The sequence below is a fragment of the Oncorhynchus tshawytscha genome, linkage group LG25 (assembly GCF_018296145.1).
Source record: "Oncorhynchus tshawytscha isolate Ot180627B linkage group LG25, Otsh_v2.0, whole genome shotgun sequence".
NCBI classification, from domain to species: domain Eukaryota; kingdom Metazoa; phylum Chordata; class Actinopteri; order Salmoniformes; family Salmonidae; genus Oncorhynchus; species Oncorhynchus tshawytscha.
Window position 1 is genome coordinate 13,501,910 of NC_056453.1, and position 69,000 is coordinate 13,570,909.

The window sequence follows — 69,000 nt, forward strand, 5'->3', positions numbered from 1 at the left end:
TCTCAGAATGACCTTTAAGAAATGCCATTGGTTGGTGGATATAAAGTCTAAGGTCTTTGATGCGGAATTTGCTACAGGAAATAATCACTGTCAGCTGGTGATGTTACCATAGGGCTAACGTGTGCCAGGCTAGCTGATGGGACCAGCTACAATGTAGCATTATATCACGTGCAACTACGTCAATGATGGTAATTGGCTGATGCGTATTTTGAGGTCCAGGTTAAAATTAAACTTTTTATAATGTTTGCAAGTATGGCCAAAATATTTTTTACGTTGTACTTTGTCTGTTTAATAAATGTTTGTGTCCCTAAGTTGTATTCCATCAAAGTGTTAAAGGCCCAGGGAAGTCAAAATTCACTTTTTCTGGTTGACAGCTGATGAAACTAACACTGTAAAAGTATTAAATAAATCTGACCGCTGGATTGATACCCACACCACAATCCTAATGTGCCCTCCACTCAGACCACTCTCAGTTAGTCCTAGCAATTTTTTTGCTTGAGAATATTGTTTTTACAAAAATACATTTTTCTGTCTTTGACCATTTTTATGGAAAACTAGCACAGTAAGTTACTAGATTGTTACCCAGAAATGATTTGATATTGAGATCGAAACAGCCGCACTGGGTAATGGTAAATAGTCAATGGTACAGTGCCTTCAGAAAGTATTCATACCCCTTGACTTATTCAACATGTTCTCACCCATCTATACACAATCCCCATAATGACAAAGTGAAAACATGTTTTTAGACTTTTTTGCCAATTTAGTGAAAATGAAATACAGAAATATTTCATTTACATAAGTATTCACACCCCTGAGTCAATACATGTTAGTTACATCTATGAGTCTGTCTGGGTAAGTCTCTAAGAGCTTTGCACACCTAAATTGTACAATATTTGCACATGATTTTTTTTGTTAATTATTCAAGCTCTGTCAAGTTGGTTGTTGATCATTGCTAGACAGCCATTTACAAGTCTTGCCATAGATTCGCAAGTCTATTTTAAGCAAAACATGTATATTTGGCCAAGTGTTTTCAATTATTGTCCTGCTGAAAGGTGAATTTGTCTCCCAGTTTCAGACTGAACAAGGGTTTCCTCTAGGATTTTGCCTGTGCTTAGCTCTATTTCTTTTCTTTTTATTTTTTTTAAACTCCATAGTTCTTGCCGTTAACAAGCATTCCCATAACATGATGCAGCCACCACAATGCTTGAAAATATAAAGAGTGGTACTCAGTGATGTGTTGTTAGATTTTCCCCAAACATAAGACTTTGTATTAAGGACATAAAGGTAATGTATTTGCCACATTGCAAACATGCATGTTTTGGAATATTTTCATTCTGTACAGGCTTCCTTCTTTTCACTCTGTCATTTAGGTTAGTTTTGTGGAGATACATCCTCTGTTTTCTCCTATCACAGCCATTAAACTCTGTAACTGTTTTAAAGTCACCATTGGCCTCTTGGTTTCCTTCCTCTTCGGCAACTGAGTTAGGAAGGAAGCCTGTATCTTTGTAGTGACTGGGTGTATTGATACACCATCCAAAGTGTAGTTCATAATTTCACCATGCTCAAAGGGATTTATTTTTTTCTGCTTTTTTTCCCCCTTTACCAATAGGTGCCCTTCTTTGCGAGACATTGGAAAACCTTCCTGTTCTATGTGGTTGAATCTGTGTTTGAAATTCACTGGTCAACTGAGGGACTTTACAGATAATTGTGTGTGGGGTACAGAGATGAGGTAGTCAATCAAAAATCATGCTGAACGCTATTATTGCATAGAGAGTCCGTGCAACTCATTACGTGACTTGTTAAGCACATTTTTACTCCTGAACTTATTTAGGCTTGCCATAACAACAGGGTTGAAAGCTTATTGACTCAAGACATTTCAGCCTTACATTTTTTATCAATTTGTAACAATGTCGAAAACATAATTCCACTTTCACATTATGGGGTATTGTGTGTAGGCCAGTGACACAAAATAATTTAAAATTCAGGCTGTAACAAAACTACATTTGGAAAAAGTCAAGGGGTGTGCTTACTTTCTGAAGGTACTGTAAATGTGTCAACAAGGCCCACTTCCGCCTCAGTTCTTACTTTGCAAACCAGCAAAACTAAAGCTTGAATGAGATTTCATGACCAAATCCTATAACCCAGACTGAAACGATTTAAGGCCAAGGATTAGCGAGGCTTCTCTGGGTTGTGGAAAAGAGGTTGAGGTGTCTCTATTCAAGGAATGTGACAACATGGTCTTAGCTGTAAGGTTACTGCTGCAGAATATCCATATGGTTGGTTCCAAGCACTGTGTTATGAATAATTCTGTGTTTGATGCCAATTTGTGACAATTTGCAACAGAGAAACATATATCATTTACTTTTTGTTCAGACAATTGGGTAGCTTTGATTCTATTTTTTGTTTTGGCCTGTATACAAAAGATGTCTTTGCTCTTTATTTGTTATGCACTGTACAAACATTTGCAATAAAGATTATAGCCATTGTCCTGTATCAACACAATCTTTGAGTATTCGTTGTCTGTTTGTCACAGTCGAATGGAAACCATGTGGGACAATGCAGTTGTATGGATAGCAAGCAAACCTGATGACATCAGAGCACAAAATATGACTGAAACCATTGATACTAATAATACAAAATAAACACTGAACTAGTACATATGTGGGGGGTTTTATTTCAAAAAGAGGTTCAAGACTACATCATACAATGACAATCAGTAAAGAATCCCATTCCCTTGTACATTCAGATACACATAATTTGCTTTGGTTGATTGGTGTCATCTTTGGTAATGGCAAAGTTCCGCAACTGCTAGAAGGGGCTGGTTCGTGACGGATGGTTTGTTTTTGTTGCTGTTTGTGGAACATGGTTTATATTTACAGTCTTGTGGAATTCTACTCCCACGTTATCCCTCTGAGTAGTTAAAGATCAACTGCTTTCACAGAAACCTGCAACGGAGGAATAAAACATATATACACATACTGCATATAATGAACTTAGAACTGATATTTGGATTCAAGAGTTCATCATACATACTAGCTAACAAAAGTTAGACCCAAAGTTGCACAAATGCTTGCTACACAATCGTTTGTTTGGAAAGTATTACTTTTCATTTTTAAATGTAGTTATTACAACTCTTACCAGTGTGTCCAACGCGTCTGTATTTGCCGAGGAAGCAGATCTCCTTTTTCTTGTTTGTGACAATCTTCTGGTCCTCGGGCCTCAGGCCAGTGGGGTGACGGGAGAAGATGAAGGAGTATCCGTCCAGGCAGGTGCCGTCCAGGTCAACCTCTCTGCAGGAGTAGTGGATGGCGTAGTTGTCGTAGTCGGTGTCAATGACCCAGTGGTCATCGTCTATGTGGAGGAGAGAGGAGACAGAATCATAGCAATGTTTGGTTTAACAGCAGGCTTCATCAATGGCATGCTATTATATACTAATAAGGAAGAGTTAAGTTATCATCAACGTGGGATGGAGTAACTCAATGGAATATTCTGCACAACAATAGGAGACGTTAGTCTTGAGTTTGAGCCTGTAGTCTTTCTTACTTCCAGACTGGAGGTATGAAGCAGCGCCCCAATATCTCATCTTGAACTTGGCAGGGTCTGGAGTGTCCTCGAAGGTGCCGAACATGTTGGCACACATTTCCCAGTTGCTAAAGGGAGGAAAAGGGGAGGATAAATGGGGAAGTTCAGTGGAAGTGAAAGCATAATGATGTTCAGGAACAATTTTTATCATTTGTAAGTGAACAGAACTCACTTCAGGATGATAACTCTGCCGTGGGCAGTTGCAGTCATTTTGCCACTTTCATCTACTGAGAACTGAGCGACGACATTGTCCAAGAGAAACAGACCAACAGGATCTTTCTTGGCCACAGCATACCACCTACCAGTATACTGTAAGATGAAATGAGAGCTCTATCAATCCCTGCATACCATACAATGACATTCCAGTTCCGTTCTTCAACATTTAACATTCCAAAGCTGATAGATCAAATTGGACAAGAGCAGAGATACTTTATGAGAAGTTACATTTCCGAAATTAGAATTGTGTTCTTACCCTGCTCCTATCGAAGTTCTGCATGACCTGAATGTTTGAAACTTGACAGTCCTGTGCCCAGCATGTTGCCAGGGCACAGAGGGCCACACAGATCCTCAGCATGTTGCCTTGTTGATGGATCTGTGGAAGACAGTGCCCAGAGTCATGAAAAAATATCACAACATTACCACCAGTACATCCCATCAGGTCAATAGAAGAGCCATATCCCACTCCATTACAGCTTCACTCTAAAAAGCGTGTAAACTAATCGAAAATGTTAAAAGTTATTTTTTAAAGTTCTTTTTTTGAAAGAAAAAAAAAACCCACAAGCGGAATAGATGTAAAAACCTACTATCCATGTAGTACATACCTTGTCCAAAAAAAGGGCTGAGGTACTTTTCCTCTCCAGACAGGGTTTTTTATAGTGTAGGGTCCCGCCACAACCAGGGTTGTGTAAGAGCAACTGCAGATGTGAGACAGCCCCCAAGCAGGAGCCTCCCCTCAAATTGGGCAAACATTACATAACTCCAAACAAGACTCCCATTTGACCCTTGTCCCAAACATGTGTTTTTGCTGCCTAATGAAAGAGCTGTTGTGGGTAAAGCCAAGAGAACATCTGGAATGCTATACATACTCACTATCAATCACTAACCGTGAAATGTTATGCTTCAGCAGTACGAGGCCCACGTTAATGTCCAGATCCAGACTTTTAAAAGGCATGTTTCAGCATGTTTTTTCCCCCTGGAACAGCTACACAATGTTCTTTCTTGTCAGTCATGTCATTTCTCCACTTTTCTTGAAATGTTTCACTTTTCACTGGAAAACCATGTTAGGCAATCATGTACAGAACATTGTTTATTGCTGTATGTCCAAGACATCTCTAATGGTTGCTATCCTATAGGATAGCCTGTGGAGAAAAAAAACCCCATTGACTTCTGGTTTGCTATGCAACCAATATCAAAGAGAAATACCTTGTAGTTCATAACCAAAGTCCAGATCCTCTTGGATTCACGCCACTCAATCAATGCTGATCTGATTACGGTGAAGGGCCTGACTGTTTGTGTTGTGTGCTTTCACCTGAAATCTCAACTAATCATTTGGAACTTGGAAAAGAGAATGCAGTGAGTGATCAAACAGAATTAATAAATTGTTGAATTCCATTGATCATAACACGCCAGCAAATCCCATAAGATATTATAAAGGCATATACAGTATGAAATGGGCATATACAGTAAATGGGGGTGTGTGTACTTACTTTTTTGGCCGACAAAACCTTGATTGTGCTTTCCAAGTAAACTTTTTTTTTTCTAGGATCGTACAAACACAACTCAGGGGCCCCGTTATGTAACTTGGCACGGCTAACCGCAAAAAGCATAATTTGTTGCTCCAAATAATGTCTGAACCAGTGCCAGAGTCATGAAAAAGTCCTACTTTTTACCTGCTGAGTATGTAATATAGTATTCCAAACTAGATATATACAGTATGTGTAGGGGCAAGACAAAGCATATTAGGAATTTTTTGTAACGTTATGAGGTGTTTTGTAACTTTATGAAGTACAACCCCAACTGTACAATTCATCAGGTTGGTTACAGTCACCTGTGAAGCTTTTTAACAACCAACAAAAACGATCACTGCCAAGCAGCATCAGATCAGATATCTACAGTGTGGGAATGTGATGATAGGAGAGGGTGGATTAATCTGACATAACTCCACCCCTTCAATGCAGGTTTTCAGGTCTGTCACATATAGATGTAGGATCTTAATTTGAGCAGGTTTGCAGGACAATAGTTCTGCAGCAACAGGAAATGTGAATTATTATATAGATATTCATTTATTTATTTTTAATTCACCTTTATTTAACCAGGTAGGCTAGTTGAGAACAAGTTCTCATTTAGAACTGTGACCTGGCCAAGATAAAGCAAAGCAGTACGACACAAACAACAACACAGAGTTACACATGGAATAAACAAACATACAGTCAATAACACAATAAAAAAAGTCTGTATACAGTGTGTGCAAATGAGGTAAGATAAGGGAGGTATGGCAATAAATAGGCCATGGTGGCGAAACAATTACAATTTAGCAATTAAACACTGGAGTGATAGATGTGCAGAAGATGAATGTGCAAGTAGAGATACTGGGGTGCAAAGGAGAAGAAAAAAAATATCAGTATGGGGATGAGGTAGTTGGATGGGCTATTTACAGCTGGACTATGTACAGGTGCAGCGATTTGTGAGCTGCTCTGACAGCTGGTGCTTAAAGTTAGTGAGGGAGATATGAGTCTCCAGCTTCAGTGATTTTTGCAATTCGTTCCAGTCATTGGCAGCAGAGAACTGGAAGGAAAGGTGGCCAAAGGAGGAATTGGCTTTGGGGGTGACCAGTGAAATATACCTGCTGGAGCGCGTGCTACGGGTGGGTGCCGCTATGGTGACCAGTGAGCTGAGATAAGGTGGGGCTTTACCGAGCTAAGACTTATAGATAACCTGGAGCCAGTGGGTTTGGCAACAAATATGAAGCTGTGGGTAGTATATGGGGCTTTGGTGACAGAACAGATGGCACTGTGATAGACTGCATCCAATTTGCTGAGTAGAGTGTTGGAGGCTATGTTCTATAAGACATCGCCAAAGTCAAGGATCGGAAGGATAGTCAGTTTTATGAGGGTATGTTTGGCAGCATGAGTGAAGGATGCTTTGTTGCGAAATAGGAAGTTGATTCTAGATTTAATTTTGGATTGGAGATGCTTAATGTGAGTCTGGAAGGAGAGATTACAGTCTAACCAGACACCTAGGTATTTGTAATTGTCCACATATGGTCCACTAAGTCAGAACCGTCCAGAGTAGTGATGCTGGATGGGTGGGCAGGTGTAGGCAGTGATCAGTTGAAGACCATGCATTTAGTTTTACTTGCATTTAAGAGCAGTTGGAGGCCACGGAAGGAGAGTTGTATGGCATTGAAGCTCGCCTGGAGGTTAGTTAACACAGTGTCCAAAGAAGGGCCTGAAGTATACAGAATGGTGTCATCTGCGTAGAAGTGGATCAGAGAATCACCAGCAGAAAGAGGAACATCATTGATGTATACAGAGAAAAGAGTCGGCCTGAGAATTGAACCCTGTGTCACCCTCATAGGGACTGCCAGAGGTCCGGACAACAGGCCCTTCGATTTGACACACTGAACTCTCTCTGAGAATTAGTTGGTAAACCAGGCGAGGCAGACATTTGAGAAACCAAGGCTGTTGAGTCTGCCGATTAAAAATGTGATGATTGAAAGAGTCGAAAGCCTTGGCCAGGTCAATGAATACAGCTGCACAGTATTGTCTCTTATCGATGGCAGTTATGATATTGTTTAGGACCTTGAGCGTGGCTGAGGTGTACCCATGACCAGCTCGGAAACCAGATTGCATAGCGGAAAAGGTACGGTAGGATTCGAAATGGTCGGTCATCTGTTTGTTAACTTGGCTTTCGAAGACCTTAGAAAGGCAGGGTAGGATAGATATAGGTCTGTAGCAGTTTGGGTCTAGAGTGTCTCCCCCTTTGTAGAGGGGGATGACCGTGGCAGCTTTCCAATCTTTGGGGATCTCAGACGATACGAAAGCGAGGTTGAACAGGCTAGTAATAGGTTGCAACAGTTTCGGCAGATCATTTTTGAGAGGGTCCAGATTGTCTAGCCCGGCTGATTTGTAGGGGTCCAGATTTTGCAGCTCTTTCAGAACATCAGCTATCTGGATTTGGGTGAAGGAGAAATAGAGGAGGCTTGGGCAAGTTGCTGTGGGGGGTACAGGGCTGTTGATCGGGGTAGGGGTAGCCAGGTGGAAAGCATGGCCAGCTGTAGAAAAATACTTATTGAAATTCTCAATTATCGTGGATTTTTCAGTGGTGACAGTGTTTCTTAGCCTCAGTGCAGTGGGCATCTGGGAGGAGGTATTCTCCATGGACTTTACAGTGTCCCAGAACATTTTTGAGTTTGTGCTACAGGATGCAAATTTCTGTTTGAAAAAGCTAGCCTTTGCTTTCCTAATTGCCTGTGTTGGGGACTATTGGGGACTATTCGATGCTAATGCAGTACGCCACAGGATGTTTTTGTGCTGGTCAAGGGCAGTCAGGTCTGGGGTGAACCAAGGGCTATATCTGTTCCTGGTTCCATTTTTTTTGAATGGGGCATGCTTATTTAAGATGGTGAGGAAGGCACTTTTTAAAGAATAACCAGGTATCCTCTACTGACGGAATGAATCAATTCACATATGGTGTCCAGGGCACAGCTGGGGGCAGAAGGTGGTCTATAGCAAGCGGCAACAGTGAGAGACTTGTTTCTAGATAGGTAGATTTTTAAAAGTAGAAGCTCAAATAGTTTGGGCAACAGACCTGGATAGTAAGACAGAATTATGCAGGCTATCTCTGCAGTTGATTGCAATTCCGCCCCCTTTGGCAATTCTATCTTGTCGGGAAAATGTTATAGTTAGGGATGGAAATTTCAGGGTTTTTGGTGGCCTTCCTAAGCCACGATTTAGACACGGCTAGGACATTCGTGTTGGCAGAGTGTGCTAATGCAGGGAATAAAACACACATAGGGAGGAGGCTTCTAATGTTAACATGTATGAAACCAAGGCTTTTACTGTTACAGAAGTCAACAAATGAGAGCACCTGGGGAATGGGAGTGGAGCTAGCGACTGCAGGGCCTGGATTAACTTCTCCATCACCAGAAGAACAGAAGAGGAGTAGGATAAGGGTACGGCGAAAGGCTATAAGAACTGGTCGTCTAGTACGTTTGGAGCAGAGAGTAAAAGGAGCAGGTTTCTGGGCGCGGTAGAATATATTAAAGCATTATGTACAGACAAAGGTATGGTAGGATGTGAATACAGTGGAGGTAAACCTAAGCATTGAGTGACGATGAGAGAGGTATTGTCTCTGGAGCCACCATTTAAACCAGGTGAGGTCACCGCATGTGTGGGAGGTGGAACAAAAGGGTTAGCTAAGGCATATTGATTAGGACTCTGCAGTGAAATAAGACAATAAACACTAACCAAATCAGCAATGGACAAGGCATACTAACATTAGGGAGAGGCATGGGTAGCCGAGTGATCATAGGGGTCCAGTGAGTAGCTAGGCGAGTTGGAGGCACGGCGATTCAGACAGATAGCGGGCTGGGGCTAGCAGGCTAGCAGAAGGGCATTAGAGGGACGTCGCGACGGAAGATGTCTGTTGTAGCCCCCCTGTGCGTTTACGTTGGCAGACCAGTCGTGATGGATCAGCAGGGCTCTGTGTAGTAAAAGGGTGCAGGCCAATTGGCAAAATTGGTATAGTAGCCCAAGAAATTGGCTGATGGACCTCTTCAGCTAACAGTCCGATATGCTCTAGACAGCTAGCGGGCCGCTGCTAGCAGGCTAGCAGCTGGGCATTCAGGGTACGTCGCGAAGGAGGAGCCTGTTGAAAAAAAACCTCGGGCGGCTAGCTTCTGTTGGGGGTTCCGGTTCTAAAGTAAAGAAAATAGCAGATCCATACCACATTGGGTGAGGCGGGTTGTAGGAGAGTATGTTGAAGTTAAAAATATTTGTAAAATATATGTGAAGAAAAAATATATAAAATAGATTTTTCTACGGTACACAATAAGACTAAGACAAAGACGCCTGACTGCTACGCCATCTTGGATTATATTTCATGGCCTTTTTTGTAGGGGTTGATGCATTTTTCATGAGGGCAATCAAGTCTGAAATGTCAAAATAGAAATAACAAACTTTAGAAGCCTTTCTAAAACTCAAATGCACTACAAGTTTGCAGTTCCTGCTGTGCAAGAAAATTATCAGCAACAAAAGAGTGATTAAATTAAGTTCCTACATGTCTACTATACTGCAGGTAGCAGATGGTGGTTTTTATTCAACACAAGTCACCTGGCTGGTGTGGTGGGGCATCCCAGTGTGACAGCACAGTGCATGCAGCGTGGCCTTTCTGAACACAGTGCCACATGTTTTCCACGTGGAGGCTGGTGACAATAAAATAACTGATAAGCAGCAGCTGGTTCACACACTACTGAAGTGAGAGGTTTTGAAGGAATGGGAGAGTTTCTTGAACGCATCCAATCCAAATCGATTGCAGACTTTAGTTATCAAGTTTATGAGTGTCTAATGTTGTCTAACGCTTTGACAGTGTCTCTTTTTTTTTCTTCCTCTTATGTATATTTAACTAGGCAAGTCAGTTAAGAACAAATTGTTATTTACAATGACGGCCTGCCAAAAGACAAAAGGCCTCCTGCGGAGACGGGTTTGCAATAAAAAATAAATAAAAGTAGGACAAAACATACCGACAAGAGAGACACCACAACACTACATAAAGAGAAACCTAAGACACATAAAGAGAAACCTGTCTTAATCCCACATGTGAAATTAGACGGGAACTTTGTCCGTCCTGTCTTGCCAGACAATCTAATAAAAGCACACCTTTGTTTGGACCATCTTTATCAGATCTCTAATTTTCCTCACTTGGCAACACATGACAACACAGCATGGTAACAACACAACATGACAACAACACAGTATCAACACAACATGGCAGCAGCATGACATGGTAACAGCACAAAACATAGGACAAACATTATTGGGCACAGACAACCGCACTAAGGGCAAGAAGGTAGAGATAAGGACAGTGTACCGTCTAGCCATACAATCAAGTACTTGTATGAGGTGACTACCTCAAACTCTAAACCCTCAATCACACCGGTGGAGAGAGGGGCATTCTTTTTACCGAACCACATGACCATTGTTTTGAAGGTGTTCAGAACAAGGTGAAGGGCAGAGAAAGCTTGTTGGACACGAAGAAAGCTTCCTCAGCATGATAACATTGAATGTTTGTTTATTTGTCTCATTGCAGCCAGCGAGACTATTACCATATGGCTTTCTCAATGAGATTAACTCCTAGGTAGGGTGTCCATGTAACTAATCCATTCCATTGTGTCAGACTATCCCCGTCTCTCGCTCGCTCTCTCTCTCTTGCTCTCTCGCTCTCTTTCAGGGAGGACATCCCACAAATCACTTTTACTTAATCTGGGATTAAGTGATACAGCTATTTCTTTGGCCTGTTGTCTGACTTTGATTCAGTGCCATGCTGTGTTGGCTGGGAGAGAGAAAGACCTTTTGTACACTGTACCAGGGGTAGGCAACTAGATTCAGCCGTGGGATGATTTTTGTCCAAGGGGATTGTCGGGGGGGCCAGAACATAATTATAATAATTTGTACACTGCAAATTGACCACAAGTAAACACAAAAATATATTGTATAAGCGGTATAACAATCATTTCATACCTTGATTACATTGAGACACGATCACATATTGTGTTTGTATTTATTAAGGATCCCCATTAGTTGCTGCCATGGCAGCAGCTACTCTTCCTGGGGTCTAGCAACATTAAGACAGTTATATACAGTTTAAAATATGACATGATATCACATTTCATAACACTTTCCCCAAAACATTTAGCGTGTTCCCTCAGGCCACAATTCCACTATCATATTTACAACACAACATCCATGTGTGCGCGTGTGTAGAGTGTGTGTCTTATCATGTGTATGTATGTCAGTGCCTGTGTCTGTCTCTTCACGGTCCCTGCTGATCTGTGTATTTTTTATCTGTTTTTTTTATTCTACTGATTGCATCACTTACCTGATGTGGAATGGAGTTTCATGTAGCCATGGCTCTATGTAGTTCATCTCGCCAATGAAAAAATCATTGAAGTAATTGGTTATATTAGTGGGTTTTGTGATGAGTGAGCCATCTGATTCAATGAATGATGGAGCTGAGTTTGCCTTTTTGCCCAAAATGTAATTTAAGGTGCTCCAAAGCTTTGTACTATCAATCTTTATGTCATGTAACTTTTATTTCATAGTGTAGTTTCTTCTTTTTATTCAGTTTAGTCACATGATATCTCAATTTGCAGTACATTAGCAAATCGGTTGAGCAGCCAGACTTATTTGCCATTTCTTTTGCCTCATCCGTTTCAACTAAACTATTTTTGTTAATGGATGCATGCAAATTAGTAACTGGAATAAGCAATTTCGTAAATGAGTCAAGAGCAGCATTTGGTTTCTCCTCATTACACACCACAGACAAACAAATGTGATTTACATCAACAACATAGGAATCGCTACAAAACTTATTGTATGACCTCTTATACACTATATTAGGCCCAGCCTTTGGAACATTGGTTTTCCTAGATATGGCTACTATATTGTGATCACTACATCCGATGGATTTGGATACTGCTTTAAAGTACATTTCTGCAGCATTAGTAAATATGTGATCAATACATGCTGATTGTAACTACCCTGGCAGGTTGACTGATAACCTGAACCAGGTTGCAGGCACTAGTTACAGTTTGGTTTGAAGATTTCTCTTGAGTGACAGCCTGATGAAAGCCAGTCAATATTTAAATCACCCAGAAAATATATCTCTCTGTTGATATCACATACATTATCAAGCATTTCACACATGTTACCCAGATACTGACTGTTAGCACTTGGTGGTCTATAGCAGATTCTGACCAGAATGGGCTTTAGGTGAGGCAGATGAACCTGTAGCCATATTACAGATCCTCTCTAAGTTTAACAGGAATGTGGTTCTGAATATAAACAGCCACACCTCCTCCTTTGGCATTTCTGTATTTTCTGTAGATGTTATAATCATCTATTGCTACCACGCTTTCATCAAAGGTATTATCTAAATGAGTTTCAGAGATTGTCATATGAATATCATCTGTTTATTGATTATTGATTTCATGAACCTTGCATCTTAAGATACATCTGTTAACTTAGACTTTGGTACTTTTCTGGGATACTTGATTGTTTTCATTGCTTTACTGGGAAGCTTAGCAGAAGTAGACATGCTCATGTTATTTATGTTAGTGCAGGGTATGCTGCACACAGTGGACTTCCTACTACAGTGCCTTGTGAAAGTATTCACCCCCTTCGCATTTTTCCTATTTTGTTGCCTTATAACCTGGAATTAAAATAGATTTTTGGGGGGTGGGTTCCTGGGTTCCTGCTGGTGTACAGAAATCTTTAAGTCACAGATTCTCAATTGGATTGAGGTCTGGGCTTTGACTAGGCCATTCCAAGACGTTTAAATATTTCCCCTTAAACCACTCGAGTGATGCTTTAGCAGTATGCTTAGGGTCTGTCACATCTGCTCCTGCCACGCCCTCTCGTGTTCATCCAGTGTCTCCTTGACCTGCAGCCACTCACCCCGTACTCTCACCCTCTCTCTTTGTGTGTGTGATTGTGTGGGTGGAGACAGGTGTGCTGGAGTCAGAGCAGATCCCCACCAGCTGTAACCCGTTCCAAAATCAAGACATCTACAAATACTCAGTCCTGCCACTTCCACTCTGCCAGATCGTAATCTCTGCTCAGTCAGTTTATGCTTCTAGCTATTTGTTTTTATTCAAGATCCTGTTACCCTGCTGTGCCTTTTTCCCTGTCTGATGCTGTTTATCCTCTCCACTGCAGTTTTGCCACTCTGAATCTGGTCCCTGTCTCCTGTTTCACGTCTCACCACCCTGCTACACTGTTCTGGATTCGGCACACTACTACTCCCTTGGATTCAACTCCGAACCTGCTTACCCTGTCCCAATTCCGTTCACTCCAACCTCAGCCTCCACATCTGGTTTCCTACATCCCACCTGAGCTTCCCCTGCCTGCACTCCATCTCTCCCTGTTTTGCAATAAATACCTTGGTTAATTCATCCCAGTTTCCTCGTCTGAGTCTGCTCTTGGGTTCCCTGTGCCGCTCCACCTAACAGGGTCATTGTCCTGCTGGAAGGTGAACATCTGTGCCAGTCTCAAATCTCTGGAAGACTGAAACAGGTTTCCCTCAAGAATTCCCCTGTATTTAGCGCCATCCATCGTTCCTTCAATTCTGATCAGTTTCCCAGTCCCTGCTGATGGAAAAACATCCCCACAGCATGATGCTGCCACCCCCATGCTTCACCGTGGGGATAGTGTTCTCGGGGTGATGAGAGGTGTTGGGTTTGCGCCAGACATAGCATTTTCCTTGATGGCCAAAATTCTCAATTTGTCTCAACTGACCAGAGTATCTTCTTTCGTATGTTTGGGGAGTCTCCCACGTGCCTTTTGGCGAACACCAAATGTGTTTGCAAATTTTTTTCTTTAAGCAATTAGCTTTTTCTGGCCACTTCTGTAAAGCCCAGCTCTGTGGAGTGTACAGCTTAAAGTGGTCCTATGGACAGATACTCCAATCTCCACTGTGGAGCTTTGCAGCTCCTTCAGGGTTATTTTTGTCTCTTTGTTGCCTTTCTGATTAATGCCCTCCTTGCCTGGTCCGTGAGATTTGGTGGGCGGCCCTCTCTTGGCAGATATTTAAGATATTTTTTTATAACCCAACCCTGATCTGTACTTCTCCACAACTTTGTCCCTGACCTGTTTGGAGAGCTCCTTGGTCTTCATGGTGCCGCTTGCTTGGTGGAGCCCCTTGCTTAGTGGTGTTGCAGACTCTGGGGCCTTTCAGAACAGGTGTATATATACTGAGATCATGTGACAGATCATGTGACACTTAGATTGCACACAGGTGGACTTTATTTAATTATGTGACTTCTGAAGGGAATTGGTTGCACCAGATCTTATTTAGGGGCTTCATAGCAAAGGGGGTGAAAAAAAACACACTCACAGGCCGGATTTGACGGCCGCCTGTTGCCACCCCTGCCGTAAACCCATCATGAGCCTGTCTTAATCCCACATGTGAAATTAGACACGGGAACTTTGTCCGTCCTGTCTTGCCAGACAATCTAATAAAAGCACACCTTTGTTTGGACCATCTTTATCAGATCTGTAACGGTTTTCTTGACTTAAATGAGAGGCGGACCAAAATGCAGCGTGGTTTCTATTCATGGTTCTTTAATAAAGACTCTACACATGAACAAACTAACAAAACATGAAACGTGAAAACCGAAACAGCCCTATCTGGTGCAAACACAGAGACAGGAACAATCACCCACAAAACCCCACATAAAACAGGCTACCTAAATATGGTTCCCAATCAGAGACAATGACTAACACCTGCCTCTGATTGAGAACCATATCAGGCCAAACATAGAAATAGACAAACCAGACACACAACATAGAATGCCCACCCAGCTCACGTCCTGACCAACACTAAAACAAGGAAAGCACACACGAACTATGGTTAGAACGTGACAAGATCTCTAATTTTCCTCACTTAGCAAGGCTTCCAGATTGCCCTATGAGGACAGTGAGATTAAGATAATTAAGATAAAATACTTCTACCAACATTGTTGTCACGACTTCTGCCGAAGTTGGTCCCTCTCTCTCCTTGTTCGGGCGACGTTCGGCGATCGACGTCACCAGCCTTCTAGCCATCGCCGATCCACTTTTCATTTTCCATTGATTTTGTCTTGTCTTCCATCACACCTGGTTCCAATTCCATCTATTACATGTTGTGTATTTAACCCTCTGCCCCCCTCCCATGTCCTTGTCCAGAATTGTTTCTTGTCGTGCTTGTGCACGGTATGCTGGTGATTACTGGGTTTTGTTTGACCCATTTCATGTATTGTTCTGTTGACGGTGGTTTTATGTTGATTAAACAACACCGTTGTAAATCAGTTTTTGCATTCCTGCGCCTGACTTCTCTGCCGCCAGTACGCACCCCATTACAATTGTGGACATAATGTTTAGGTGTTTTTTGTTCTGCAGTATGTTTATCACACTTGAACCATACCAAGACTAAAATGAGCTGGGTTCATTGTCGGGTTCACCTAGTGGTCATGATATGGGCTGTACCAAATGTTTGATGTACTATAATAATTGATTATGCTTATGTTGTATTAAAAGAAGGGGAGGGGTTATAAGACCCTGCCCTCCTTACATTTATAGGGTCCTAGACTACAGATTAACAATATATATTCATTATAGAGGTTTGGTATTGTTCCACAGTTGTTTTCATGTCTCTCTGCCTCTTATAAAGAGACACCTCTGAGAAATGTGTGACTGAGACAGAACTCTGCAGGGGAGTGTAGGAGATAAGAGACTAGTCAGACATTCCACAATATATCAACTTTGGGGAGTGGACATTTATTGCCTAGGCCTTAGAAAACACTGGAACTATTGTAATTCTCTTGCAAGTTTATATAGCTGTGTATGCATGGGCTTGGTCTGATGAGTAGAAGATAATGGCGTATGCAGTGACATCACAAGGGCTGGACTTCAGGTTTAATAAAATAACTTGGGACCTTTTTATATTTTTCAGAACTTACTCGGAAACATGTGCATGTTCCTGCTGTCAACTTCTGTCTGCAATTGCATTAATAAAGGTTTTTTAATTAATTAATTAAAGATATTGTCAGAATGCTAGTTTCACCAATGAGCCAATGATTGACAAGGAACAAGGAACGAACCCCAACAACATTATAGAGGGAACTGATTTAATTGAGCTCTTTTTTGAATTGCTTCACTGATGCTATTACTCAATTGGCTTCACTTTGACTGGAAATATAGCGTAGGGTATTCTTATAAACATACATCACTGTGAGAGAGTTCTGCGGCTGGAATATTTGCTTGGAACTATAGTGGGGAACTGAAGCATTGTTCTTCAAGGTCAACTGTCCAAATATTTCCTGCTCAGTGGGCCAATTGGGTAAATAGTCTATTGATGAGTCAACCATTTTTTCCCAAAATGAACTTTCTATACCACAGCTGCAGTAAGAGATAGAGCTCCAACAACCTGCCTCCCTTGCCTCAGATTGGATTGTCCAATATAAAATGATCTGTGTTGGGATTTGCAGGTTAAGAAAGCTTAAGGGCTTTAATTTCATGACGTCACATTAATTAGCGGACACTTTGATCCTTTCAGCCTGTAAGCCACCACATTCAGTCAGCTTGTAGCGTAGTACAGGACGTTTTGGTGATTTGTCTGGGACCACAGCAGAGGATGCACGTCGGCGCAAACGGAGGCCACTAACTAAGCACCTTTTACACTTCCCTTTCGACTTTCCCGTGTGATGCGTCTGTAAGAGAAGGGAGGGAAAAGCAAACAATTCAAAATGGGAGACAAGGATAGTGTGGAAAAGTACCTGGAGAACAATCCCCAGTTCGCTAAAGAGTACTTTGATAAAAAGTTGCGCCCCGAATTCATCTCGACAGCATTCACAGAAAATCTTGAGATCAAAGATCTGACTTCGTTCAAAGATGTCTCCCAAATTCAGGAGGCCAACCTCATCTTTGACCTTGTCAAAGAAATGCAATCAGAAATCGTTATGGAAAAAGCTTTGCACAAGGTCCTGCAGAGAGTTTGCATGATTTTGAACGCCGACCGGTGCAGTTACTTTGATCTTCGATCTAGAAACGGAATACCGGAGCTTACAACGATGCTCTTCAATGTCACCCCTGGCACCAAATTTGAGGAGAACCTCGTCAACCCCACTGGTGAGATTGTGTTTCCAATCGATATGGGTGTAGTTGGATACACAGCGCACTCCAAAAAGATGCAAAACATTCCGGATGTTACCAAGGTGAGTGCCATTGTCAGCAGGTGCCCACCCGCCAAAGTGTGTGTAAAGATTGTACATGCGCCACCAAAGCACCCATAAAATGTCCAAAAGCAGTCGCAGTTTACACACAATTGTTTGTGTCAGATCTAAATTCTTAAAAATGTATTTTGTTTCTCACATAGGTTAGACATTTTAATTGATGCAGATTTGAGAAGATAGTTAAAGAAATATAAAGTGTTCATGCATGTCTCTGAAGGCGTAAGCCCATGAAGTTTAATGATTATCTGTGTGCTATTTTTGTTAAATTCACTTGATGGATTTCTTGATGGTGTTGCCTAATAGTTTTGATTACCCAGAAGTCTGACCAAGGCAAACTTCCTAGTCTGATTAGGTGTACAGTAAAGTCAGCTTCAACAAGTATACGTGAAATTACAAGTATGATGGAATGAGGGATTCATTCTAAATGTTAATGTTGACCACTGAGTTTCTACAATAAAATTGTGATTTTAATGGCTGTTATTCCCCTGTGTAGTGCAGAAAATTGCTTTTACCTCCAGAAGCCCTACAAGTGTCATTATCTGGTTGATTTGCTAATTGAATACATTAATGTATAATATATATGTGTATAATTTAATTCAAGTCATCATGATAATATATTGTATCATATTCAAAACAAAAATGTCCAGTTGTATGACTGCAAAGATGTTGATGTTACAGTATGGACGACTGAAGAGAAAGCAGGTTGACATTTATTGTCATGAATTTTGCCCTGGAGGCAAACTGAGCGAGTTCTGCTAGATGGGCCAGTTGCAAAGTCAAAATTGTCTATATCGTACAAATTCATTAAACTAAAATTTGCTTTTTGGACATAATTTACAGTAAGTTTAGGGTTAGGCATTAGTGTAAGCAGTGTGGTTAAGGTTGGGGTGAGGTTTACATTTGTGGCTGTGCCAGCTAGTGACCATTCTGCAGAGCTGCCTCCAGGACAAGATTCACGACAATAAATGCCAACCAGCTAAAACAAATCTGTATTTGCAATTGGTCAACATACTGTAGATTACTGGATGAACACCCTTATTACATGTATAAGTTAACTACAGAATTCAAGTAGGGGTTCAATCTATGCTTTTTTTAGCCAGTGTATGTCCATAATGTTTCTCGTTTGATTAGCCCATGATATTTTCATTGATTGAAAATCATCTTTATTACTTTTAAGACAATGGTTATAGAATTGGGCCATTTACATGACATGCATTATGTGCAGGCTGCAAAAACCATAGCTAGCAGGGGTCGTTTTTTTTTATCTAGCGACTGTTAATTCTACTTAATAGGCCTTTCCACGTGGCATTATCTTTGCCCAGGGCTAAGGAGACTGTTAGACCTGGGCTTTATTGCAGTGTGAACGCAGCTAATGTCTTGATCCAATATACTGTTTTCTTTTTCACTTCCAGAATAACCGCTTCAGTGACTTTGTGGACAAGCAGACAGGATACAAAACCAAAAACATGCTCACATACCCCATCATGGCTGATAAAGAATGCCTTGGTGTTGTAATGGCACTAAACAAAATTGGGGCCGAAGAATTCTCAAAAGCCGACGAGGAAGTAAGTCCTGAGCTCTCAAAAGAAAAATACCAGTCTTAGAAAGGTTTCTCAGTGTTAGTAATTATGGGAATAACTTTTTTTTAATATGTACAATTAATACATAATAGCACAATTCACACAGCACATGACATATACAGATACTGTATAGCCTATATTACCCCAGTAATCAATATTCATGATGTTAAGTCCCCTATTTGGGTGGTCCTGGACCGGTTCCGACGGACATTATGGTGGACAAATCGCTCTGTGAACGTCGTAGGGTCCCGTATCTTATAGTGTCAGAAAGCTCCATATCTCCATAGTCACAAAAAAAAACACTAACACTAAAAATGTTTAATTAAAAATCGAAATAAAATCCTACAGGATTTAATCCAATAGGACTAGCTCCAAAATCAGATAGGATTTTTCTATTTACATTTTAGTCATTTAGCAGATAATCTTACCCAGGGAGACTTACAGTAGTAAGTGCATACATTTTCATACTGGTCCCCCGTGGAATCGAACCCAAAACCCTGGCATTGGAAGTGCTATGCTCTATCAAGTGAGCCACCCAGAATCCTGTAGAATTTCAATGTTTTTTTTCTCCTATACGATTTGTATTGATTTTGTTGATGGGCATTACATTACATTCTTTAAAAAAAATGTTTTACCCCCTTTTCTCCCCAATTTCGTGGTATCCAATTGTTAGTAGTTACTATCTTGTCTCATCACTACAACTCCCGTACGGGCTCGGGAGAGACGGTCAAAAGCCATGCTTCCTCCGAAACACAACCCAACCAAGCCGCACTGCTTCTTAAACCTCTAGTGACTCTCCATCCCGCATGAGGGAGCGTAATCACCAACTGACACTAATTAGCATAACACAACGGACATAAATTTTCCTAGAAAATATTCCTATTCATGAAAATCACAAGTGAAATATATTGAGACACAGCTTAGCCTTTTGTTAATCACCCTGTCATCTCAGATTTTCAAAATATGCTTTACAGCCAAAGCTAGACAAGCATTTGTGTAAGTTTATTTACCTTTGATGAGCTTTGGATGTTTTCACTCACGAGACTCCCAGTTAGATAGGCAATGTTCCTTTTTTCCAAAAATATTATTTTTGTAGGCGAAATAGCTTTTGTTCTTCACGTTTGGCTGAGAAATCGCCCGGAAATTGCAGTTAAGAAAACACCAAAAAATATTCCATATTAGCTCCATAATATCGACAGAAACATGGCAAACGTTGTTTAAAATCAATCCTCAAGGTGTTTTTCAAATATATATTCGATAATATATCCACCGGGACAATTGGTTTTTCAGTAGGACCGATTGGAATAATGGCTACCTCCTGTATTTTACTCGAGAATCACTCAAAGAGCATCAGGTGACCAGTTGCGCAATGTAGCCGCTTACGGGTATTCTTCAACATAAATGCGTAACACTACGTCACAATGCTGTAGACACCTTGGGGAATACAGAGAAAGAGTAATCTGGTTAATAGCCCATTCACTGCTCAATAGGGATGCATTGGAACGCAACGCTTTCAAAACATGAGGCACTTTCGGATTGGATTTTTCTCAGGCTTTCGCCTGCAATATCAGTTCTGTTATACTCACAGACAATATTTTTACAGTTTTGGAAACTTTAGAGTGTTTTCTATCCTAGGCTGTCAATTATATGCATATTCTAGCATCTTATCCTGACAAAATATCCCATTTACTACGGGAATGTTATTTTTCATAAAATGAAAATACTGCCCCCTAGTCACAAAAGGTGACTAGGTGACACAGCGTGCATCCAATCCGGAAGCCAGCCGCACCAATGTGTCGGAGGAAACACCGTGCACCTGGCGACCTGGTTAGCGTGCACTGCACCCGGCCCGCCACAGGAGTCGCTAGTGCGCGATGAGACAAGGATATCCCTACCGGTATAAACACCATGGGACCACGCAGCCATCATTCCGCTCAGGAAGGAGACGTGTTCTGTCTCCTAGAGATGAACATACTTTGGTGCGAAAAGTGCAAATAAATCCCAGAACAACAGCAAAGGACATTGTGAAGATGCTAGAGGAAACAGGTACAAAAGTATCTATATTCACAGTAAAACAAGTCCTATATCGACATAAACTGAAAGACCGCTCAGCAAGGAAGAAGCCACTGCTCCAAAACCGGCATAAAAAAGCCAGACTACGGATAGCAACTGCACATGGGGACACAGATCGTACTTTTTGGAGAAATGTCCTCTGTTCTAATGAAGCAAAAATATAACTCTTCGGCAATAATGACCATCGTTATTTTGGAGGAAAAAGGGGGAGTCTTGCAAGCCGAAGAACACCATCCCAACCGTGAAGCACGGGGGTGGCAGCATCATATTGTGGGGGTGCTTTGCTGCAGGAGGGACTGTTGCATTTCACAAAATAGATGGCATCATGAATCAAAAATCAAATCAAATGTATTTGTCACACACACATGGTTAGCAGATGTTAATGCGAGTGTAGCGAAATGCTTGTGCTTCTAGTTCCGACAATGCAGTAATAACCAATGAGTAATCTAACCTAACAATTCCAAAACTACTACAATATACACACAAGTGTAAAGGGATAAAGAATATGTACATAAAGATATATGAATGAGTGATGGTACAGAACAGCATAGGCAAGATGGAGTAGATGGTATAGAGTACAGTATATACAGTGCCTTGCGAAAGTATTCGGCCCCCTTGAACTTTGCGACCTTTTGCCACATTTCAGGCTTCAAACATAAAGATATAAAACTGTATTTTTTTGTGAAGAATCAACAACAAGTGGGACACAATCATGAAGTGGAACGACATTTATTGGATATTTCAAACTTTTTTAACAAATCAAAAACTGAAAAATTGGGCGTGCAAAATTATTCAGCCCCCTTAAGTTAATACTTTGTAGCTAAACCTTTTGCTGCGATTACAGCTGTAAGTCGCTTGGGGTATGTCTCTATCAGTTTTGCACATCGAGAGACTGAAATTTCTTCCCATTCCTCCTTGCAAAACAGCTCGAGCTCAGTGAGGTTGGATGGAGAGCATTTGTGAACAGCAGTTTTCAGTTCTTTCCACAGATTCTCGATTGGATTCAGGTCTGGACTTTGACTTGGCCATTCTAACACCTGGATATGTTTATTTTTGAACCATTCCATTGTAGATTTTGCTTTATGTTTTGGATCATTGTCTTGTTGGAAGACAAATCTCCGTCCCAGTCTCAGGTCTTTTGCAGACTCCATCAGGTTTTCTTCCAGAATGGTCCTGTATTTGGCTCCATCCATCTTTCCATCAATTTTAACCATCTTCCCTGTCCCTGCTGAAGAAAAGCAGGCCCAAACCATGATGCTGCCACCACCATGTTTGACAGTGGGGATGGTGTGTTCAGGGTGATGCGCTGTGTTGCTTTTACGCCAAACATAACGTTTTGCATTGTTGCCAAAAAGTTCAATTTTGGTTTCATCTGACCAGAGCACCTTCTTCCACATGTTTGGTGTGTCTCCCAGGTGGCTTGTGGCAAACTTTAAACAACACTTTTTATGGATATCTTTAAGAAATGGCTTTCTTCTTGCCACTCTTCCATAAAGGCCAGATTTGTGCAATATACGACTGATTGTTGTCCTATGGACAGAGTCTCCCACCTCAGCTGTAGATCTCTGCAGTTCATCCAGAGTGATCATGGGCCTCTTGGCTGCATCTCTGATCAGTCTTCTCCTTGTATGAGCTGAAAGTTTAGAGGGACGGCCAGGTCTTGGTAGATTTGCAGTGGTCTGATACTCCTTCCATTTCAATATTATCGCTTGCACAGTGCTCCTTGGGATGTTTAAAGCTTGGGAAATCTTTTTGTATCCAAATCCGGCTTTAAACTTCTTCGCAACAGTATCTCGGACCTGCCTGTTGTGTTCCTTGTTCTTCATGATGCTCTCTGCGCTTTTAACGGACCTCTGAGACTATCACAGTGCAGGTGCATTTATACGGAGACTTGATTACACACAGGTGGATTGTATTTATCATCATTAGTCATTTAGGTCAACATTGGATCATTCAGAGATCCTCACTGAACTTCTGGAGAGAGTTTGCTGCACTGAAAGTAAAGGGGCTGAATAATTTTGCATGCCCAATTTTTCAGTTTTTGATTTGTTAAAAAAGTTTGAAATATCCAATAAATGTCGTTCCACTTCATGATTGTGTCCCACTTGTTGATTCTTCACAAAAAATACAGTTTTATATCTTTATGTTTGAAGCCTGAAATGTGGCAAAAGGTCGCAAAGTTCAAGGGGGCCGAATACTTTCGCAAGGCACTGTACATATGAGATGAATAATGTAGGGTATGTAAACAAAGTGGCATAGTTTAAAGTGGCTAGTGATACATGTATTACATAAAGATGCAGTAGATGATATAGAGTACAGTATATACATGTACATATGAGATGAATAATGTAGGTTATGTAAACATTATATTAAGTAGCATTGTTTAAAGTGGCTAGTGATATATTTTACATCAATTTCCATCAATTCCCATTATTAAAGTGGCTGGAGTTGAGTCAGTGTGTTGGCAGCAGCCACTCAAGGTTAGTGGTGGCTGTTTAACAGTCTGATGGCCTTGAGAAAGAAGCTGTTTTTCAGTCTCTCGGTCCCTGCTTTGATGCACCTGTACTGACCTCGCCTTCTGGATGACAGCGGGGTGAACAGGCAGTGGCTCGGGTGGTTGTTGTCCTTGATGATCTTTATGGCCTTCCTGTGACATCGGGTGGTGTAGGTGTCCTGGAGGGCAGGTCGTTTGCCCCCGGTGATGCGTTGTGCAGACCTCACTACTCTCTGGAGAGCCTTACGGTTGTGGGCGGAGCAGTTGCCGTACCAGGCGGTGATACAGCCCGACAGGATGCTCTCGATTGTGCATCTGTAGAAGTTTGTGAGTGTTTTTGGTGACAAGCCGAATTTTTTCAGCCTCCTGAGGTTGAAGAGGGGCTGCTGCGCCTTCTTCACGATGCAGTCTGTGTGGGTGGACCAATTCAGTTGGTCTGTGATGTGTATGCCGAGGAACTTAAAACTTACTACCCTCTCCAGAGGGTGCTCCCTCTGCTGTTTCCTGAAGTCCACAATCATCTCCTTAGTTTTGTTGACGTTGAGTGTGAGGTTATTTTCCTGACACCACACTCCGAGGGCCCTCACCTCCTCCCTGTAGGCAGTCTCGTCATTGTTGGTAATCAAGCCTACCACTGTAGTGTCGTCCGCAAACTTGATGATTGAGTTGGAGGCGTGCATGGCCACGCAGTCATGGGTGAACAGGGAGTACAGGAGAGGGCTCAGAACGCACCCTTGTGGGGCCCCAGTGTTGAGGATCAGCGGGGTGGAGATGTTGTTACCTACCCTCACCACCTGGGGGCGGCCCGTCAGGAAGTCCAGTACCCAGTTGCACAGGGCGGGGTCGAGACCCAGGGTCTCGAGCTTGATGACGAGTTTGGAGAGTACTATGGTGTTAAATGCCGAGCTGTAGTCGATGAACAGCTTTCTCACATAGGTATTCCTCTTGTCCAGATGGGTTAGGGCAGTGTGCAGTGTGGTTGCGATTGCGTCGTCTGTGGACCTATTTGGGCGGTAAGCAAATTGGAGTGGGTCTAGGGTGTCAGGTAGGGTGGAGGTGATATGGTCCTTGACTAGTCTCTCAAAGCACTTCATGATGACGGAAGTGAGTGCTACGGGGCGGTAGTCGTTTAGCTCAGTTACCTTAGCTTTCTTGGGAACAGGGACAATGGTGGCCCTCTTGAAGCATGTGGGAACAGCAGACTGGGATAAGGATTGATTGAATATGTCCGTAAACACACCAGTCAGCTGGTCTGCGCATGCTCTGAGGACGCGGCTGGGGATGCCGTCTGGGCCTGCAGCCTTGCGAGGGTTAACATGTTTAAATGTTTTACTCACGTCAGCTGCAGTGAAGGAGAGTCCGCAGGTTTTGGTAGCGGGCCGTGTCAGTGGCACTGTATTGTCCTCAAAGCGAGCAAAAAAGTTATTTAGTCTGTCTGGGAGCAAGACATCCTGGTCCGCGACGGGGCTGGTTTTCCTTTTGTAATCCGTGATTGACTGTAGACCCTGCCACATACCTCTTGTGTCTGAGCCGTTGAATTGCGATTCTACTTTGTCTCTATACTGACGGCTTAGCTTGTTTGATTGCCTGACGGAGGGAATAGCTACACTGTTTGTATTCGTTCATGTTTCCGGTCACCTTGCCCTGGTTAAAAGCATTGGATACCACGAATTTGGGGGAAAAACGGGGTAAAATAAAAAATAAAAAAACATTGACGAATACGCTGATTCGGTGAGCGAGTTCATTAGAAAGTGCATCGACTATGTCGTACCCATAGCAACGATTAAAACATTCCCAAACCAGAAACCGATATCCTTGGTTGAAAGTCATGCGTCCTCCGATACACAACCCAGCCAAGCCACACTGCTTCTTAACACAGCGCGCATCCAACCCGGAAGCCAACCGCACCAATGTGTCGGAGGAAACACTGCACCTGGCAACCTTGGTTAGCGCGCACTGCGACCGGCCCATCACAGGAGTCACTGGTGCGCGATGAGACATATCCCTACCGGCCAACCCCTCCCTAACCCGGATGACGCTAGGCCAATTGTGCGTCGCCCCACGGACCTCCCAGTCGCGGCCGGTTACGACAGAGCCTGGGCGCAAACCCAGAGTCTCTGGTGGCACAGCTGGTGCTGCAGTACAGAGCCCTTAACCACTGCGCCACCCGGGAGGCCCTGTCAATGTTGTTGTTGGACGCAATGCGGAACATATGCCAATCCACGTGATCGAAGCAGTCTTGAAGCGTGGAATCAGATTGGTCGGACCAGCGTTGAACAGACCTGAGCGCGGGAGCTTCTTGTTTTAGTTTCGTGGAGTCGTGGTCAGCTTTTCCAAAAAGAGGGTCAGGGGAGGGCCTTATATGCGTCGCGGAAGTTAGAATAATAATAATAATAGATAATAATAGAATAATAATTATTATTATAATAATAATAATGATCTAGGGTTTTACCAGCCCTGGTTGCGCAATCGACATGCTGATACAATTTAGGGAGTCTTGTTTTCAGATTAGCCTTGTTAAAATCCCCAGCTACAATGAATGCAGCCTCGGGATATGTGTTTTCTAGTTTGCATAGAGTCAAATAAAGTTTGTTCAAAGCCATCGATGTGTCTGCTTGGGGGGGAATATATACGGCTGTGATTATAATCGAAGAGAATTCCCTTGGTAGATAATACGGTCGACATTTGATTGTGAGGAATTCTAAGTCAGGTGAACAGAAGGACTTGAGTTCCTGTATGTTTTTATGATCACACCAGGCTGAGGCTGGAAAATTATGTGGATATATTGAAGCAACATCTCAAGACATCAGTAAGGAAGTTAAAGCTTGGTCGCAAATGGGTCTTCCAAATGGACAATGACCCCAAGCATACTTCCAAAGTTGCGGCAAAATGGCTTAAGGACAACAAAGTCAAAGTATTGGAGTGGCCATCACAAAGCCCTGACCTCAATCATATAGAAAATTTGTGGGCAGAACTGAAAAAGCGTGTGCAGCAAGGAGGCCTACAAACCTGACTCAGTTACACCAGCTTTGTCAGGAGGAATGGGCCAGAATTCACCCAACTTATTGTGAGAAGCTTGTGGAAGGCTACCCGAAACATTTGACCCAAGTTCAACAATTTAAAGGCAATGCTACCAAATACTAATTGAGTGCATGTAAACTTCTGACACACTGGGAATGTGATGAAAGAAATAAAAGCTGAAATAAATAATTCTCTCTACTATTATTCTGACATTTCACATTCTTAAAATAAAGTGATCCTAACTGACCTAAGACAGGGAATTTTTACGAGAATTAAATGTCAGTAATTGTGAAAAACTTGGTTTAAATGTATTTGGATAAGGTGTATGTAAACGTCCAACTTCAACTGTATATAAAATGAAATAAATTCTTATCTTTGTGCTACTGTACCTAAACATGTATTTTCCTTCTACTTTTTATTTGCATATAAGGAATGTACAGATTCTGTACATTCTAAGGGGGAAACCCCCCCAAACATCTCGTGTTATTGTAACATTGTCTGTAGTATTGTATGTCATATTGTAATGTCTAATTCAAAAACAAGAAGTTGCATGAATAAGCATCATATCAAATAACTCAAGTGAGTGTTGGCGAGTTTGTTGAAAAAGGTGTACTGTATTGGTGGTCAGACTGTAAATGAACTTACAGCCTTGAATATCTCTCATATTGTGGTGGTGAATAAAACTGAAATTAATATACAACAGTTGCTCTTTGTACTGGAACAAATGACAACAAACTATCATTTAATGGGTTCAATTAAGAAAATATGTTCTAGTAGGATTCTGATTGGGGTGACAAGATCCTACAATCCTATAGGAATGTTTGGTATCGATAATTCCCCATGGGATTCAATGGAGAAACACGTTTTTGATATCAATAATTCCATTGTTTATATAAATAAGTCAGGTTGCCCTCGATGGTGCAGCTGTTGAACCTTTTGAGGATCTGAGGACCCATGCCAAATCTTTTCAGTCACCTGAGGGGGAATAGGTTTTTTTGTGCCCTCTTCACGACTGTCTTGGTGTGCTTGTTAGTTTGTTGTTAGTTTGTTGTTAGTTTGTTGGTGATGTGGACGCCAAGGAACTTGAAGCTCTCAACCTGCTCCATTGCAGCCCTGTCGATGAGAATGGGGGTGTGCTCGGTCCTCCTTTTTCTTTGTCTTGATCACGTTGAGGGAGAGGATGTTGTCCAGGCACCACATGGCCAGGTCTCTGACCTCCTCCCTATAGACTGTCTCATCGTTGTCGGTTGCAAGGCCTAACACTGCTGTGTCATCGGCAAACTTGATGATGGTGATGGAGTCGTGCCTGGCCAAGAAGTCATGAGTGAACAGGGAGTACAGGAGGGGACTGAGCATGCACCCCTGAGGGGCCCCCATGTTGAGGATCAGCGTAGCGGATGTGTTGTTCCCTGCCCTCACCATCTGGGGGTGGCCCGTCAGGAAGTCCAGGATCCAGTTGCAGAGGGATGTGTTTAGTCCCAGGGTCTTTAGCTTAGTGATGAGCTTTGAGGGCACTATGGTGTTGAATGCTGAGCTGTAGTCAATGAATAGCATTCTCACATAGGTGTTCCTTTTGTCCAGGTGGGAATGGGCAGTGTTGAGTGCAATAGAGATTGCATCATCTGTGGATCTGTTGGGGCAGTATGCAAATTGGAGTGGGTCTAGGGTTTCTGGGATAATGGTGTTGTTATGAGCCTATACCAGCCTTTCAAAGCACTTCATGGCTACAGACATGAGTGCTACGGGTCGGTAATCATTTAGGCAGGTTACCTTAGTGTTCTTGAGCACAGGGACTATGGTGGTCTGCTTGAAACATGTTGGTATTACAGACTCAGTCAGGGACAGGTTGAAATTGTCAGTGAAGACACTTGCCAGTTGGTCAGCTCATGCTCGGAGTACACGTACTGGTAATCCGTCTGGCCCTGCGGCCTTGTGAATGTTGACCTGTTTAAAGGTCTTAGTCACATTGGTTACGGAGAGCGTGATCACGCAGTCACCTGGAACAGCTGGTGCTCTCATGCATGTTTCAGTGTTACTTGCCTCGAGCGAGCATATAAGTAATTTAGCTCATCTGGTAGGTATGTGTCACTGGGCAGCTCGTAGTCTGTAATAGTTTGCAAGCCCTGACACATCCGACGAGCGTCAAAGCCGGTGTAGTACGATTCAATCATAGAGTTACGGGATCGTAAAAACGACGCTATTATCAAATTATTATTGAATTATCCTGGTATAGAAACTTGATCAATTTTCTGGAAAATAGTAATCCTTTAACTGTCACTAAGTATAATCATATTTATTTTACAGTTCTAAGAAACGTGAAATCTTATATTAAGTCATTTATAATGTGATTGTTGCTATATTTAGAAAGCATTTCAGTCATTTCAAGCCCTAAAGCCCCACTTTTTCTAAATAGGAAGAAAATCATATACTGTACTTGAGCTTGTGTCCTACAAAGTACACCACAGCAATTAATAACTATTTTTACTAGAAAGGTGAGTTCCAGACCTTTATAAAACTATGCAACTTTACCAGTTGTTGTTTATGACCAACTCATGAAAAGTAATTACGTTTTGGTATGTCTATTTAGGCGGAAAAAATTGTTTTGCCATATAATTCAACTGTTTAAAAGCCACACTGATACTGCCACAAAACTATTAGGTTCTCTCTCGATCATGAGAAGTGGCGATACTGCATATTCAATGTTGCACGGTGTGAGGGATGCATGACATCAGTAGTCTGGACATCACCTCAGATGAATGCCTGTCTGCTGTACTGATGATTGATTTCATTGAATTTGGTTTTCAGCTCTGGAACAAGTACATGGTCTTTGCACACGTCATTGCCCTGCAGCATCACACTGCATACATGTACAACGTGGAATCCAGGAGGAGTCAGGTAAGAATCCAGTGAACCCCATCATTCAACATGAGCTGTCCGTCAACTGTGTCAATCATGCTGGCCCTTGAATACAAAGACACAGTTCACCAAGGTAATTTTCTATTAGTGTCTGACACAAAAATAAGATGATAAGATGAGTGGTATAATATATCAGTAATATATCGATGATCATCATAATATATCATCATGTCAGTTAAAGTTTCCTGTACAGCCATGTTATTCCACTATAACAGTTTCCCTAAAGAAAATGATTCATTTTGCTCCATTTGTTTCACTAGGTACTTCTGTGGTCTGCCAGCAAAGTGTTTGAAGAGTTGACAGACATTGAGAGACAGTTCCACAAAGCTCTGTACACTGTGAGAATCTACCTCAATTGTGAAAGATACTCTGTGGGCCTCTTGGACATGACCAAAGAGAAGGTTTGTTACTAGTGTATAATATGCTGAGGCATATTGCTGTTTTGTCACTGTCTTGATATCGGTGCCATTTTGGATCTGCTCCCTCTGTGGTTGCTAAATGGATACACTGAAGTCCTGACTGCTGTCTTCCCTCTCTTCGTGCAGGAGTTCTACGATGAGTGGCCAGTGAAGCTGGGAGACGTACCGCCATACAGCGGACCAAAGACCCCCGATGGAAGGGTAAAGGACCGATTTTCCTTTGATATGATTTTCGCCAAGCATTCTGCTCTTTCCTCTACTGCCTTGTCTATGGCACAATCACAGCCGGTGACTGTTGTTCTGTGCGTCTGCAGGAAGTCATCTTCTACAAGATTATTGACTATCTCTTAGAAGGACCCAAAGAGGAAATCAAAGTCATACCGTAAATACCAGTAGCTTCTTGTTAGAAATCATTCATTATTATTATTATGCTCTCTGAATGAACACAAAAAAGTCTCAAAGTACCAAAACCTATCACTCACTCTCTTACTCCCTCCCTCTGTTCCATGCAGGGGACCTCCTATTGACCACTGGGCCCTGGTCAGTGGGCTCCCCACCTATGTTTCTGAGAATGGCTTTGTAAGTTGATGTGAAAGAGTGCATGTATTCCGTACATTAACCACAGACAATATACTATCCACAAGCATGTAGGGCCTACTGTAGACAGGGATTTTACTGAAATAGGTCTTCTTCTTCCCCTGCAGATTTGTAACATGATGAATGTTGCCGCTGATGACTACTTCACCTTCCAGGTGAGGAGTCTGGGCCCCAATTGGATGGATGGTATTAGGTATAGGACGACCTTGGTGTTACAATATATTGAGTGCTCAGCAACACGTGCTATTTGAAGAGGACCACCAGCCCTCAGATTGGTGTTGTATTCCTAAAATGCAATATTCTAGGGATAATTCTGTTTACTAATCGACTTCATGCTGTTTTGACATTCAGAAAGAGGCTGTGGATGAGACAGGTTTCGTCATCAAGAACGTCTTGTCCCTTCCCATCGTCAACAAAAAGGAAGAAATTGTGGGTATTGCCACTTTCTTCAACAGGAAAGATGGTAAACCATTCGATGAGCACGACGAACAGATCACTGAGGTGAGTGCATAGACATCAGTCATATCAACCACTTCACTCGTAAATTCTGTCATGAGTTACATGTGAATGTATGAGGTGGTAAATGCCTGTCTGCATTGTTCCAGGCCCTCACTCAGTTCCTGGGATGGTCGGTGCTCAACTGCGACACGTACGACAGACTGAACAGGATGGAGTGGAGAAAGGACATCGCCCAGGAGATGCTCATGTGTCAGAGCAGATGCACTAACACTGAAATGCAGAGTATCCTGGTGAGACCTGAGACATGTTAGATTCATAGAGGAAACTAGCCTCATGGGACAAACCTTTGATACTCTTTTCTCTTTAAGCTATAAAAATAAAAATAAATATAAACAGAATTAGTGTGCGACTCTCCTTATTTTTTAATAGCTCATAGTTTATCTGCCGTTAGTCAGGACCTCTACATAAAATTGTTTTCTCTGGGTGTGCGCCAGCTCATGTTTTTTTTATTTCACCCTTTTCTCTTTCCACAGAACACAAAGGAGAAGTTTGATGCCGAACCAGAGGACTGTGACCAGAAAGAGATGTACAAGCTCTTGGTAAGACCATGTATAAGACTGTCAGTGAAAGTGGGTAGAGACACAGTGATAATGTAGCCCAGAGTGGTGTTTGAATGATCAATCAATAAATATATGGCTATTATTTTGCCCTTCTGTAGAGATCGAACTGCCCCGTGGCCATAGACGTAGACCTGCTGCTGTTCTCCTTCAGTGACTTCCCTGTGACAGAGCACGGCCTTATCATGTGTGGAATTCGCTGCTTCTTTGAGCTGAACGTGGTGGAGAAGTTCAAAGTGCCCGCAGAGGTCAGTCATGAAGCCCCTGGCTAGTAAAACAATCATGTTCATTTAGAGGTATTTATTTTGTTGTGACCTCAGCATTATACATTACGTGTCCCCAGAATGCATGCAATGTATGTACTGTACATGACTAATCTAATTTATTTTGTTGAGCCTAACATTTTCCAAATACAAGGCCATGTCCTACTGGTTTGGTCAAATAGAGCAGTGGTTCCCAACCAAGGGCACTAGGACCATCCACTACTTGAGAAGACTCATGAGACCATAGACCTACTGGTAAAATGCCCATGAGGGGGTTCTTCAGGGGTACTCCGGGCAGAGAAACATTCTGTTGGTGGCAATGTAACCGAAAAAGGTTGGGAACCACTGATATAGATCATTAGTAAAGTCATGGCTAATTGTTTCCTCTCCACATGTACAACCAGACCCTGACCCGATGGATGTACACTGTCCGGAAAGGTTACCGTGACATCACCTACCACAACTGGAGACACGGCTTCAATGTGGGCCAGACCATGTTCTGTCTTCTACAGGTGAGTCCCTCTACTCCTTCAGTACCAATAATACCACCTGATACCTACAGTGCCATGAACAATTATTTTCCCCCTTTCTGATTTTCTCAATTTGTTCATATTTTTGATACTGTTATCAGATCTTCAACCGAAATGTAATATTAAATAAAGGGAACCTGAGTTCACCAAAAAAAGTTCAATTTTTTACATTTTTAACCCAATGAAAAAGTAATTGCCCCCTTACAATAACTCAATAACTGTTTGTGCCACCTTTAACTGCAATGACTGCAACCAAATGCTTCATGTAATTGTTGATCAGTCTCTCACATCGCCTCCGAGGAATTTTGGCCCACTCTTCCATGCAGAACTGCTTTAACTCAGCGACATTTGTGGGTTTTCAAGCATGAATTAGTCGTTTCTAGTCCTGCCACAAAATCTCAATTGGGATTAGGTCTGGACTTTCACTAGGCCATTGCAAAACTTCACATTTGTTACTTTTTAACCATTTTCATGTGGACTTGATTGTGTGTTTTGGATCATTGTCTTGCTGCATGACCCAGCTGCACTTCAGCTTCAGCTCACAGACGGATGGCCTGACATTCTCCTGTAGAATTCTCTGACACAGAGCAGAATTCATGGTTCCTTCTATTAAGGCAAGTCATCCAGGTCCTGAGGCAGAAAAGCATCCCCAAACCATCACACTACCACCACCATGCTTAACTGTTGGTATAAGGTTCTTATTGTGGAATGCAGTGCTTGGTTTTCGCCAGACATAATGTCCAAAACGTTGACTCAAGTTTGTCGAAAAGCACCTGGAAGCACCTGGATGATCATCAAGACTCTTGAAAGGAAGTTCTATGGACAGATGAGTCAAAGGTATAACTTTTTGGACGACATGGGCACCACTATGCCTTTGGTTGGAGTCATTGCAGCATAAGGTGGCACAACCCGTGTAAGGGGGCAATTACTTTTCCCCACAGTGGCATTGGGTGTTGCATAACTTTGTTTCTGAAATAAATATGTAATTGTTGTGTTATTTGTTCACTCAGGGTCCCTTCACCTAATAGTCGGTTTTGGTTGAAGATCTAATAACATTCTGCATTAAAAAATGTGCAAAAGTAGAGAAAATTAGAAATGGGGCAAATATTTTCCCTGCACTGTACATGGCTAAGTGTAGATTGTGAAGACTATATGGACATTAAATCACCAAAAGAAGAGTAGTTCAAAGTTCCTATTTATTTAGAGAAACATTGATGATGCCAACCAAAGGCTGCCCACTAATGATAATTGACCTATCACCTGACACATCCATTTTGTTCAATAGTGGATCACCCCACCCCTCCCATTTTGTTTGATAATGAATCAGACCACCCTTTTGCTTCTTCAGACAGGCAGACTGAGGAAATATTACTCTGACCTGGATGCCTTTGCCATGGTGGCTGCTGCATTCTGCCACGATATTGACCACAGGGGGACCAACAACTTATACCAGACAAAGTAAGACCCCCTCTGTTTACCTATGAGCACTCAAACCACTCCCTAAATAATCACTGTTTAGTTGTCTGTTCTTGGTTTGGAAGGTGTTGTTTGGGGTCTAATGATTGTGTTACCGCTCTCTCTGACCTGCAGGAGTGGATCGCCTTTAGCCAAACTGCACGGATCCTCCATCATGGAGAGGCACCATCTGGAATATAGCAAGACGCTCATGGCTGAGGAGGTTCGAGACCCCGACTCCTGTTACGGCTGTGGCCAAAATGGCACCCCGTTCCCTATTACATTTGAGTAATTTAGCAAACGCTCTTATCCAGAGCGACTTACAGTAGTGAGTGCATACAATTTTGCCAGTTATCAGTTGCCGCCTTCATCCACCTTTCCAGACGTTTGGGAGATAGGACTCCTGTATCCGCCTTGCCAGCCGTTGAGGACTTGTGGCTTTGTAATTGGAGTTGTCCATCTCCTAGACTGGCTGCACACCAGGGTTTGAGAGCCCAGTCTACCCTATATTTTCCTGTAACCCTGGGTGGGGGCCCTAACCGGGTGCTGTCAGCCAGAGCCAGCTGAGCCCGAGATTCGTGTGGGGCAGGGGCGTCACTCCCTGAGGTAGCAAGCAAGGCAGAGCAGAGCAAAATAAGGGAAGTCAGAGCAACGCAAGCATGGCAAAGCTATGCTACCCGCTACCCCTACATAATGCACTACTTTTGGCCAGCGTTTGCATACAAGGTAATTGTGGGAGTTGAATTCTTACCTTTTTCTCTACTCCCCCTTCAGAGCCTGAACATTTTTGTGAATCTCCAGAAGCGCCAGTTTGAGACTGTACAGCACTTGTTTGACGTCTGCATCATTGCCACTGATCTGGCTTTGTACTTCAAGTGGGTTTTTAACAATTGTTATGGTCTCTGATATAGCTGCTTTTAAATATACTGAATCAGTATCACTTTTGATGTGTACAATGTTCTAACTTGACTGTTGGTCTGGCCCCCAGAAAAAGAACAATGTTCCAGAATATTGTGAACGCCACTGAGCCAATGGAAACCGAGAAGGACAAAGTTGACCACATTTCCAACAACGCCATCAGGAAGGAAATTATCATGTGAGTAGGAATGTTATTCTTTCCTCCATCTCAGGGATTTACTACACTTGAGGCAGTTGTGCACATTGTCGCAGTTCTCGGTTTCTTACATAATATGTAATATATAATATTAATATAACAATATAACCTTCTTGTGTATCAGGGCCATGATGATGACAGGTTGTGACTTGTCTGCCATCACCAAACCATGGGAGGTCCAGAGCAAGGTGGATACTATTTCTGTCCACCATGTCATGAAACAAAACAACACAGCAAAGAAATATATATATATCCCAATTTCCTCAAGACAATATAGACCACAGGATGCTCTGATGTTTAAATTAGTACTGACACAATCTTTTCTATGAATTATCTACCTCCTAGGTGGCTCTAATGGTCGCAGCTGAGTTCTGGGAGCAAGGTGACTTGGAAAGGTCCGTTCTCGATCAGCAACCCATTGTGAGTTTGTGAAGAAAACCGCTGTTTCTTTACAATATACTATATGTTTATAGAGTAATCACACATTTTTGTTCATTCTCTGTTTGAGTTGATCTTCCCCATTAATTTCATTGATCCTCAGCCCATGATGGACAGAAACTGTGCAGCGGAGTTACCCAAGATGCAGTGCGGTTTCATTCAGTTTGTGTGTGCGTTCGTATACAAGGTAACTGCCTGGCTGGTTGAAGCTCAACAAAGCCCTGTTTTGTGTCTTAATTCATTGGAATCTGTTGATTAGAAAGAACTCAGCTTGTGTTATTTGTCATTGGGTATAATGTTCTATCAATTGTTTTTGGAAACGGAATCATCCTTCGAAAAATAGATGAGATCAGTGTCTCTGTGAACCATCAATGTCATCTTCAGTGAGGAGATCATCCAGTTTAGACCACCATGAGTGACCAGTAAGCCTATCCATCTCCAAGTTTGCATCAGCTGAACTCCACAGTGGGAATGTTTTTGCACTGTGAGGAATATGTCAGGTTGAGTGACAGTCCCGAGCACGAGAATGCTTGCAATAATGGGGCCTACTTGTGTGCAGGAATTCTCGAGGTTCCACGTAGAGATCACCCCAATGTTTGATGGGCTGAACAACAACCTAAAGAACTGGAAAGAGCTGGCCGACATCCACGCCGCCAAGATGGCGGCCATTGAAGAAGAGAAAAAGAAGCTTGAAGCACCAGCAGGTAACTTTTGAAATACAGTCAGGTCTCAGCCAAGAAATCAGGGTTGGAGTCAATTTTGAATGAAATTCAATTCAACCCATGAATTGAAATTCTTTTTTGAATTGAATGTAACAAGAGTGTACACAACATTAGGAACACCTTCCTAATATTGAGTTGCAACCCCATTTGCCCTAAGAACAGCCTTAATTCATCGGGGCATGGACTCGTAAAGGGATGTTCCACAGGGATGCTGGCCCACGTTGACTCCAATGCTCCCCACAGTTGTGTCAAGTTGGCTGGATGTCCATTGGGTGGGGGACCATTCTTGATACACAAGGGAAACTGTTGAGCATGAAAAACCCAGCAGAATTGCAGTTCTTGACACACTCAAAACAGTGCACCTGACACTTACTACCCCTTAAATCTTTATCTTGCCCATTTTTTTTATTTTAGTAGGCAAGTCAGTTAATAAGAACAAATTCCTATTTACAATGACGGCCTACCAGGAAACAGTGGGTTAACTGCCTTGTTCAGTGGCAGAACAACATATTTTGATATTGTCAGCTCAGGGATTCGATCCAGCAACTTTTCAGTTACTGGCCCAACGCTCTAACCACTAGGCTACCTGCCGCCTCAATCACCCTCTGAATGGCACACATGCACAATCCATGTCTCAATTGTCTCAAGGCTTAAAAAACCTTCTTTAACCTGTCTCCTTCCCTTCATCTACACTGATTGAAGTGGATTTAACAAGTGACCTCAATAGGGTTCAAATATTTCACCTGGATTCACTTGGTTAGTCTACGTCATGGAAATAACACATGTTCCTAATGTTTTGTACACTCATTTAAAAAAAACATTTGTACAAGATAAGATACACTATATCTACAAAAGTATGTGGACACCCCTTCAAACTAGTGGATTCAGCAATTTCAACCACACCCGTTGCTGACGGGTGTAAAAAATCTAGCACACAGCCATGCAATCTCCATAGACAAACTTTTGCAGTAGAATGGACTTACTGAAGAGCTCCGTGACTTTCAACGAGGCACCATCATAGGATATCACATTTCCTACAAGTCAGATCGTCAAATTTATGGCCTTGCTAGAGCTGCCACGGTCAACTGTAAGTGCTGTTATTGTGAAGTGGAAACGTCTAGAAGCAACAATGGCTCAGAAACAAAGTGGTAGGCCACACAAGCTCACAGAACGGGATCGACGGGGGCTGAAGCGTGGAGCGTGTAAAAATCGTCTGTCCTCAGTTCCAAACAGCCTCTGGAAGCAACTTCAGCACAAGAACTTTTAATGGCCGAGCAGCCGCACACATGCCTAAAATCACCATGCACAATGCCAAGCTGTCGGTTGGAGCAGTCGAAACGCGGTCTCTGGGGTGATGAATCAAGCTTCACCATCTGGCAGTCCGACGGACGAATCTGGCTTTGGCGGATGCCAGGAGAATGCTACCTGCCCAAACGCATACTGCCAACTGTAAAGTTTGATGGAGGAGGAATAATGGTCTGGGGCTGTTTTTAAGGGTTCGTGCTAGGCCCCTTAGTTCCAGTGAAGGGAAATCTTAACGCGGCAGCATACAATCACATTCTAGACGATTCTGTGTTTCCAACTTTGTGGCAACAGTTTGGAGAAGGCCCTTTCCTGTTTCAGCATGACAATGCCCCCGTGCACAAAGCAAAGTCCATACAGAAATGGTTTGTCGAGTTCGGTGTGGAAGAACTTGACTAGCCTGCACAGAGCCCTGACCTCAACCCCATCGAACACCTTTTGGTATTAATTGGTATGCCGACTGCGAGCCAGGCCTAATCGCCCAAAATCAGTGCCGACCTCACTAATGCTCTTGTGGCTGAATAGAAGCAGGTCTCAGCAGCAATGTTCCAACATCTAGTGGAAAGCCTTCCCAGAAGAGTGGAGGCTGTTATAGCAGCAACGGGGGAACCAGCTCCATATTAATGACCATGATTTTGGAATGAGATGTTCGGAGAGCAGGTGTCCACATACTTTTTTTTAATCCCCCAAAGGGTGCTTAATAAAGTGATATAGTGATGTATAGAAGACATTAACCATAACATATTTATTGAATTAAATTTGCAGTTGCTACAACCATTTGTGGACTTATAAATTAATGATATATACCCATTGATTCTTGAAGAATATAACTTATAAATGCCTTATGAGCTTAGTTCAACTGTCCAAAACCAAAATATAAGCTTGCTTTAATCCAATGTCTGTAAACAAAGTAAATGTAACAAACACTGCATAGCCTCAAAACATGGTTAAAAGTATATTTGTGATATCATAGATGGTCAGTCCTTGCATCCATAGCTCTGTTAATGAATTTCAGAGTGGTAACATTTCTCCAGGCCCATCCCTCAGCTTTTTACCATAACAGGGGTGGGGTGTACGCTTTGCTATTGTTTCAAGTGCTGATTGCCACTTTGATATAATTTATATTCTATTGTGGCCAATTCGAATTCAATTCTAATTCAACAATGGAATTAGAATTAAAGGGCTATTTGCAGAATGGACCCAACCCTGCAAGAAACACTATTGTACAATCTCCCAAGAAATAGCAACCCTAGTAAATTGCATACCATTCTTTTAGACACAGTGCCTAAAGCTTGTCCAGGCACACAGATGCCAAGCCACCAGTGGCACAGCAGGCCACCGGACCATTTTTTTAGACAGGCCTGGGCTAAACATGTCAGACAGGGCTGAAAACGGACCGGCCCATCTGGCATTTGCCCAAAATGCCAGATGGCCAGTCCACCCCTGAAGATACCTCAGTTAAGTTATCAACAAACTAAGACCACCTTCTTACTCTTTATCTTGCTGCTTGCTGTCTTGCTTTGAACACAAATCAATCTAAAAATTTGATTTGTCTTGTCGTGTATGTTGTTGCTGCTTGCTGCCTTGCTGTCCTGCTTTCTGTTTGAACAGTAGAGGAGACAGCAGAGGTTGGAAAGTCCAAGACCTGCACCATCGCCTAACCTCCTGGATTGTGCCCCAGTCCCGGCCGTGTGGCAGAGGATCCCTGGGCGCAGCAAGCAGTCAGTGGGGAGACCGTGTGAAGATGTGTCTTTGTGTGGACTGACTTAATCACTTCCCCTCATTCTCAGGACTTGATAAGCCAATCCTGATGGATCGACACACTCATCGCAGATGTACCCGCAGCTGATGCATTACCATATCTTGACAGCGCACTTAAAGTAGAGCTTACCTTTCGCAGATAACTATAGGTACGACTTTATCGACAACTAACATAATCCAAGTAATGAAACAAACATTACATCTTAACATCTGTCAAATGGCATATACTGTATTTAATATATTTAGACATGTATTCTGTTCTGGGAAATATCTCCCTGTACATTTGTATCCATACTCTGATGATCCATAAAGATATTAGGGGGACAGTTCAGTGGACAAACTTTTATAACTGAGCTGTTTTATTAGAACAGGAAAAACTCAAACTTCTCAAACTTGAAACTTGTTTTAGCAAATGACAATTGACTTTACCCGAGGGCTAATATAATAGCAATGCTCAAAATGTGTACACACTCCTGAGCCTTGTGAGGTTGCATTTATGTTGATATGCAAAAGTATATATATTTTTTTGATTGTCAGAGATTTTCTACTTCATGTGTTTTACGAGTGGAGCTGAGTCAGTTCAAAGCCTACGTCTTTAGATTGTATGAACTGATATGGTTCGAAGTCACATTTGAGCATCAGGTATCCATTGCAAACTTTGTGTTCAATTTTAAACTGCACATTTCTCCCAATAACTTGAAAATGTAATATATATGACGATAATATATTGGTGTTATAAATTGCAATTCAATCATCTTTTAAAAAATGGAGATGATGCTACTGTATCAATGTATGTTTATGCTCCAAAGTAAAGTAGTTCATCGCATAAATGTAAAATATGTGAAAATGAAACCTACAATCCCCCCCAAATTGTTGTGCTTGCTATTAGGAGGCAATCCTTGGTAAGGCTCCATCAGCGTTGTAAATATCTTCAGGTACCTAACCATAAGATGATTTGATGGGATTTGAGTTTACTTGTCAGTCGGCTTTTGAGATCTGCACAGCTTGAAACTTTAAATACCCTACTTACTGTAGATAAAGCAGGCTACCGAAGTCTTATATCTACTGTGTGTGAAAGGCACCATGTTTGTTTGATGGGGACAAGCCTGCAATGTGGCCTCAGTCAGACCAAAGTTCCTCTTCTCTTTGTTTGACCATTTGAGGCTTATTTGAGGACCGGTGTAAAATTAATTTAAGCAACAATGAGAAAGTGAATTGCAACGGGATTTCCATAAAGAAAACCTCCTTAGAAATCCTGCCAAGCAATCTCCTTTTGACCTACTGTAACAGGTGGCCAAGACATCTGCGGAGACATCCGTGAGTTGCCCTAAGCAGGAAACACAGGGCAGGCAAAGTTTGACTCCCTTGCTTATGCAACGTGCCCTCACTAAATCAATGGAAAATCAATCAAGAGCAGTAATCCAATGAGGGTGGCTTTGACAGCCACTCTTCATCTTAAATGGGTTCTCTGAATTTCTGTTCCTAGAGGTGCTAGGCAGGGCAGGCTGCTTGGGTTTGGGCTCCACAATGGGATAAGGTGAACAGTATGAGAAGCAATCTATTCTGCGCGTACATTTAAAGGACACAAAATGTATATCTACTAATTCTATTGCGTTATCATTGAGAGATTAGAATTTGACATTTGATGTCTGATGAAAGGAATTCTACTGTATGTACGTGTCATAAGATGTAACATGTTAACAAAATAAAGGCATTCATCAAAGTCTGTGAGATTCTTGTCACATTCTTTAAACTTGCCCACTGAATTGAACAATTTTACCCACTACCCTTGAAATGGAATAGCACATTGATATACAGTAGACGCAGGACTAACTTGAAACACTTTGGGGTAGACAGTCCTCATGACTCCTGTATCGTGCATGGAGATTACCCTATAAAGCTGGATTAGCCCTGGGAAAAGAAGATCAGCCAATTGCGTTGCTGTCGAGACCAATGCACTTTGACGCACTTTGAGTAAGCACCTTGAGCGATGCCTGCACGAGGTGTTTCCTGATCAATATCATCCCGTGTCCTCATCATATACAGCCGTTATAGAGCACCTTTTTTTTTTAGAGAGAATACTGCATTAACTATACGACACATATAGTATGTAAGACAGTGTACATTTTTCAATCAAGGACAATTCAGAGCAAAAGGTTATTCAATCAAATGCAATCTTATCTCTGTGACAACATATGCCTACAGTATTGTAATATGACATCCAAACTCTTTAATTGGGTAATAGGGCACATTTATTAGCACAGAGAAACACCGATCAAAGTAGAATATGTACTATGGTCGACTTCCCCTTTAACGCATGATAACCGTTCATTCAGGTTAACTCACTGTATCTGTGGACTCCTTTAGAAAGAAGAGAGAGTAATTACTGAAGATTAAAGCCATTGTGTCTAATCCCCGGGCCATGGACACGCATCTGAACTTCCTGACAAAAAGAGCACACGGGCCACTTCAGGTATAATTCACAGCTTCCAAATCGTAGCGCTACAGCATCCAACATTGGTTTGGACATCTATAACCCTACAGGAAGAACATTAACGATGTGTTAATACATGCACTTTCCAATGCATTGGCTTTTATTTGGTGTCTCTACTACCATGGTTGAATTGTTTTGCTTCCTCTAGTTTTCTTCTGATATGGATCTTTCTTGGCAGTTCTTCATGGTTTTACATGGCACTCTATGCATATTGTAGTCTATTTCAGTTGTAAAAAAAACAAAAAAAAGAGATTTTATTTAGCTTCAGATAAACTCAAATATTCAACGAGGACAACTTCTAAAACCAAATCAATAACATCAATGTCTGGACACGTAGACTCTTGCTTTCAGAAATCCAAGGTCAGGGTGGTCAAAGAAACATGTCCTCAAAGTACTCGTCAAACTTCTCCTCCCTGGAAGACAGAAAATAGTCACGTCAGACTTTAAATGGCTGGTATTAGTGGCCAAAGGCCTAACAGGACATTGTAAAGGTGAGCTAATGTGAGAGTGCTAAGCTCACCTGGACTTCTCCTCCATGGTGGGGGCTGGGCCTTTCCAGTGGTCTGCCTCCGACAGGCTATCTGGCTCCTCACTGTGTTCTCCCTCTGCTACAGGGCGGGAAGGAGACCATACAAATCAGACAAATGTTATTCATCAAGAGATTTTCATGTACTACATTCAATCATAATGCTTTCATAAACAAGCACGTATAACAAGCGTCAACTGCAGCACATGAAAAAAAATAGGTACAGCGCTTAAGGTTTGAAGAGGGTCTGAAGAGTCAAGTCCCGACTTAAACGTATAAGAGTATATGGCCCTTGGTCTGCGCCTTGGCTTTAGAGTTTGGCCTTCGTGTGCAACGACGGGCTTTTATTCATGTTAAACCGACAACCGAGGGTAAGCAGGCCCATACTTCAAGTGCAGCTGACAGTGTGAATGGATCGAAGCCACAATAATAGCATGACCGTTGTCGGACTTTCTGCGGAGCTGCAGGGAAGACTCCCTTGAGGCTTAAGGGCCAAGCTCGCAAACATGTTTTAAAAGGCACCTGTAATGAATGTGGACACTAGGCCCAGTCTGTTCTGCTTGCTCTGAAGGTGTAAGATAATAAACTGCTCGACTTTGGTAGGGAGGTGGAGAGTGAGAACGAACGGTACCTTTGTCTGACTCTTGGGAGTCGTCTTCAGAGTTACTGGGGGAGGAGTGGTCTGCAAGGGGAGAGAGAAGGGGAACACAGGAAGGGATCAGTCAGTTTAACTTGGACAGCCAACTATGCGCAGTTGACATTGAGTAACAAACAAAAAAAGCAACATGACCATTGAAGAGTCATTAACAAGCAAAAAGTGTTCAGCCAGCTATTATGTAATATCTCTGCTATTACGTAATGGACAATTCCACAGTAAGAGGAACAGAGTCCGACTTTTCACTTTAAAATGTCAAATGAAAAACCTATGATTGAAAAGTTAAACAAACCATACAACTCTGTGTATGAGGACTACTTTTCACAATTTCCACAGAAAACTTCACAAAAACAAATGTACTTTAAGAACAGCGCAAATGAAAAGTTTGGTAACAGAATGATGGTTTGTGCTGTTTGTACCATCATTCTGTTTCTGCACAATTCTTCCAGTAAATGTGTTTTGTAAAGTTTTCAGTGGACATCTTTAAAAAGTAGCCCTTGTGCATAAAGTTGAATGGTTTGTTTAACTTCATTGGTTTTTGTTTGACACGCATTTTAAAAGTGAAAAATCTGAGTCTCAGTGTCACTGTTAACGTGGAATTGCCCTAATATCTCAACACTGTAGTAGGCCTATTTTTTATTTTGAACCTTCACTTAACTAGGCAAATTCTTATTTACAATGACGGCCTACACCCGTCCAAACCCGGACGACGCTGGGCCAACTGTGTGCCGGCCTATGGGACTCCCAAACCCGTCCGGTTGTGATACAGCCTGGAATCGAACCAGGGTCTGTAGTGACGCCTCTAGCACAGATGCGGTGCCTTAAGACCGCTGCGCCACTCGGGAGCCCCGAGTGTACAAAACTGAGTGTACAAAACAATAACACCTGCTCTTTCCATGACATAAACTGACCAGGTGAATCCAGGTGAAAGCTATGATCCCATATTGATGTGACTTGTTAAATCCACTTCAAATCAGTGTAGATGCAAGGGAGGAGACAGGTTAAAGAAGGACTTTTAAGCCTCGAGAAGATTCAGGCATGGATTGTGTATGAGTGCCATTCTGAGGGTGAACGGACAAGACAACATTTATAAGTGCCTTTGAACAGGTTATGGTAGTAGGTGCCAGGCACACCGGTTTGTGCCAAGAACTGCAACGTTGCTGGGTTTTTCACGCTCAACAGTTTCCCATGTGTATCAAGAATAGTCCATCACCCAAATGAAATCCAGACAACTTGACAACTGCGGCAAGCATTGGAGTCAACATGGGCCAGCATTCCTGTGGAATGCTTTCAACACTTTGTGGAGTCCATGCCCTGACAAATTGAGGCTGTTCTGAGGGCAAAAGGGGGGGTAGCAACTCAATATTAAGAAGGTGTTCCTAATGTTTGGTATACTCACTGCAAGTTGTTCATGGTTGTGAGTCGGCAAATCCTAATTACATTTACACCATCAAGACATTAGTACAAACACCTTCTGCACTTTTAATTTTATCACCATGGCCTGTTATTTTTGTTTACCTATAACCATGGTTGTACAAAGGTATGAAACGGGGGAGTCTTGCCTTTGTGCTTCCTTTTATGTTTGTTTTTGTGTTTCTTGGAGCCTTTCTTGGATCTTTTTGACTGTGGCTCAACTTCATTTTCCTCAGACGACTTTGGTCTTTTTCTCTTGGCGATCACCTCCTTTCTCCTGAAAAAAAAGTCACTTGTTTCAATTCTGCCAATCGTCAAACATTAACTGTGACATCTTGATAGCACAAAAAGGGGCCAGAGACCCCACGTGTTCAATAGACGATGATAAATTGACAAGGAACAATTAGAGGTTCAACTTACTTGTGATGATAGTTGAGTTTGAAGGAGCACTCGGGGCAGAGTCCTAGAAAATACCATCTCGGTCAGTATGGCAAACAATTAGAATCAAGGATATGACCTAGGAAATGATTACTGTGACAGACAGCTACATTTACTTTTAAGTAAACTAAGTTGATTTCGCATGTCGGAGTTTCCTCAGGGATCACAATGAGAGAAGGGAGTTATTCTTCTGGCTTTACGAATGCGATTCGCTTCGACATGCTACTGGAGCGAGGATTTAAAAGTCCCAGCCCTAGCTTAGACGGCCAGTAAACAACAGAGCTCTTACGGAGTTTGACCAGTGCGTTTCTCTTCTCTCCCTGCTCCACATAGGCAAAGTTCACCTCCCAGCTCTTCAGGCCATCCTCCTTCTCACAGCGCTTGTTCCCACACAGAAACTGGCCTAGAGTGTCAACACAACAGAAACAGGATTCAACTGCATTTCCATACCACACAGAGTAGAGCAAGAGAGTGATTGAGTAATAATCTGTATCGTGTAAAAACAAATGTACTCTCATGACGACCTGCATTTTGCAGTTTTTTTTGTGCAAAACCTCGGAAACCTGGGAAATATTTTCAAGTATATGAAGTCACCCAGTATTATACCTATATTAAGGCAGATTATGCACATAGGATAGTCTGAATACGATGTGAGAAATGCCAATGTAAAGCTCAACAAGGGTGTGTTCCCTGTGCACTTCATTATCACATATGTCACTACTAATCAAGTCAAATTAGCTCTCAATTGGAGGAAAGGTGCATAAACATGGCTGTATCTTTAGTTCACACCTTGTTGTGTTACAGCCAGAACTTTAAATGGATTATATCGGGGTTTTTTTGTCACTGGCCTACACACAACACCCCATAATGTCAGAGTGGAATTATGTTTTTTTTTACCCCTCTCTCCACAATTTCGTGGTATCCAATTGGTAGTTACAGTCTTGTCTCATCGCTGCAACTCCCGTACGGACTCGGGAGAGGCAAAGGTCGAGAGCTGTGAGTCCTCCAAAACACAACCCAACCAAGCCGCGTTGCTTCTTGACACAATGCCCACTTAACCCGGAAGCCAGCCGCACCAATGTGTCGGAGGAACACCTGGCGACCGTGTCAGCGTGCACTGCGCCAGGCCCGCCACAGGAGTCACTAGTGCACGATGGGACAAGAACATCCCTGCCGGCCAAACCCTCCCCTAACCCGGACAACGCTGGGCCAATTGTGCGCCGCCCCATGGGTCTACCCGTCACAGCCGGCTGCAACAGAGCCTGGACTCGAACCCAGAATCTCTAATGGCACAGCTAGCACTGCTATGCAGAGCCGTAGACCACTGCGCCACTTAAGAGGCAAAGTCAAATTCTGTTTGTTGACATTTTTACAAATTAATAAAAAATTAAAAGCTAAACTAATATTGAGTCAGTAAGTATTCAACCCCTTTGTTATTGCAAGCCTAAATAAGTTCAGGAGTAACAATTTGCTTAACAAGGTCACATAATAAATTGCATGGACTCTGTGTGCAATAATAGAGTTTAAAATTACTTTTGAATGACTACCTCATCTCTATACCCCAACATACAATTATCTGTAAAGTTCCTCAGTCGGAGCAGGGAATTTCAAACACAGATTCAACCACAAAAACCAGGTTGGTTTTCCAATGCCTCACAAAGAAAGGCACCTATTGGTCGATGAGTTAAAAAAAACAGACAGACATTGAATATCCCTTTGAGCATGGTGAAGTTATTAATACACCCATTCACTACAAAGATATAGGCTTCCTTCCTAACTCAGTTGCTGGAGAGGAAGGAAATCGCTCAGGGATTTCACCATGAGGCCAATGGTGACTTTAAAACAGTTAGAGTTTAATGGCTGTGATAGGACATTGTAGTTACTCCACAATACTAACATAAATTGACAGAGTGAAAAGAAGGAAGCCTGTACAGAACAAAAATATTCCAAAACATGCATCACTAAAGTAAAACTGCAAAAAAATACGGCAAAGCAATTAACTTTTTGTCCTGAATACAAAGTGTTGTTTGGGGAAAATCCAATACAACACATACTGAGTACCACTCTCCATATTTTCAAGCATAGGGGTGGCTGCATCATGTTATGGGTATGCTTCTAATCGTTACGTTTTTCAGGATAAAAAAATTAAAACGGAGCTAAGCACATGCACAATTCTAGAGGAAAACCTGGTTCAGTCTACTTTTCATCAGACATTGGGAGATTAATTCACCTTTCAGCAGGACAATAACCTAAAGCACAAGGCCAAATCTACACTGGAGTTGCTTACCATGAAGACAGTGAATGTTCCTGAGTGGCCTAGTTACAGTTTTGACTTAAAACGGCTTGAAAATCTATGGCAAGACCTGGAAATGGTTGTATAGCAATGATCAACCACTAACTTGACAGAGCTTTAATAATTTTTAAAAGAATAATTGTACAATCCAGATGTGGAACGACTCAAAGCTGTAATCGCTGCCAAAGGTGCTTCTACAAAGTATTGCTCAGGGATGTGAATACTTCTGAAAATGAGATATTTCTGTATTTCATTTTCAATCCATTTTCAAAAAATTGGAAAAACATGTTTTCACTTTGTCATTATGGGGTCGTGTGTAGATTGGTGAGAAAAAAATATATTTCATCAATTTTGAATTCAGGCTGTAACACAACAAAATGTGTAATAAGTCAAGGGTATTTACTACTTCTGAAGGCACTGTATATAGGATGTGACTAGTCAGAAGACACCTCCATTCCTATCAACAGTCAAGAGCTGTGGTTGACCTGCCGAGGTTCCTACTGCTGCGGTCTAATCTTATTTTGCACCACCAGGGCTCCTTTTAGTCCTCTCCTCCTGCAGCAGGAGACATGAAGCAGGAACTGGCCAGTGGCCATGCCTTAACCCTGATTGACCATCAACAGCCTGGGTTTATCTTTAGCAGGCTTAATGATGGATCCTCCAGACTGCCCAGGAGGAAAAGTGTCATGAGCGGCCGGGACTGTTCCCCCCTTCTTTCTTGTCATCCTGCTGTTTAGGAGTCCTTAGACCTCACCTGACCCCAGGCTGCTGGAGCTGGCAACATGCCATGAGCTGCCTTCTTCACATGAAGGCCTTATCTGCCAGAATAAAGACCATTCTCTCCGATGCTGACAGCTGTGATTTATACTTACCAATGGAAAAGCATAAGCAACAAGAGTTAGCGGTGACTTCTAGAGAGACCGTGTCAACATGACTTTAGGCCGCTGGAGATGGCTACATGCCATGAGCTGCACGTGCAGGCTAATTAACACCTTATCTGCCAGATAAGGCTACCTTCTCCCGGATGTTTGGTGAGTCGTTCTAACAATAGTAGAAATTTTAATTGTGCACTAATATTGACTTTTAAAAGCCTGTTATATTAAATGACGTGACCTTTAATATAAACCACATGGAACATTTAATACATCACATTTTTTATAAGAAAAAAATAAAAATATGCAAAAAAAACTCTGCTTTCTGGCATGTTCCACCTCATGTTTTTTCTGACTTCGTGGAAGATTTTAACCCACTTAACCCCAACATTTCTCCAAGTTTTCACCATCATTGTAAAACCCTAGTTTTGCCCTTATGTTGTTGATTTACATAAGTAATTTGTGAAGATGAATGTTTATTTCATACGATAAGGGATTAATTTACATTTGTCCTTCAATTTAAGGTCAACCCTGTCACGTAAACTGAACTCTCGTTTTAATAGCAAAAACATTGAACATCTAATAGTCAAATCATAGTGTAAAAGAAGGTGAGCTGATTCAAAAAATGTTTTTGTCATTTTCTTGTTGTTTTGTGGTAGAAAACAGAGTCGAGCATAACACATCAACCCTGTTATCCATAAATAGATGGGCAAAGAAACATTTTTTTTTTTTAACAAGTACATTTTTGTTACGCTTGCTTTCAATTGCCCCTCCCTGTTGTACACAACATGCTTCCATTCCCCGTCACAAGGGGAGTTATGTCTGAATTAAGATAAAATCATCAACCCTGTTAAGGTCGACTGAATCTTTAATTGGCCCTTTTCCTGTTACTTTAATTGTAATTTGACTTATTTTGACCTTTTGAGATAGGAAAACATGTTTCTTTTATGAAGTGGAACATGTGCTCTTTATGTCAGAATATTATAATTGGGTGAAATAAAGTTTTTTACATTTATTTTTAAGAATTACACTACCCAAAAGGCACTCTTTTCCGTGGAACGACTCTGGTAGCTGTGATTATAAAGCATGTTAAGCAATGAAAAGGGAGTTACTCTCTAGGGAGAGGCCACGCCCCGTCTTAGAGATACAGCGTATGACCTCACTGGAATGGATCTCTAGTGTCCTTTTAGTTTGGACACACTGTGGCTGGCTTCTATGCCGTTTGACTTTCCAAAAACATGCTGTAAAAGTTCCACCAACAACTGTTCCCAAAACTAGCCCCTGATCACGTCTCTCCGTTCCATTACATTTACCCCTAAGAATCATTGGACGAAGGCGTCTTCTGTACGTACGGGGGAGTTTTGTTAACCTCAATGCTTGGTCTGAACATTAACACGCCACATCACTTGCGGTACGGTTTAAGAAGCATAAGGACCTTCTCTTTCATATCAGCAAGAGATAAAAAACATTTTTATTTTTTTATTTACCCCGTTTTCGTGGTATCCAATTGTTTAGTAGCTACTATCTTGTCTCGTCGCTACAACTCCCGTACGGGCTCGGGAGAGACAAAGGTTGAAAGTCATGCGTCCTCCGATACACAACCCAACCAAGCTGCACTGCTTCTTAACACAGCGCGCATCCAACCCGGAAGCCAGCCGCACCAATGTGTCGGAGGAAACACCGTGCACCTGGCAACCTTGGTTAGCGCGCACTGCGCCCGGCCTTCCACAGGAGTCGCTGGTGCGCGATGAGACAAGGATATCCCTACCGGCCAACCCCTCCCTAACCCGGACGACGCTAGGCCAATTGTGTGTTGACCCACGAACCTCCCGGTCGCGGCCGGTTACGACAGAGCCTGGACGCGAACCCAGAGTCTCTGGTGGGACAGCAGGCGCTGCAGTACAGCGCCCTTAAACACTGCGCCACCTGGGAGGCCTTAGCAAGAGATCATTTACAAAAAAACAACAACAAAAAGGTTCAATTGAAACACACCTTTACAGAGTTAGGGCTGCCACACGACATCTCTATGTTACAGCGCTTGTTTACAGAGGACAGACAGAAGACCGAGGTTGACCACCTGTGCTAATTAGCCATCTAGAATGTGCCAAACAACTGTGTATAAGCGTAACTCTGTGTAGAGGTAGTGTCATCGGATGGAGGCACTCACAGCTGTATGGATCTGTGCAACACTGCTACAGTGTCGTTTTTTTTTAATGTTTAAGGATTCTTTCTCGCAGACAAAAGACATGGGCCATATGTTTTGAAAGCTGCATCGCAAGCAATGATTATTGACGTTTCTAAATGCTCAAACACAGCTTCTGGATTGTGGTTCACATGAGCGATTAACATAAAGAGTTAATCGCTCGCCTTTGACCAGCGGCGTGCACTCACAGCATCAGATGTGGATGGTTACAGCCTCCCGAGTAGCGCAGTGGTCTAAACATTCTCGACATAATAGAGATAAATGATGATTATGTCATCAATAATTCACAAATATTGTTTATTAAAAACAAATGCTTATGCTGCTTGAGTCAACAATGGTTAAGTGGCCCAACACTCAGAATTGGGGGTCTGCCCGATATTTTTTTTTTTTTTAAAGCATATTTGTCATGTCTACTCCTGCTCCCCCACTTGCCGTCGCCAGTTTACTAACCACCGGTCCTGGCAACCCATCACGATGCACACCTGGACTTCATCACTACCCTGATTACTTCCCCTTTATCTAGCACTCCCTAGCATCTCTCTTCAGGCAGTATTGGTTCAGTTTTTATGTCCGGATGCTTCTCTTGTTTTGTACTCTCCATGTTCGCTATTATTAAACTCGCCATTTGCACCGGTTTCCTGACTCCCTGCGTCTACGTTACAATATTGAAAGATATCTGCTGTTTCAAAGTGAGCAAAATAAACTAATTAGAATATTATATAAGCGAACATGTTTTTATGTCTGGGACCTTTGAACAGAAAGTATCCAACTCAAGGAATTACAAAGTGATTGCAGACAGACATGTCGAAAGATGAACTACTGATCTTGCTTGATCAATACATCTTCACGTGTACTAACCTCAGTTAACCCAGAACTAAAATCTTGCGTAATTGGGTCTATACATGTTACAAATGGAGAATTCTGGTTCGCGAAGTCTCCGCCCTTGCAAAAAGGAAGCTCTGAGCCAAACCCAATCCTGACACATCCAAATAACCAGTGACCAAAACCCAAACACCGGAACTACTCGTTATCCCACGCATCCCATTCAGTCTCGACAGATTCTACGGTCAACACTCCAGTCTCATCATGACGTAGGCCCTACGTACTTCAGACTGGGGGATTCTCCAAACACCAGCTTGGTTGGCAACAGTGTTGATTTAGGACACACTTTGTTGAATCGTGTCAACTCGGTTTCAAGGAGCACACATTGTCACATGCTAAAGTAGGCGGACACACCATTGCCATATGGGGATGGACAGACATGGTCTTAGCTAAGACAGATGGCATGTAAACAGTGTGCTAAGGGCTCAGACGGTAAGAGGGTTTAGGGGCCCTAGCGCTCCAGCGGCAGACACGAGAACAAATCAAATGTTATGTTACATGCGCCCAATACAACAGATGTAGACCTTACTGTGAAATGCTTACTTACAAGCTCTTAACCAACAATGCAGTTCAAAAAATAGAGTTAAGAAATCATTTTAAAAGTACCAAAAAAAAAAGACTCAAATGACAATAACGAGGCTATATACATGGGGTACCAGTACCGAATCAATGTGCAGGTTAGTTTTTGTAGGTATGGGTAAAGTGACTATGCATAGATAATAAACAGCGAGTAGCAGCAGTGTAAAAACAAAGTGGGGGTAAATAATGTAAATAATCCGGGTGGCCATTTGATTAATTGTTCAACGGTCTTATAGCTTGGAGGTAGAAGCTGTTAAGGAGCCTTTTGGACCTAGACTTGGTGCTCCGGCACCGCTTGTCGTGCAGTAGCAGAGAGAACAGTCTAGGTCTTGGGTGACTGGAGTCTTTGACAATTGTTTTGGGCCTTCCTCTGACACCGCCACCAGTGAGGAGAAGACAGAAACATAAGGCTGTGGAGAGACGGTCCTTTTAACAAAAGCATCGGGTCCTTTTCTTATCAAATGAATGACGTGCTGTATAGAGGGTGAAAAAAGATTTATGTCCCCTTTGGCAAAACAACAGCTGTAAAAGGCTTTCTAGAAAACCTTGTGTATAATAGTAAGAAAGAAGTGCTGTTGCTGAATCTTTCCTGGTGTGGCCAAAACGGGTAACTAACGTTCATTACACATGATTAGATCAATACTTGACCTAACCCAAAGCAACATGACCTGTGACACAGAGATAGCATGAAACTAAAGTATGACTAGCATTGGCCAGAGAGAGAACATGACTGCCCTCTTACACATGTAGACGATCGGATTCGAGGTCATGGATTGGTCATTGCATCCCATTGAAGAGGGAATGATAGAACAGAGCATCGGCTGTGAACTTTGATGTTCTGAGTCAGCCTTTTAATCCCGTGGCACTGCCTACAGAATAGCAGTAAACGAAAATACAAGGGCGGGATTAGCTAGAGTGACTTAATCTGGTACAACATATTGGCTTATTCAGCTTTCTCGGAGTGGCAAGAATAGATCTGTTCAGTGCATTACTTAAAGTCTCTCAGTGCACTCACCTTGTAGCATTTCCCAATAACCTAATCTATTTATACTTTCTATCATCCATAAAGTGATCATCCACAAAGCTTTTTAAAATCATTTACAAGTGGATAATTGAATGGCTACTCTATTTGTGTAGTTAGTTCCTGAGTACCAAGGGAAGGAGGAGATTTAGTTGGAAGCATCAATGGCAGACATCACACATCTATTTGTTTTGGGGAAATACATGTATCTGGTAATTATTTTCCACATAATGGGATGCAATCCATGCTCTGGCTGAGAGTTTCCATTTAGGGGAGTGGAGACTTTGCTAGGTCAGTTAGTATCTAGTATCTTTTCTCATACATCTCCCCCAGAACCTAATCGAGCGTCTGACACAATTACGGTAGATTTTATTTCTGGGTTTCCGAAATTAATGTTAACCAAAAGTGGTTAACTCTGATCCTGGAGCGCCGCAGGCACCATCGAGTTTTGTTTCAACCAGATACCACACCTACTTCTAGAAATCAGCTCACCAACTAAGCTTACTGGCTATTCTTAGTGGTTGGATACATTTCACCCTCCTCTCCCCAGTCGAAATCCAAAGAGGTAAACTAAAAACCTTACGTGCCTGCCATGTGGTATTACAAGAACAGGGTTGTCAACCCCTGAAAGCTGAGTCAAAAGTAAGCACGCCTTGACATTTATCGCCATCTAGTGGTAGAGTGTTGCATTACTTCTGACTAGAATAGTTGGTTGATATGTACAAACATATGTCCCCGACTCCAGGTATTGGCATTTTAATGGTGAACTGTATAAGCCATTAACTGAATAAACAACAAACGAATAAACAGAACTTTCATCAATGTATACATTTATAATGTATAAATGTCTCTGAATTTAAAATGTAATAAAGACTACCTTTGCCAGAGACGACTTCCTTTTCTACGCGCCATCGGAACCCAAACTGGAGGAAAAGTGCAGTCATCCTCATTAATCACATAATACCAATAGAACACTATGTATGCACACTTACATAAACACTACCGTTCAAAAGTTTGGGGTCACTTAGAAATGTCCTTGTTTTGAAAGAAAATCAAATTTTTTTGTCCATTAAAATAACATCAAATTGACCAGAAATACAGTGTAGACATTGTTAATGTTGTAAATGACTATTGTAGCTGGAAACCGCTGATTTTTAATGGCCAGCATCCCGGAGTCAGCTCTTCACTGTTGACGTTGAGACTGATGTTTTGCGGGTACTATTTTATGAAGCTGCCAGTTGAGGACTTGTGAGGTGTCTGTTTCTCAAACTAGACACTAATGTACTAATGTCCTCTTGCTCAGTTGTGCACCGGGGCCTCCCACTCTTTTTTCTATTCTGGTTAGGGCAAGTTTGCCCTGTTCTGTGAAGGGAGTAGTGCACAGCGTTGTACGAGATCTTCAGTTTCTTGGCAATTTCTCACATGGAATAGCCTTCATTTCTCAGAACAAGAATAGACTGACGAGTTCCAGAAGAATGTTCTTTGAAAGTTCTAATCAAATCCACAATTGCTGATGCTCCAGATACTCAACTAGTCTAAAGAAGGCCAGGTTTACTGCTTCTTTAATCAGAACAACAGTTTTCAGCTGTACTAACATAATTGCAAAAGGGTTTTCTAATGATCAATTAGCCTTTTAAAATGACAAACTTAGATTAGCTGACACAACGTGCCATTGGAACACAGGAGTGATGGTTGCTGATAATGGGCCTCTGTACGACTATGTAGATATTCCATTTCAAATCAGCCATTTCCAGCTACAATAGTAATTTACAAAGTTAACCGTGTCTACACTGTATTTCTGATCGATTTTATGTTCATTTTAACGGACAAAAAAATGTGATTTTCTTTAAAAAATAAGGACATTTCTAAGTGACCCCAAACATTTGAATGGTAATGTATATAATACAAAAAAAATACCATATACCTTGTTTTCTTTATATCTGCTTAGGTCAGCGATACAGTACTCTTTGAAGAGCTTGTCATAGTACTTCTTTGCTAGTTCTTTCTCCCTGATAATAAAAGAGCAGCTATTGGTGACCAATATTTCCAACAGTGGCAAGTAAAAGTATTTTGTTTCACAGTACTTACCATGTCATTTCTTCTTCATCCTCATCCCGCCACAGGAAGCGATGGTTTTCACGCACCACATCCAGGTCCGATTTATCATTGGCCCTTAGGTTTACAATGACAAATGACGTGTCAGCATTTTTTCATATCACACAGAAATGTATCATTAGGAAGATCTCTACTCCACATATTAGGCAACATTAAAAACAAAAGAAAAACTTACGTGGAGCGTCTGAGATCCTCCACTTTCCCACCATAATACAATATGTAGTCACTGACAAACTTTTTATGTCTCTCAAACTGAAGGTAAATGGTTAGGGAATCAATGGTAATAAAATCATGTAGAAAAATAAGCAACTGAATTAATATTGCATCCTGGGGAAAAAAAACAACAGATATTGAACATTGTTGCTGGGTGAAGCACATTCAGGGGGAACTTTGCTGCTATTCTGGCAGGTACACACTCCCAAACATGAATCGTCAATCACAATGCACTCTAACATGCGACGGGGGACCTTTTATCGTTTTCTTACTTGTGAAAACTCTTCATCGTCAATTTTAGAAGGATACAGCATTCATTGATATCAGGTGATGACGTCGGTTTCTGGCTTCCTCCCTGTGTGGGAACACAAAACACTTGCAGTCACTAACAGAAAACATCATTGACGTCAGGCAACGATGCTTCATTATGAAAGAGACCGATACTGTACCTGTCATATTCATGAGTGGCAACATCCCTATGTGCCACCTTTGTGTGTCTTCCTTTCTGAAAGGGCTTCCGCAGAAGATCATCCTCACGTTTCCTGCAAGTCAACATTAATGAGAAAAACAAAAAACAAATGGTATGTAGTATCTTGAAGTAGGCTAATTGTTTGGATTTGAGTTTGCTATATGGTCATCTGGCTCTTACCTTTTCACTCCACGTTGAGACGTCTCCCCCTGGCCCTCGTCATCACTGAAGTCGGAGTCATACCCTCCGCCTCCATGGACCTGCAAGAAAAGTAACCTTTCTGTCATCATTCCATATAGCTTGTTAGACCCTCACGATAGTAGGCCTATAATCTATTGTTTAGCCATCAAGCACAGGCAGGCTAAATCTACAGAAATAGGAACGGTAGCTTATGAAATATTTGTTGTTTTGGAAAATCTGTTGTTCTGCCCCTGAACAAGGCAGTTAACCCACTGTTCCAATGTCATCATTGAAAATAAGAAATTCTTCTTCATTGACTTGCCTAGTTAAATAAAGATAAAAAATTACAAGGTCAGCTTTATCAAATGGCCATCTCAGCAGACTGGATGAAACATCACACCAGGGCTGCATTGCAGTGATATGCAACGTGAAGGGCTGACTTGGTTAGGATGCTGTTTTGTCAACATCTGCGAAGGTAAGGATGCGGGGCTGAATTGGTTAGGTAACTACATTTGACATATAGCAAGGAATTGAGAAATTGGCACTCACTTTACTTTGACTCTGGCTAGAGAGTTAACGTTCGCCCAAATGTAATGGCCAGGGAACTTGCTTGCTAGCTTTAGCTACTTGCTGCTGTTGACCATGGCCATTGCTGTCGACAATATGCATTTTTTTAGGGCAAGGTACAGTATATAAGTAGCTAGCGTTGTCTCCTAAGTTGCACACAATGTGTAACATGTGCAGCTAGCCATAAAGCATTGAAGCTAGCGTGTTGACTAGGTCCAGACACAGCTAGATATGTGACATGGATGAAACAAATGGATCAAGTATAAATACACTATAAAGTAGTCCATTTTGTCTGACCTAAGATAAAGTCGAGATACAACTACCTTTACGAGACTGTCCATATTTCTCGCCATGCTCACGATTAGCCTACGGTTTGTTTACATTGGAAAGTCTTCTTCTTCTTTGGGTTGACAGATTGCATTCGACGTTTAAGTTGCGTACAACGCCACCTACTGTACTGGAGTGGGAGGCCAGTCACAGCCTACCCACATTAAATGATCTTCATTAGTCCTGTTCCTCTAAGAAAGTTAAATAGAGCCCTAGACACCACTTTCCTCCCCCCACTACACCACCCAAACTCCAACCCTGTCCAACCTCTAACTTTTTTACACAATATCTCCCTCTCTATGTCATACAGTTCACAAAATATGCTCACCGTATCCTCCACTAAACACTCATCACACAGCCCGGTTTCATGTCTCCCTATCATCATCAATGTGGCATTCAAACCTGTGTGCCCAAACCGTAGTCTACTCCACACAACTTCCTCTCTTCTACATCCCATGCTCCCCACCTCTTCCTTTACTGACCAGTGCACGCAATAAAATTGCCTCCCCTTACTATTTGCATCCAACTCCCTTTGCCAAAGATCAAGCCCTTTTGCCCCGACCAAGGACTTGACTTCCCTGCGGCCCAGCGGGACCTGAATATCTACCCCCTCTCTCCTCGCCACACTCTTAGCCACAACATCAAGCCTTCTCATTACCCTCCACAACCAAATGGGCGGGAACCCAGCAAAAGCTTACCACCACTCCCATCCTCTCCAATCCCATGAACAGCACCATCATCTCCACAAACAAGTCTCCCCTATCCGACCTGCCCGCCTTCACACTACTCAACACTGCAGCCGAATCAGAGCAAATCACCACTCAGTGGTTTCACCTTCTCCACCCATCTCAGACCTATAATCATGTCCATCAACTCGGCCGCATACACTGACACATAATCAGTTAACCGCTTACATACTCTAACGTTGAAATCTGGGATATACACCCCTGCCCTGTACCCTACCACTAACTGGATCCTTTGAATCATCTGTATATATCCTTAAAAAAGGAATAAAAACAATTATCTACAGTATATATATCTCTCCACACACCTTCTCACGTCCTCATCCCATTCTCTGCTACCCTCAATCATATCCACATCTACACTTGGTTTCGTAAACAGCCACAGAGGAACATTCCCCAATGCAATTGCCGGCCCTACCTCTCTCTCCCCCAGTCCATATTCTACCACTTTCTGCCCAATTGTCCACCAGTACACGCTCTGCTTACCCACTCCTCACTCCCAGCAGTCCCCAGTTTCCGTGACTGCAGGATGTCCTTTTGAACTCTTTCAACCTCGCCCAGTACACTAATGCAAGTTTGTCCCGGCCTTATCCTCAGTTGCAGTTCCCCACTATCCAGCTGCAATGCCTCAACAGGTGTCCTATTGGCAAAGTCACGTATTGATTACGTATAAGAGAACGTTTATGATTGGAGGGGATGGAGCATAGAGATCCTATTCAATTCTAGCTCTAATTCCTAATTATATGGCCTGGAGAACGTGTGTCACACAAAAAGAAAGGTGGATTAAATGTATTTCTAACAGTGAACTGTCACAACCAATGATATATATAGAAACACCATTGGCCACAACCAAAGTTGCAGGGCAGGTCCTTTCCAAATCAAAGAGTTTCCAACAAATGTGATGCTGGAATCAAACCACAGCCTAATACCGAATACACAAGATACATCAGATATTCAGGTGCTGATTTTAATAATAAAATAACAAAGTTGTTTTTGAGAAGAAAAACACATAAATACAGTAGGCCCCTAGTCTATTTTGAACATGCATACAGAGAAATCCAGAGTAGAGCACAGACTAGCCTTTTTCTATGAACTTCCGACTTGTTTGATCTGCTATGCAGTCGATACTTACATTAAAATTCTTAAACCCTTATCGTGTACCAGAGTAGGCTGGTGGGAGAAACTATAGAAGGACGAGCTCATTGTAATGGATGGAATGAAATGGAATGTGAGAATGCTATTCATTGACTACAGCTCAGCGTTCAACACTATAGTGCACTCAAATACAAAGGAGATGATCATATGACTACAGGAAAAGGAGGACTGAGCACGCCACCATTCTCATCAACGGGGCTGTGGTGGAGCAGGTTGAGAGTTTCAAGTTCCTTGGCGTTCACATCACCAACAAACTGGCATGGTCCAAGCACACCAAGACAGTCGTGAAGAGGACACGACAAACCTATTCCCACTCAGGAGACTGAAAAGATTTGGCATGGGTCCTCAGATCTTCAAATCTTTTACAGCTGTACCATCGAGAGCATCCTGACGGGTTGCATCACTGCCTGGTATGGCAACTGCTCGGCCTCCGACCGCAAGGCACTACAGAGGTTAGTGCGTATGGCCCAGTACATCACCGGGGCCAAGCTTCCTGCCACCCAGGACCTCTATACCAGGCGGTGTCAGAGGAAGACCCTAAAAATTGTCCAAGAGGAAGGCCCTAAAAATTGTCCAAGACACCAGCCACCCTTGTCATAGACTGTTCTCTCTGCTACCGCACAGCAAGCATTACCGGAGCGCCAAGTCTAGGTCCAAGAGGCTTCTAAACAGCTTCTACCCCCAAGCCACACGACTCCTGAACGACTAATTAAATGGCAACCGGGACTGCATTGCCCCCCACCTTAAAACTGCATTGTTGGTTAAGGGCTTGTAAGTAAGCATTTCACTGTAAGGTCTACACCTGTTGTATTCAGTGCATGTGACAAATAACATTTGAATTGATTTGAATGGTATCAAACTGTATATACAGTTGAAATCGGAAGTTTACATACACCTTAGCCAAATACATTTAAACTCAGTTTTTCACAATTCCTGACATTTAATCCTAGGAAAATTCCCTGTCTTAGGTCAGTTAGGATCAACACTTTATTTTAATCATGTGAAATGTCAGAATAATAGTAGAGAGAATGATTTATTTCAGCTTTTATTGCTTTTATCACATTCCCAGTGTGTCAGACGTTTACATACACTCAATTAGTATTTGCTAGCATTGCCTTTGAATTGTTGAACTTGGGTCAAACGTTTCAGGTAGCCTTCCACAAGCTTCCCACAATAAGTTAGGTGAATTTTGGCCCATTCCTCCTGACAAAGCTGGTATAACTGAGTCAGGTTTGTAGGCATCCTTGCTCGCACACACTTTTTCAGTTCTGCCCACAAATTTTCTTTGTGATTGAGGTCAGGGCTTTGTGATAGCCACTCCAATACCTTGACTTTGTTGTCCTTAAGCCATTTTGCCACAACTTTGGAAGTATGTTTGGGGTGATTGTCCATTTGGAAGACCCATTTGCGACCAAGCTTTAACTTCCTGACTGAAGTCTTGAGATGTTGCTTCCATATATCCACATAATTTTCCAGCCTCATGATGCCATCTATTTTGTGAAGTGCACCAGTCCCTCCTGCAGCAAAGCACCACCACAACATGATGCTGCCACCCCTGTGCTTCATTGTTGGGATGGTATTCTTCGGCTTGCAAGCCTCCCCCTTTTTCCTCCAAACTTAACGATGGTCATTATGGCCAAACAGTTCTATTTTTGTTTCATCAGACCAGAGGACATTTCTCCAAAAAGTACAATCTTTGTCCGCATGTGCAGTTGCAAACCGTAGTCTGGCTTTTTTTATGGCGGTTTTGCAGCAGTGGCTTCTTCTTTGCTGAGCGGCCTTTCAGGTTATGTCGATATAGGACTTGTTTTACTGTGAATATAGATACTTTTGTACCGGTTTCCTCCAGCATATTCACAAGGTCCTTTGCTGTTGTTCTGGGATCGATTTGCACTTTTCGCACCATCTCTAGGAGACAGAACGCATCTCCTTCCTGAGCGGTATGACGGCTGCGTGATCCCATGGTGTTAATACTTGCGTACTATTGTTTGTACAGATGAATGTGGTACCTTCAGGTGTTTGGAAATTGCTCCCAAGGATGAACCAGACTTGTGGAGGTCTACAATATTTTTTCTGAGGTCTTGGCTGATTTCTTTTGATTTTCCCATAATGTCAAGCAAAGAGTCAGAGGAGTTTGATGGTAGGCCTTGAAATACATCCACAGGTACACCTCCAATTGACTCAAATTATGTAAATGAGCCAATCAGAAGCTTCTAAAGACATGACATAATTTCCTGGAATTTTCCATGCTTTTAAAGACAGTCAACTTAGTGTATGTAAACTTCTGACCCATTGGAATTGTGATACAATGAATTATAAGTGAAATAATCTGTCTGTAAACAATTGTTGGAAAAATGACTTGTGTCATGCACACAGTAGATGCTACAGCAGGTATATCTCACTGGTCACCTCCAAAGCCAATTCTTCCTCTGGCCGCTTCTCCTTCTAGTTCTCTGCTGCCAATGACTGGAACAAACTGCAAAAATCTCTGAAGCTGGAGACTCGTACCTCCCTCACTAGCTTTAAGCACCAGCTGTCTGAGCAGCTCACAGATCACTGCACCTGTACATAGCTAATCTGTAAATAGCCCATCCAATCTACCTCATCCCCATACTGTATTTATTTATTTATTTATCTTGCTCCTTTGCACCCCAGTATCTCTACTTGCACATTCATCTTCTGCATATCCTACCATTCCAGTGTTTAATTGCTATATTGCAATTACTTTGCCACCATGGCCTATTTATTGCCTTTACCTCTCTTATCCTACCTCATTTGCACATGCTGTATATACACTGCTCAAAAAATAAAGGGAACACTAAAATAACACATCCTAGATCTGAATGAATGAAATATTCTTATTAAATACATAGTTTACATAGTTGAATGTGCTGACAACAAAATCACACAAAGATGATCAATGGAAATCAAATTTATCAACCCATAGAGGTCTGGATTTGAAGTCACACTCAAAATTAAAGTGGAAAACCACACTACAGGCTGATCCAACTTTGATGTAATGTCCTTAAAACAAGTCAAAATGAGGCTCAGTGGTGTGTGTGGCCTCCACGTGCCTGTATGACCTCCCTACAATGCCTGGACATGCTCCTGATGAGGTGGCGGATGGTCTCCTGAGGGATCTCCTTCCAGACCTGGACTAAAGCATCCGCCAACTCCTGGACAGTCTGTGGTGCAACGTAGTGTTGGTGGATGGAGCGAGACATGATGTCCCAGATGTGCTCAATTGGATTCAGGTCTGGGGAACGGGCGGGCCAGTCCATAGCATCAATGCCTTCCTCTTGCAGGAACTGCTGACACACTCCTGCCACATGAGGTCTAGCATTGTCTTGCAGGAGGAACCCAGGGCCAACCGCACCAGCATATGGTCTCACAAGGGGTCTGAGGATCTCATCTCGGTACCTAATGGCAGTCAGGCTACCTCTGGTGAGCACATGGAGGGCTGTGCAGCCCCCCAAAGAAATGCCACCCCATACCATGACTGACCCACCGCCAAACCGGTCATACTGAAGGATGCTGCAGCATCTGGACACTACGCTGACAGACACAGCAAACCTTCTTGCCACAGCTCGCATTGATGTGCCATCCTGGATGAGCTGCACTACCTGAGCCACTTGTGTGGGTTGTAGACTCCGTCTCATGCTACCACTAGAGTGAAAGCACCGCCAGCATTCAAAAGTGACCAAAACATCAGCCAGGAAGCATAGGAACTGAGAAGTGGTCTGTGGTCACCACCTGCAGAACCACTCCTTTATTGGGGGTGTCTTGCTAATTGCCTATAATTTCCACCTGTTGTCTATTCCATTTGCACAACAGCATGTGAAATTTATTGTCAATCAGTGTTGCTTCCTAAGTGGACAGTTTGATTTCACAGAAGTGTGATTGACTTGGAGTTACATTGTGTTGTTTAAGTGTTCCCTTTATTTTTTTGAATAGTGTAGACTTTTCTACTGTATTATTGATTGTATGTTTGTTTATTCCATGTGTAACTCTGTGTTGTTGTATGTGTCGAACTGCTTTGCTTTATCTTGGCCAGGTCGCAGTTGCAAATGAGAACTTGCTCTCAACTAACCTACCTTGTTAAATAAAGGTTAAATAAAATAAATAAAAATGTCTTAACCGAATTGCCAAAACTAAAGTTTGTTTACAATACATTTGTGGAGTGGTTGAAAAATGTGTTTTAATGACTCCAACCTAAGTGTATGTAAACTTCCGACTTCAACTGTATATAATTTGGTCAATATATGTCATTTTGACATTTCTTATGCCAATAGGACATGGTTCACTGACTTTTGGGTGTCGGAAGCGGACTTCCTATGATCATATATGGCAAATGGACATAACATCCTGATTTGGTACTTTCAATACGTATATATGTCATTTAGACATTTCTTATGCCATTAGGACATGGTTCACTGACTTTTGGGTTCGGAAGACGACTTCCTATGATCATATATGGCAAATGGACATAAAATCCTGATTTGGTACTTTCAATACTTTTATATGCCGTTTGGACATTTCTTATTCCATTTGGACTTGGTTCACTGACTTTTGGGTTCGGGAGCCAACTTCCTATGATCATATATGGCAAATGGACATAACATAGGCCTTATGGACAAACTCAATAAAATAAGACAAATATATGTCCATACGGTTACTACATATGTATAATTGGCAATATTTCACCCTTGACTTTGTGATCATTTCCCATATGAAATCCTACAATGGGGCACTCTCGCCCCCCAATGGGATTTTTGGTTTATGAAGCTTGGCATTTGCAATATTCCGGTTGCAATATGTTTTTGATGAACTGCCGTCCGTTTGAATGGTATTTGCGATCGTGTATATGGTTTGCCCAATGACAATAAGATGCCATTCATTTTTGTCCATTTCATGGGGGTCTTCCCTTACCTGAACACTAACTTTAACCCCTACCCTTACCCTAACCATAATCCTTACTTAATCTTAACCATTTAACATTTTAACTTTAATGGGTAGGGACATCCCAAGGAGTCACATCTTTTTTCTGCATTTATGCTTTCGCCAATAGAGGTTTATTAACCAATTTCAATGGGTTCTGTACTCCTGAAGTGGTTGACTGTTTTTGTGCTTGCCAGTTAGCTAGCAGTTCTCAGTTGTCAGCAGCCAATGGCTAGCAGTTTCTGACTGGCATTAAAAACTGATTTGATTCCCATCATTTTTCGAGTCATTACTAAATCAAACATTAAACCTTGTAAACAACTAATGGTAATTTATGGTAACCTGGTAAACAATTAATTTAGACCCAACATTTATTTGATACAGGCGTTTATTTGCTGAAATGTGTGCCATTGCGCGGCTATAAGAAGGAAGATGAAGCTATTTGAGACTTGCCGATTTAATTGAAGTTTTACAGTAGGTTAATAACAATATAATCAAAAACCAAATCAAAATCATAATAATAATACAATTGTAATAGCCTATGTAATATGATGCAGCTAAATATATGATCCTCCCCACAGATCTTATTTGAATCAGTTCTGTTCCCAGGGGGCTTACTTATCAGTTACATTTCTGTGCTCAACCAAATGTTTATTTCTTTGCAGCTCTCTCAGCGAACATGCTGAATCACATGCTGTGTCTTTTTGTTGACTTTAATGGGGGATCAACCCCAATAACAGTGGAGTTCTGTTCAAGACTGGAAAAGTTCACTCCTACTATCCCACCATTTTCCGAGGACTTCAATTACAGCATTCAGAAGAATAAGAGATCTATTGTTCCCATTTGGCATAACTGATCTATAACGGAATCTTTGCTGGAATCTATGAGCACACAGAAGTACAGTCAGGTAGCAGATATGATTAATGGTTACTTCTCCACCACATTTCCCTACACGAAAAAAATATTGTTTTCACATATTAGTGTTATTTAACACTGTTCAACGCTGTTAAACATAGGAATTTGTGGTTTGGGGTGGATTATCCCTTTCAAAGGTTTGGATATCGGCAAACAAAGAAAGGCAAGCAACAACAGAGGACACATACTGTAGGTACATACTGCGCAGTGGAGCTTGGTAGGAGAAGCTATAGGAGAACGGCTCATTGGAATGGCTGGAATGGAACAGCGTCAAACATGTCGCTTCCATACAGTTGAAGTCGGTAGTTACACTTAGGTTGGAGTCATTAAAACTAATTTTTCAACCACTCCACAAATTTCTTGTTTACAAACTATCATTTTGGCAAGTTAGTTAGGACATCTACTTTGTGCATGACACAAGTCATTTTTCCAACAATTGTTTACAGACAGATTATTTCACTTATAATACACTGTATCACAATTCCAGTGGGTCAGAAGTTTACATACACTAAGTTGACTGTGCCTTTAAACAGCTTGGAAAATTCCAGGAAATTATGTCATGGCTTTAGAAGCTTCTGATAGTCTAATTGACATCATTTGAGTCAATTGGAGGTGTACCTGAGGATGTATTTTAAGGCCTACCGTCAAACTCAGAGCCTCTTTGCTTGACATCATGGGAAAATCCCAAAAAATCTGCCAAATTGTAGACCTCCACAAGTCTGGTTCATTCTTGGGAGAAATTTCCAAACACCTGAAGGTACCACGTTCATCTGTAGAAACAATAGTATGCAAGTATTAACACCATGGGACCACACAGCCGTCACACCACTCAGGAAGGAGATGCGTTCTGTCTCCTAGAGATGAGGTACTTTGGTGCGAAAAGTGCAAATGAATCCCAGAACAACAGCAAAGGACCTTGTGAAGATGCTGGAGGAAACAGGTACAAAAGTATCTATATCCACAGAAAAACTAGTCCTATATCGACATAAACTGAAAGGCCGCTCAGCAAGGAAGAAGCCACTGCTCCAAAACAGCCATAAAAAAAGCCAGACTATGGTTTGCAACTGCACATGGGGACAAAGATTGTACTTTTTGGAGAAATGTCCTCTGGTCTGATGAAACAAAAGTAGAACTGTTTGGCCATAATGACCATCGTTATGTTTGGAGGAAAAGGGGAGAGGCTTGCAAGCCCGAAGAACACCATCCCAAACGTGAAGCACGGGGGTGGCAGCATCATGTTGTGGGGGTGCTTTGCTGCAGAAGGGACTGGTGCACTTCACAAAATAGATGGCATCATGAGGCTGTAAAATTATGTGGATATATTGAAGCAACATCTCAAGACATCAGTCAGGAAGTTAAAGCTTGGTTGCAAATGGGTCTTCCAAATAGACAATGACCCCAAGCATACTTCCAAAGTTGTGGCAAAATGGCTTAAGGACAACAAAGTCAAGGTATTGGAGTGGCCATCACAAAGCCCTGACCTCAATCCCCAAGACAATTTGTGGGCAGAACTGAAAAAGTGTGTGCGAGCAAGGAGGCCTACAAACCTGATTAAGTTATATAACCTCTGTCAGGAGGAATGGGCCAAAATTCACACAACCTTTTGTGGGAAGCTTGTGGAAGGCTACCTGAAACGTTTGACCCAAGTCAAACAATTTAAAGGCAATGCTACCAAATACTAATTGAGTGTATGTAAACTTCTGACCCACTGGGAATGTGGTGAAAGAAATATAAGCTGAAAAAAATAATTCTCTCTACTATTATTCTGAAATTTCACATTCTTAAAATAAAGTGGTGATCCTAACTGACCTAAGACAGGGAATGTTTACTAGGATTACATGTCAGGAATTGTGAAAAACTGAGTTTAAATGTAGTTGGCTAAGGTGTATGTAAACTTCTGACTTCAACTGTATATCACTATGTTAAGTCAGAATTTCTCGTTGGTGTTGATTTAGCATGTCCATTTCGTAATGGGAAGTCCTTATGGATATATATTGGCAATGTACACTGTCAACTTGCAGTTGAGCATGTTCACAGTGACAATATAGCATTTGTGTAATGGACACTGTCCAATCGCGCGTTGGTGTTAATTTCAGCCTGTCCATTTGGTGATGGTAAATCCCTCATTAAATACATTTGCAATGTACACTGTCCATTTGCAATGTATTACAATGGGCATTTACCAACATGGATTAGATAGGCTCTAATATACTGCAGAAATGCCCAATTGACTGGTTTGTTGAACTCGGGATGGCCGAGCAGTGATAGTGGTTCCTCTCCACAGCTCGTTGGGGTTGATTTCAGTCTGTCCATTTGGTGATGGGAAATCCCTCATTAAATACATTGGAAATGTACACTGTCCATTTGCAATGTAAAATGTACAATGCCAGTATATTATACTGCCATCAAGTCAGCCATCAGTCAATAAGATATCATACTGACACCAAACTTATACATACTGACACCAAACTCACTTTGTCCAACTTTTTTAGAAGCCAACTATAACATATTTCAGATCCGGCCCACAATTCACAGCGCCTTCTGTTAAAGCCATAAAAAAAAACTTCCAAAACATAGTTACATTCGACCTGCGGGTCCAGTTCTGACATTTTGTGTAGACATAGCTGAGGCGACCCCGAATCCCGAGTTTCGGGTCATTAGGTCATTCAGAGCCCGAGCAGGGACCTTAATTAATGGCCAGTAATGTGTAGGGTCAGTCTCTATGGGTCAAGGCAGTTTCAATGCACTTAGTCTTGTGATTCTGGGACTTTTCTAAATATCATAATTTTCGCGATGTTAAAGATGAATTGAGTACATTGCAAATGAACGAGGCTGTTTCTCGGCCTGAGAACCTTCTAAAGCCACATAACTCACTGTGCACTACCAACTTAAGCTCTAGAACAGGTTTATAACGTTTCAGAGCTCTAGGTCTGACAGTTCTTTGATGGTTCGGACATCGGTATCTATTGCAGGCTCTCTGTGTGTGAGTTTTTTCTTGGACATCTGATTGGAGAACTGACTGATTTACAGTTAATGAGGGTTGCCTAATCACACATTTTGGAAATGTGTGACCTTTTTAACCCTTCGAAACATCTCCTATCTCCCATTTAAGGCACTTCATGATGTCACAGAAAGCTGAAAGTAAACACATATCCTCATTGGGGCAGGTTTTTACATAATCCTGAGTTTAAAGTCTGACTGATTTACAGTGGGTTGAATGCAGTGTTTTTCACTAACTGTAGGTTGTGAAATAAAAACCACTTGTTGGGTCAATTAAACCACTTTCGGTTGCCCCAGGAAGCTTAAAATCAACATAGATCAACATCAACAATCCTCATAGTGGCCTGATGGAATGTCATTGAAGTCAGTTTGATATGGCAATCATAACCCACATAGGCATCAGGTTGAAGTTAGGGAAGCAGGCAATATATTCTGTTAGAAGAAAGCACCATGTTTTCACTGTTAAGGGTTAATTCCACATGGTAGAGATCGGGAGGACCTTAGAAAGGTTCCTGTTGTTGAATTGTGCCTCTAGCCTTAACGGTTCTACCACTGTCATCCAAAAGCACCTCAAATGTAGGTCAGGCTTCATTTTGGACCTTTCTGGATGTCAATATATTACCCCAATAACATTAGAGACAGCTGCTATTCACACATGTGGCACTTTACATGCCCCCCAAACATAATCTGGAAATATATACAATTCAGACTATACATGGATACGGTCAGAATTCATTTTGGGCCTGTTTTTTTGCACTGGTTTTTTGCATGGTTGCTGTGGTCAGACCGAGCGAGCTACGGTCAAGTAGGGCATCTCCTTGAATTTGGCATGGCCTAGAGACTAGGTTGATGTAGAGGTACAGGTGACCCTGAACACGTGGCAAAAGGAATTTTGAAAATTGCCTGCACAGAAGCAGAGGTAGAGCATTACCTGTCAACCCATGTTATCCTTAGGGAGAAACTTGGATGTGTCAGACTACATGAACTTGCGTGCACAGCTAGAATAACTCTGTGGCTTATCCACCCCAACCTCCCCCTGATGAGCCCATCGAAAACGGAGTGTCTCTGTGTGACCCAGAGGCCGCAGTATGGCTAAAGCATCATTAAATCACTACAAGTCAGGCTTCATTCTGGGCCTACTATTTGCACGGTCGCTGCAGTCAGACCAAGCGAGCTATGGTCAAGTGGGGCATCTCTTTGAACTCAGCACGGCCTAAAGACTAGGTTGATGCCATTTGTTTCCCTTCCTGTGATGATTTAAGCCTGCACATTCTGGGATTTCAGCCTTATTTGACGGTGAAGTTCATACTTCCCCTTTAGGATATGCAGGACCATTCAATCTTTTCATGTTGATATCTGTAGAGGTACAGGTGACCCTGAACAGGTGACAAAAGGAATTTTTAAAATTGCCTGCACAGAAGCAGAGTTGGAGCTTAACCTGTAAACAACGTTATCCTTAGGGAGAAACTCAGATGTGTCTGACTACATGTACATGTAGGCTTCATGAACTATGGTCAAGTGGGGCATCTCCTTGAACAAGGCACGGAATGGAGACTTCGCTGATGCCATTAGCCGACCCTTTCAGTGTTGATTTCAGCATGTTCATTTGGTGTCGGTTCATCACTGTTTAAACTTATTGGAAATTAACAATAAGTCAGCCATCAAGCCAGCC

General features: G+C 42.1%; 3 protein-coding genes across 4 annotated transcripts; 1 reads left to right on the forward strand and 2 right to left on the reverse strand.

Annotated features, from left to right (window-relative positions):
* Positions 1–2,651: 2,651 nt before the first annotated feature.
* Positions 2,652–4,539, reverse strand: rbp4 (retinol binding protein 4, plasma). Its single transcript, XM_024387698.2, has 6 exons — positions 4,404–4,539; positions 4,055–4,174; positions 3,755–3,891; positions 3,544–3,650; positions 3,139–3,351; positions 2,652–2,945 (listed from the first exon to the last, which is right to left on the reverse strand). Exons 2-6 carry the CDS (start codon positions 4,154–4,156, stop codon positions 2,926–2,928), a joined length of 579 nt encoding a protein of 192 aa, XP_024243466.1. The 5' UTR covers positions 4,157–4,174; positions 4,404–4,539; the 3' UTR covers positions 2,652–2,925.
* A 12,363-nt stretch (positions 4,540–16,902) lies between these two features.
* On the forward strand, positions 16,903–41,056 carry LOC112224253 (cone cGMP-specific 3',5'-cyclic phosphodiesterase subunit alpha'-like). 2 transcript variants are annotated; one of them, XM_024387699.2, is made up of 22 exons: positions 16,903–17,551; positions 18,982–19,134; positions 29,543–29,632; positions 29,914–30,054; positions 30,199–30,273; positions 30,387–30,454; positions 30,585–30,651; positions 30,777–30,824; positions 31,021–31,170; positions 31,275–31,418; positions 31,662–31,727; positions 31,847–31,993; positions 32,413–32,520; positions 33,887–33,996; positions 34,129–34,216; positions 34,768–34,868; positions 34,982–35,089; positions 35,232–35,295; positions 35,453–35,527; positions 35,649–35,732; positions 36,105–36,249; positions 39,181–41,056. In XM_024387699.2, the coding sequence occupies exons 1-22, from the start codon at positions 17,084–17,086 to the stop codon at positions 39,228–39,230; spliced, it is 2,550 nt and encodes an 849-aa protein (XP_024243467.1). In that variant the 5' UTR covers positions 16,903–17,083; the 3' UTR covers positions 39,231–41,056. The 2 variants fall into 2 exon arrangements, with proteins under 2 accessions (XP_024243467.1, XP_024243468.1); XM_024387700.2 differs by having other exon boundaries at positions 39,184–41,056.
* Positions 41,057–41,564: 508 nt separating this feature from the next.
* On the reverse strand, positions 41,565–56,705 carry fra10ac1 (FRA10A associated CGG repeat 1). Its single transcript, XM_024387702.2, has 14 exons — positions 56,574–56,705; positions 55,684–55,763; positions 55,484–55,576; positions 55,344–55,389; positions 54,997–55,073; positions 54,795–54,878; positions 54,631–54,715; positions 53,584–53,629; positions 45,146–45,259; positions 44,839–44,881; positions 44,568–44,695; positions 42,982–43,032; positions 42,345–42,432; positions 41,565–42,237 (listed from the first exon to the last, which is right to left on the reverse strand). The coding sequence occupies exons 1-14, from the start codon at positions 56,601–56,603 to the stop codon at positions 42,195–42,197; spliced, it is 1,008 nt and encodes a 335-aa protein (XP_024243470.1). The 5' UTR covers positions 56,604–56,705; the 3' UTR covers positions 41,565–42,194.
* Between the last annotated feature and the right edge of the window lie 12,295 nt (positions 56,706–69,000).

Coding starts and splice junctions, on each gene's coding strand:
- rbp4 (XM_024387698.2), bottom strand. CDS start 4,156: ATGCTGAGGATCTGTGTGGCCCTCTGTGCCCTGGCAACATGCTGGGCA. Junction 3,651..3,754: donor GGCAGAGTTATCATCCTGAA/GTGAGTTCTGTT, acceptor TCCTCCCTTTAG/CAACTGGGAAATGTGTGCCA. Junction 2,946..3,138: donor CAGACGCGTTGGACACACTG/GTAAGAGTTGTA, acceptor CCTCCGTTGCAG/GTTTCTGTGAAAGCAGTTGA.
- LOC112224253 (XM_024387699.2), top strand. CDS start 17,084: ATGGGAGACAAGGATAGTGTGGAAAAGTACCTGGAGAACAATCCCCAG. Junction 30,652..30,776: donor ATGTTTCTGAGAATGGCTTT/GTAAGTTGATGT, acceptor CTTCCCCTGCAG/ATTTGTAACATGATGAATGT. Junction 35,528..35,648: donor TTCTCGATCAGCAACCCATT/GTGAGTTTGTGA, acceptor ATTGATCCTCAG/CCCATGATGGACAGAAACTG.
- fra10ac1 (XM_024387702.2), bottom strand. CDS start 56,603: ATGGCGAGAAATATGGACAGTCTCGTAAAG. Junction 55,074..55,343: donor ACCTGATATCAATGAATGCT/GTATCCTTCTAA, acceptor ATTTACCTTCAG/TTTGAGAGACATAAAAAGTT. Junction 54,716..54,794: donor GATGAAGAAGAAATGACATG/GTAAGTACTGTG, acceptor TTTTATTATCAG/GGAGAAAGAACTAGCAAAGA.